The sequence below is a fragment of the Fundulus heteroclitus genome, chromosome 14 (genome assembly GCF_011125445.2).
Source record: "Fundulus heteroclitus isolate FHET01 chromosome 14, MU-UCD_Fhet_4.1, whole genome shotgun sequence".
Taxonomy (NCBI): Eukaryota; Metazoa; Chordata; class Actinopteri; order Cyprinodontiformes; family Fundulidae; genus Fundulus; species Fundulus heteroclitus.
This window is the reverse complement of record NC_046374.1, coordinates 14,082,236-14,153,744: the sequence shown is the minus strand read 5'-3', so window position 1 is coordinate 14,153,744 and position 71,509 is coordinate 14,082,236. Positions and strand designations below refer to the sequence as shown.

The following is a 71,509-nucleotide window of genomic DNA, read 5'->3' as shown; positions in this document are numbered from 1 at the left end:
TCCGTCTGTCATTATGCTGGATGAAGTCCATGGCTATCCTCAAAGCATCCACTATGGTCAAAAGATCCCTGTGTGTGTGGGCGCACATCAAGCTATTTAGTCTTTTCTGGGTCATTGTTGATCTCAGATAGGTCTTGATACGACGGAGGGACGAGAAACACCTCTCAGCACTTGCAGTGGACACAGCCTTAAAGCTAGCTAAGCTAACGAAGCTAACGAAGCAAACGAAGTAGCGGCGGTCATAAGCAGCGCAGAGGTGGCTTGCAATTGTGTGGGAAAACTTTTGTTTACATCACATGACACAATCAGCCAATACATTTTTAGATGGGATGATTTATCGCTTTCTCATTGGAGAACGATGCTGCTGCCATAGACTCCTGTGCATTTGAAAAAATAGCTATTGAATAATTTAATTTTATTTATATATATTATTTTAAATGTTTGATCATCAAAAGTAGGTAGGGCCACGGCCCTACCGGTTCCGCGGTCCGCGATTCATAGGTGCTGCATATCTTTATGTTCGTATGCATTTCTGTGTTCAGTGAATTAAAACCTTTCCTGCAAATCTTGGAGATTTGGACCTGTGGGAGTTTGTCTGCAGATACCGAGGCAGTTCCTATGTGCTGTGTCACTCTGAATATGTGCTATGGTGGTGCATCTGAGTACGAATGTGTGAATGAGTCATTGTGTGCATGTGTGGGTGTGTGTGAGAGGATAATTGGAGGACGAGGGGCGGCGGGGATGAAGGCGGGTGAAGGGAGTCTGAAGCGGAGGACTGATATTTGACCCAAAGTTGCTCACTGGCCAGTGTGCCAGGTTGTTTCTTGAGGCCTCGGAGCTTTTTTGGAGAGTCACAGCGGGGCAGGGGATAAAGGGCTAGGTGGCGAAGAAGGGAAGAGGAGGAGGAAGCAGAGGAGGTGTGGTTTGAAGCCATAGAAAATGGGGGACCAGTACTAATTGCTACTAATTGAATTGGATGTGCTAATCAGATGGGAGGTTGTGGAAGTAATCTGAGTTGTCACAGTAGATAACGCTGGGCAGTCCAAGAGTGTCCGCCTCATGTGACAGCCTGTAACCTAGCCTGTGAGAGGGCACCGGACCCCTTTGTCTCGGCTACAAAGGGTGGAAGAAGACAAAGTTGCCAGTTACAGTGAGCGTCGACGGACTCAGAACGGCGGGAGAAAACACAGGCTGAAAACCGAGAGGGAGAGAGAAAAACTTCATGAAAATTGAGAAAAGTGAAATGTTGAAAGATTTGAAAATAAGATGTTGATGCTTTAAAGGGGACACATCATACTGAATCCACTTTTTTTTAGCCCTTAAAGGGACATAGCCACATACTATGACTACAAATTTCTATCACAGTAGCTCACTGTGGTTAAATACAAAAGCTTTCTAGTTACATTATCGTGCCCTGTTGGCTTATTGTATTATATTTTTGTGTTTTACACTTTGTCTTTGCTTAATTTGTTAGTAAAAAAGTGCTTTTGTATGTAATTCCCATAACAAGACGAGGTAACTGGATGTACAATATTGAATATGTGTGCAATGAGTAAACATGGAGAAGCAATGTAAGTAAATAAGTAACATTTATTTGCATAGAACCTTTCAGACATCAAAATCACAAAGTGCTTCACAATAGAATGATGGAAACAACAAAATACTCAGAAATAAATGTAGCAATCCAGTTAAAATTACTTTAGCTGCTTCTTGAAATGAGTCAGTGAAGGTCATGCAGCATAGGGATGGTGGGAGAGAGTTACAGAGGGTTTTAAAATCAGTGGTATCACCAACTACCTCTGATAAGATGATCTTAAACTCCGAGAGGAAAAGCAAGGCTTCAAGTTCTGTGAAGCGCTTCCTTTAGATTTAAAGAGACAGCACCAAAACGAGTTGCTCCCAGACAGACCCCAGACAAGCGGTAAAAAAAGAGGTTGTGGAGCAACAATAATGAGGAATCCAGACCAAAGCATTGCAGTTCCTCTTTATATAGAACACAACTGAATGATTCACGAGTGAAAAGGAAGAACTGAAAAGCTGACATGTCCCCTTTTAAAATAACGTTTGTGTGAGCGCAGCACAATTTCTCACGTGTTTATGTTTTCATTTCAGCTTGCATGAAGTATCTGTTTCAGATTGTTCATGAAAATTAAATTGCTCTTTAAAATAAAACCACTCATGAAGCAAACGTAGAAATTCCTGTTCTGAACTACTTTCAACGTTACACAAAAAGGTTCTCAACCACACTCTGTAAGATAAGGGGAATAAGAAGAAACTGAATATAAATACATTATTGGTGCCATCAAAAATAACACATCCAAAAAAAAGAAGAAAAACAAACAAGAATCAGACTAAATCAGTGGAGCCTGGAATGGATACAGCCCTGCAGATCAACATGTCTAAATGTCCACCCGTCCATCCAAAGTGCGGTCGTTTAGTGAAACCTGGACATCCCTCTCACCAGTGACCCTCTCCAGCTCATTCTGAGGGATATCAAGGCACCCCTTGTCAAGAAGAGATGTCTACCCCCACCAGTGGATTGTGGGCGCCCTGTGTCGGCTCGTTTTAGCCATCGACGCTCTGTAGCACCGACCTGAAGGTAGAGGTCTGAATAACCTGTGACCAGGATGGCTCGGGCTGACAGCTAATTTAACAGCCCTTTTCTGGCCCTGGACCTGTGCCAGCTGTGAATGGATGGAAGGTCTGTTCTGATGATCTTCTCTGCAGATCTAATTGCTCGTTGCAGTTTGGACCCTTCACGTTTTGTGGATGAGATGAAACCTCACAGAGACGGATGAGCACAAGGCAGACTGAACGATGGCAGTCTTGAGTCGCCGCAGGAAGTACAGACCCTGCTTGGCCTTCTTACGGACGGCGTCAATGTGTGAGGAGCATCTCAGGTTCCAAGTGAGGGTGCTTCCTAGGAACCGAAAGCGATCCACATTGATGTTGATGATTGGAGAGGAGTAGCATCCCCACAGCATGCTACTGCCATCACTATGTTTCACCAAGACAATGTTCAATTCAATTCAGTTCAATTCCATTTTATTTATATAGCGCCAATTCATGAAACATGTCATCTTGAGGCACTTTACAAAGTCAAATTCAATCATATTATACAGATTGGGTCAGATTATACAGATTGGTCAAAAAATTTTCCTATATAAGGAACCAGTAGATTGCTTCAAAGTCCCGACAAGCAGCATTCACTCCCGGGGAAACGTAGAGCTACAGGGAGAGTCGTCTTCATTGTCCATGGCTTTGCAGCAATCCCTCATACTGAGCAAGCATGAAGCGACAGTGGGAAGGAAAACTCCCCATTAAACGGGAAGGAAAACCTCCAGCAGAACCGGGCTCAGTATGAACGGTCATCTGCCTCGACCGACTGGGGGTTAGAGAAGACAGAGCAGAGACACAACAAGAGAGACAAAAAAGCACAGAAGCACACATTGATCCAGGAATCTGTTCTACATCAGATGGTAGTAGCGGGTGATCTGTCTTCTCTGGATGATGTCACAGTTAACAGAACGTCAGACCAGGTGTACCTACTGAAGAAAAAAGAGAGAGAGCAAAAAGTTAAACGCTGAAATGACAACTGTAATTTCAATGCAATGCAAAACTGGAGAACTGGAGAAATCAGTAGAGTGAGAAAAATAGACCCTGATGTCTCCAGTAGCCTAAGCCTATAGCAGCACAAATGTTGTGCTCAGGGTGATGTTAGTTTTCCTCCACACATATAGGGATTGAAACAAAAGGTTTAGTTCAAGTGTCGTCTGACGTGAGGTAACATTAAATATGACTTTTTGTGACTTTTTTCAATATATATATATATTTTTTGCAGCCACTGTCCCTAAAGTCCGGATTTGTGGACAGATGTCCTGGAAACTGATCATTCCACCTGAGCTGTGGCTCTCTGCAGCTTCTCCAAAGTTACCATCAGCTTCATGTGTGTTTAGATAAACTTTGTTGTCCCATACTGTTTCCAAAGGAATGCCTTAATTTGAAAAGATGACCTCCAGCACATACTAATGTCACTAAGCAGCCTGCATGCTAGCTCGAGTGCTTTTAGACTCACTGTCATGGGCAAAAAGAAATTCAACAAATTCAAACAGTTCAAATTCAGAATTTCAATGTTAGGCACAAGGTTATAAGACGAGACCCAAAGTCAGCAAAGCCAAATACTGAACTATTTCTATAGTGTTAGAAACATATTTAGGCTGCCTAAACAGCTGTAAATTTGTAGAAAAGAACCATATGAGAAAAAAAAATGTCATAAAGTGTGTATAAAACACTTTTAGTTATTTCTAATATTATTTTTGAAACAACTAGATTTAGAGAAAGCAAGCTGTGTATCCAAACTTTATAGCTCTACTTTAAACTTGATTTTGTTCCAGGGGAAAAGGCATTAAACTGAGTCTCAAGAACACAGGAATCACCTGCAGCACTCATAGGGTTATAACGTGGTCTAGCTGTATAACCATATGTTGCTGCTTACCAGTAAAAATGAAAAAAAAGATACAAATTTATTAACTTTAAACATTCAGTTTTACATCAGCACTGTGTACGTTTTGTATTGGCTTAATTTGAGAAATAGGAAAATATTTTTCAGGTCAATATACAGCACTTGGCACCTAGTGATGCTCATTGCAGGCTGCCCGTCTCAAAAACTCTCCTGTGTAACTTGAGAGGGTCGTATCCGTCCCTGAATGGGTCATGTGATCTAGAGCGCCGCTGTAGGTCACATGACCCATTCCAGGTCACGTAGGAACAAAACAAAACAGATATGACACTTACCTGATCAGACATATTGTCCCTGATGTTGGATTGAATCTAGAGGGGTGAATGCGTGTCTTTAAAACTCCAGAACTTCTCAGTTAGTTGGCCCAAAGTGGTCTGCTACCAGATTCCACAACACAGAGGGAGACTGTTTAAATTTTCTACAGTAAATTGTTGCCAGTGGCCTTCAGGGGCGCTAAACCTGGAGGTTACAGGTCTAAGGGCTAAATGTTACACGGTGCTGCTTTGAAGTGCTTAAAAAAACAAAACCTTTTGACGTTCTCTGCTGTTTATTAACCATAAATAAAACTGATAATTACACTCCTGCAACTATTTCTGTTGCATTCCTGTAATTGTTGGTGCACTTGAACAGAATTCTAGTTTTATAAGATAACGCACACATTTAAAGTGACAGCTACGCCCCCCCCCCCCCCCCCCAACCACACCCATCCGACGCAGTGGTCCTGAACGCGCAAACACATTCACACCTGTTGAGTCCGCCTAATAGCCCTTCGTGCCCGCTGAGGCCGCGCACACTGGGATGCAGGAAAACACGTGAAGAATGGGACGACTGCAGCTGACGAAGAAGAGGCGTGAGAAAGAAGGAGCGCGAGGTGAAGAGTGGCTGTGGGTCTTTCCCAAGCCCGCAGCAGTCCAATTAATCAGGATCTCTCCCACTGCACATCTGACTTACACACACACACACACACACACACACACACACACACACACACACACACACACACACACACACACACACACGGTGTGAACTCCCATTAAAGGAAGGGTTAAGTCTTGTCAGCATCGACGAGACCGGGCCACCGTTAGGAGAGTGTATGTGGATTTGTTTCTTTGCAGTTGTGTGTGTGTGTGTGTGTGTGTGTGTGTGTTGTTGGAAAGAGCAAGTTATGCATGTAATGTGCATCCAGGGGCACGCAGATGTGCAAGAGTGTTGGGCTAAGCCCTGGCGAAGCCTACTGCGAGGGGTCAGGACCTTTACAGAATCAGTGCCTCTGCATGTCAGGACTAATGGAAAGGCCCCACCAGCTGCACAGAGGAGGAAGAGGAGGAGGTGGAGGAGGAGGGAGAGGGGTGGATGAAATAAGGAGAAGTGAACAAACACTGTGATGAGATGAGGTGGGGGTAAGAAAAAAAAAAAAACGGGACAGGAAGTTTTTGGGAGGGATGGTGGGAGGAGAAATGGCATTGAAGAGGAGAAGAAAAAGTTTGAGGTGTGGGAGGTGGGTGGTAGGTGGAAACAGGGGGAAGGAAGTGTTTTAAGAAGGAAGCTTGAGGGGAGAACTGACTGTTTAAGGAGAAAAAGTTAAAGAAAGGGGAAGAGGAAGAAAAAGGAAATATTGCAAAAATGGAGACTAAGCGGGAAAAGAAAATTTTCTGAAAGGAAACTCAAGGTAAGAAACGAAAAAGATCAAAAATGTAGCTGAGAATGAAGATGTGTTTGGGTGATCAGAAAAGAGGGAGGAGAGATAGAGGGATGAGGAGATGGAGAAAAGAGAGTAGGGGCATGGGTGTGGTCTTAGAGATGAAAACTGACTCTTTTTTTTTCCAGTTTACCCCCTTTTTCTGGGCAATCCCATCCCTCGTTCAATCTTGTATTAGCAGCTTTGTTGAAAGGATCGATGCATCCGCACTGCAAATTCTGCATAATTAGTGACAATTTTACCAAAGATTAATGCAAACACACAAAAACTTCTATTGAAACTAAATAAAGATATTTTAGATGATGAAATTCTGACATTTTTTTAAATTAAATATTTATTAACGTGTTTATCAAAAGTTATCATCATCATTCCTACCTCATTGCAAACGTATTTATTCTCGTGGATTTGCTGCGCTCAGGTTGTGGAAGCAACAGCTTGTGCTTATACACGTTGGAATTTACATTTTAAAGTAATTTCATAGACTCAAAACAAACAAACAAACAAACAAAAATCTAAATTGTCCTCTTCAAAATAAAAAACCAAGGTAATAAATTTAATATTTTTTTTGTTTGAAATACTTTTACTTTTTAATACTACAATTATGCAAAGTATCTACAGTATTTATAGCTTTATTTCCTGTGGATTGTTATTTCTAGGTTTTGTTGTTATAAGGATTTTCTTTTTAACTAACACTACAGCTCTGCGCAAGGAAATGTAACAATGTTAAAAAAAATGCATTCGTTTTTCTAAGCATTTATAAATGTCATTTTGATGTATTCCTTGCAGGGAAATTTCTGTTTTTGATCAAATCCTCCCTTTCAACATATTTGCATCTGCAAAATTGCAAATTTCTACTAACACAACATACAATCTGAAAACGTAAAACAAAAACAAACAAACAACAATAATAATAATTTGAAAATAATCAGTAAGTGTTCAAAGTTTGAACTTTTTTCCAATAATTTTTTAGCTTAACTTCCATGCAGCTTTCATTTCAACACTCATTTTTACCATGGGATTTGCCACCATTTACTCTTTATTGTTTATTTTAAACATTGGAGAAAAAAAAAAAACCTTACTTAAAATTCATCCAATGAGTTTTTTGATATTTCCCATTCATAAATATTGTCATAAAGCGGTTAAATATTTATATTCTCGTTCCTTAAAAACAACAACAAAAACACCTACTGATTGGTCCATTTTAGAGTTCTTCATTGTGTACCTTTAACGATATCACAGACTTCAACATCTTTTTACCTTTAAAAATAGAAACTGGAATTAAATAATTAGACGTTTGTTAAAGAAACAAACGAATAAAAAAGATTTCATAATTTATGGTTGGAAATCCATCATTTGGACTTTTTTAACAAAAACAAAAAAAAACAAAAGACAAGAGTTTGCAGATTCAGAAAGATTTTAATTCAAGGCAAACAGAAGAAAACACTTTGTTTTTTCAAAATCCTCTAGAGACTAAATAGCTACTCTAGATTGAATTAGTTTGTCACAATTTGAAACTTGCGTTTGTACTTTTACATCTAGCTATAAGCCTAATCTTATTGCTCTATTCTATTCTATTCTATTCTATTCTATTCTATTCTATTCTATTCTATTCTATTCTATTCTATTCTATTCTATTCAGAATGAGCTTTTATGAACGAGCCAAGTAGTATTTTACACGTATGAGGAATTTGCTGTGGGGATAAGGTGTGACAAACATAAGAGTCGACGTAAGTAAATATAAAAATATAGAACATGGAATAAACAAAACAAAAGTAAGTTGAATCGGGATAACAGGAGTTAATAAGAATAAAACAACTATTGTTAGGAGTAAATAAGAATAATACAACTACTGTTATAACTATATTCTATTCGGATCTACAAACACACCAAGATTTGTTTCTCAGTTTGTAAGAAACAACAATGGCAAGTCACAAGTTAGGGTTTTAAAACAAGATCTAAGCAGGTAGTTTAAATTACACTGATGCTAAATGTTGTGCCTGCTCAGAGTGTGTTTGTTCAGTGCTGAGCTGCAGACAGCCTCCATCAGGCCCAGACGCCCTGCTTCCATCTCCCTAATAACCCAGAGATGCTGATCAGCCGTACTGTGTCACTTTTGTCCGGCACACCACTTCCCCCTCTGAAATCATCATCCCTCGGAGGCGGCGATGGAGGAGATGGTCTCAGGAACCGGCGAGGGAAGGCTCTGACGGCGTGTCTGGGTGGCATGTTAGGCGGCGTTTGTTCCTGACGGCACATGACGTCTGGAGCTGTAAATATGAGCGCAGGGCTGCAGGGATAACGCAGCAGGGCGAGAATAAAACGAGCCAGCCGGGGAGGAGAAGGAGGATGATGATGGTGAGCAACAACATTCCTCTTTGTTTTACAGGAACAAAATGGGGGAATTTATGAGGAGTTGCAGCTCTGCGGCTGAGGGGAACCTGTTGGAGAGAGGGAGCAGAGCAACAAGTGGCAGATGGCAGAGTTAGAGCGCCACCTACAGAGCAGTGTTGATTCAGAGCGTCCATTTCTGATGGAGAGGTCGCTTGTTAGTGTTAAAGCCAAAACATGTTTGAACGCACACGGAACATTTTATGATTTATTACAGGATTATTTAAATATAGTGCTTCCAAGCAAAAATACAATTAAAAAATTGTCCTGTCTATAAGGGTTATGACAATGCAGTGCCACTAATAAAAGCATCATATATTTTTAATAACATGACGTCACCTCTAATTGGGTTGTTTACTTTTTGAAGGTTTTAGTGTTATTTCAAAATTATGCTTGTTTGATTTATTTTTTTATCTTATGTGCCTTAGCATAAACATGCCTTTCGAAGTAAAAAAAAAAAAAAAAAAGGTTGAAAAAGAAAATCTTTGCAATTATCTTAATGTATTTGGTTTGCTCAATTTACAATGAAGGCAGCACATTTAAAAATAGTTTTCAAAACCTGTAAAGATTCACACACACAAAAAAAAAATCCACAATACAAAATAGACTTAAAAATCTGTAGAGGTTTTTTTTAAAAATGTATTTTTATTGTTTTACATTCAATGTTAATCTACATGGCAGAAATCCTAAACAACACAACAATAATAAAAGACCAGAGAAAATGTTTAATTAATTTAGTTAAGCTGAAAATTATTCAAACCACCCCGGGGATTTAGATTCAAAATGTTTCCCTTTCACCCGAGGAGTTTGTTTCTGATAGAACGATGAGAAAACAGCGTGCCAGGGCTATCGTGAATACTGCCAGCATACAGTATACTCCTCTTCGTCGTAATTCACCCTGGCTGCTGCGTAGCTTGGAAATCTTTCAGGAGCCAATTTTAGTTTGGATGACGGCACCAATCAGGATATATTTTTGTGACCAAAATCTGCATCCAAAATAACTCGAGGTCATCTCATTGCCAGAACTCAACAAAGGGATAAAGTTGCCTCTCTGATTGAGACAGGTGACAACTGATTAGTGTTTTAAAGGTGAAATATCAATAGCAGATTTCACACTGAATATGTATCCAGACCAATGAGGGCACAGCAGATCTACCTCATTCACCGTAAACCGCGCCGATTTGCACGTTTAGTCCCTCGGCGGGCAGAAATCCTGTGTTCTGGACACTTTCTCTGGGCTTTACCAATCGGAGAGCTCGGATGTGTGTGCGCTGGTGTGCTGAGACCAATCCCAACGGGGGAATATCGTCACTTACTCTCTCCAATAGACTCGGACATCATCCCCTGGTCTAAACTAATGCAGAGACAAATCCCTCCACCCCCACGGGGGGAGTGAATAATCAGGCTGCTATTCTCAGTAACAACAGCCTGGACTCATTCATTTACACCTGCAGCCTTGGATGTTTGTGTGTGGATTATGGAATAGCTACCATTGAAAGCTGTGACTTCATGATACAATGTCAAATGGTAATCACGGGCCGCAGTATTCAAAATCCCATTAGGAGGAAGCGTAAATAGCCGCCGGCTCTAAAAATCCTTCTGAAAGGAGCGACGATGCCTGTTTGGACAAAACCAAATTGCCGGGAAGCAGCTTTTGTAAAAGCTAAAAAAAAAAAAGAAAAAAAAAAAGCCAGGGCGTGTGAGGTAACAAATATAAGAGTTTCGTATTAAAGTGGATGGAGCCTGTAGTAGCAGCAGCAGTTGGCTTGTTTGTTTGTGTTTCCAGCGTACAGTGGAGTCACCAGGAGGCCAGCAGTATCTGCGAGGCTCTTCTGTCACAACACATCCCGTCTCCCTCCCCGAACACGCGCCGTCTTTCCTGCTCTCCCCTGTACATTCAAACATCCTCCGCTCCGAATTTCCAAAAAATCAAACCTGTCACCACCAAGCTACAAAAAAAACAACAAACAACAAAAACAAGACAAGCTCTCCCTCCTCTTTTGATTTGTCTCTTAAAATCTTTCATTCCCCTTCCTGTTGCACAGCGCCGCCGCCGCCCAAGGCTCCGTCGGTCCGCGAAAGGTCACGGCCCCGCTGGCCTCTCGTTGACCCCGGCCCCGACCTGAGTGCAGGAGAGCCTCTCTGTCGGCCGCAGCTGTAGTGCTGCTAAAAGCCGGGATAATCCAATCGCACAGTTATTAGAGCTGAGTAGGCCGCGGCCCCGAACAGGTGAGTGCGATTGTCTCGGCCTCCTAATCGTCCTGCCTGACTCAGATTTTGCTAATTTCACACACTGGATGAGAACCCAGACCATAATCACTCCCCCCCGCACGCCCTCGCTGCTCCAAAAATCATATCAGTGGTGCTGAAATCCACTGATCTGTCACCTCGGCCCAATTTGGCTGCGAGTATCAAACAAACTGATGCCGTCACTTTCTCTCAGCTTCATTAGGGAGCTGTTTGTTTTTTAAAAGCAGAGTCGGTCGAGTTCATGCAGATGATGATGGGGGGAGGGGGGGGGGGTTGCCAGGATTCAGGTTTTAACTCGAGAAGTACGCGTTGTGATTGAATAAATCATGATATCAGGAAGTGAGAAAAAACAGGGATGCAGGGAAAGTTATAAACAGTAATTAAGATGCTTTAGTAAGATGAGCTCTTTGACTCTTTTTTTTGTTGTTGTTATTGTCACTTCATGCCCTTTACCACGGCAGCGTGTCACTTAAAGCAACCTGTTTCACTAACAAAATGTTAAACAACTCAGATTGAGGCGCTCTGGTTTAATTTACACGTGAAAGGCAATGCAGCATGGCTGAACACTTGAAAACCTAGAGTTTATTTACGCTTCGCTCACATTCAACCCTCCTATGTCCTTATTTTTTGCATAACCTTGGTTTGTGTGCGTGCACATTTAATAAAATCTCACATTTTGCCATTATTTGTTTCTTCTTTTCTTTAACGTGCCTTTCAAACCAAAGCAATATGTGTCCCTTTTGCCTTTTTTTTTTTGGACCGAAATTAAAAATGAATCAGAATCAATGTTCCAAGGCTCAGAAATACCCACCAAAAATATTATTGGGAAATAATACACTTTTTCATACTCTACAGAGACTTTAATAAATAATTTTGACATTTAAAGTATCAAAATGTGAAAATACATGAATATGTATGTGTAATGAGAACTTAAATTAATGAAGACGTTCTTGAATTACATTTTAAAATCATGTTGAGACATTTTTTTATGACCAGAACGGTTGGGTGCGTGTCCTAGGGACCCAGATGCACCACAATGACTTTCCACAAAATACAAAAATGTATCAGAGTTCATGTTGCTGACAGTTTTCGATCCTATCAGCCCCTCTTATAAATCCCAAATTGCTTTTATGAAACAAAGTTAAAAAAAGAAGAAGAAAAAAAAGACAGAAAGCCACTTTATTTGATAAATGGTGGAATTTTACGGCAATACAAATTCAGAAGATTCATGAATGTTTGCTTTTAGAAATTCTAAATTAAATAAATCATATTTCTATGGCAAAATAAGTTTATAAGTCCAATTGACTTTGTAGAGCACAACATGAAAAAGGGTGGGGGAGGGGCTATAGTGATGTAGTCATAAATATTTGCTATTTAGAAGTGGAGATGACTTAGATTCAAAGTTATCTACGTTAAACCAGGAAGTTGATGTTTGATTGTGAGCGAAACAGTGATCTCTCAAAAGATTAGGAGCAGGATGCAAAAGTAGTATCAGATGTAAAACAAATCTATATTTCTAAACATTAAAAAATGGGATGTTAAAAATTAATTAGACCCTTCATAACAGTCAGTGGAAAAATATTTTTGCCGTTACAGTAATCACAACCTCCCCATGATTGCTGAGCAGCCTTTGCATGCTTCCACTGGTATTTTGATCATTTATATTTAATGATGAGCTTCAATTCTTTGAGACTGGAAAGCCTCCTCGCCATCACCCTAATCTTTAGGTCCCTCCACAAATTCTCTATCAGATACAAGTCAAGACTCTGGCTGTGCGACTTCCAAGCAGTCAACAGAAACATGACGGTATAATTCAAATTTTTAAAAGTTAGATGTAAATCTGCCAGGGTCGTGATTAATTTTGAGCTTATGTAGCGGTCATGAGCTTCTAACCTGGACAATGTTTCATGTAACATTATGCTCCCCCAAAAATATATTTGGGATTGAATCAGCTTGTTCAATCATGAGAAGTCACAATCAGTAAAAGTAAAAAACACACACACACACACACACACACACACACACACACACACACACACACACACACACACACACACACACACACACACACACACACACACACACACACACGCACACACACACGCACACACAAAGGCACGGCGGCTGAGGATTTAACAGAACTCATTCTGTAAATGTTCTCCTTACAAATCACCAAAGATGCAACCTCCACAGCAAAAACACGGGGCTGGATCTTTTTTCTTCTTCTTTTTTTTTTTTTTTTTTTTTTTCGGGGTCAGATTATTTCATTTTGTGTAAACATCACATGGCGTCAAATAAAAGTTGAGCGCACATACACTATTTATATCCCTCAATAGGAAACGGCGGAGCGAACGTTAGGGCCACAGTTCAGAGGCAGATTAGTGGGTTGCACGTGTTTCGTGTCCTCAGACGACTGCAAACTTGAACTTTTGACGTCGGCTTTTCAGCTTTTTTTTCCCCCTCCTTTTCTTTTATGAGCTGAAGCGATGTCAGATTAAAAAAATATATTCCAATATAGTCAGGATGAAATGTATCTGCGGTGATGTCCGGATTTAAAATGAAATGAAATGCCTGTTCTGATTGATGTCAAACACAGGTAGATGGACAGGTAGGCTCACTGTTCTTCGGGGGGGAACAGCCAGTTCATTTTCTAACCGCGTCGTTACGTCAGCTGCGTGTCGGTCGGCCATCAGCTTCTAGTCTGAGGACACGACGCGCTCAACCTTTCACTGCCCTCCACTGCTCAGTCATCAATGTGTAGCAGCACATGTAGGCTGCGGTGCACAGCTGAAAGCACATTAGTATTTCATGCTGCGGGAGGTCACGGAGGCTCCCAACGATGATTGTCTACACCGGCGGATGAGAGAGAAAATAAAAGACCTGAAGACGGTGCTGGACTCAGCTAAGAAGTGTGAAGAAATGTTCATTTCGCAATGCCTTGTACAAGTATTCATATCCCCTGAACTTCTATGATTTTGCTCCCTTTACCACAACAGGCTACGACTGGTTGGGTTTTATGCGACAGAAATACGGCATAACTGTAAAGTTGAACGAAAATGAAACAGTTTTCCTGTCAATTAAAATTGTGCGCCGAGCATTTCTGTTTAGCTTCCTTGAGTCAATGCTTTTCAATTCTCAAGTAGCCCTGAACATTAAACGGGTTATTCCAACAACTCAATGTACTTTGAGCTACCGCATTCTACTTATCTCTCCAGCTGGGCTTTTGGGGTTGCTGTCCTGCTGCATGGTGAAACATTCATCCAAGCCACTGACTAAATTGGGTGACTTCTAAAGAAAATTGGTTGAAATCAATTTCATTTGGGTTTTGTTTTTTAAATAAAAGGTGCCTGAATTTAAAAAAGCATGCCACACTTTTCAGATTTGTATTTGTAAAAACATCTAAACGCATGTATGAATGCATAGCAACCCCCCCCCCAAAAAAAATAAAAATAAACAAAGTACAGATAAAGGATTGACTTTTTTATTTTTCACATTTTTTTTCTTTAAAGGTTGCATTGCTTGGAAATGCTCCCAGGAATACTGTAATATGTACCTGTTTAGACACTGTTACATGTGCTTTGGATTTTTAAACCTTTAAACTTAAAATGTTTTTTTTTTTTAAATTGTTTAAGCTGAGGTGTTTACGAGAAATGTCTGACATTTGTCACATTTAACTGTTTTAATCTACTGGCTAGACACTGGTGTATTTTTATTGTGACATCGGTCTGCAATTTATCGCTTCCCATATTATATTAATTACGCATATTGTCTTCTGTCTTGACTGACTGATCCATAGAATTACAGTTTAATTATATAAAAAAAGCAATTACAGCACTTAAACCTGCAGGTCTTTTGTATATTATTCAAATCACTTACTGGATGTTCCTGTTGTGTCTAGAAGTGATTTACAGGTTTAGATTCTTTCTATGTTTTATAAACCTGAGTTTTTAAATGATCAGAAATAATTACCTCAACCACTGCAGCAGATCGTTGCAGAGTTAAATAAAATGTTCTCTAATTGGTTTAATGTCTTTATTTGTTCTCTTGTTCTTGTAGTGACTTTTCACGTTATCATTTCACATTAAAAAAAAGACTTATAAAGGTAATAGGTGCCCATTCACTTAAATAAACAAAAAAATCAGTGCTACGAAGACTGCATTGACTGAAACGCACGGAGTAAGCCTTCATTGATTCATGTGAATTACAACTAAACATTTTCCATTTAGCTGGAATTAATAAAGAACCAAACGAAGCAAACAATGCGATGCGATGCTCTGCTATTCTAGACGGCTGCTAATGCAATGCGACCTGTCATTGTGAAGCTGGATTAAGATGCTGAAGAGTCATGAGCAAAGGTCATGACGGTGGGCTGCAGGAGGTTCTGGTGCTCAGGTGGAGCCCAGAAAGACCGCACGCAGCACAGGAGGGAAGAAAGGAGCCATTAAATCACAAGGACGCCACATCACGAGGACGCTTTTCATCCTTTCGCCGTGCAGGACATCCTCCTGAACCCTGGGGGTGGATGAAAAGAATAAAAATTTGCATGAGGTCTTGTGATTATTTTAAATGTTTCCACAGCTAAAAAAAAAAAAAAAAAAAAAGGCCTGGCTGTCAGCAGCGTGTCTCTTGGAATTTCAATGATGAAATTTCTTTTTATTGAAGCTCCATCTGGGGTGAGTGAATTAACATGTCAGTTCTTTCTTTGTCTGTTCCAATATAATAAAATGTTTTGTGTTTAATTGATGTTGAATAGTTTAGCCATATGGAAGATAAAAGATGAAAGGCATTCATATGCCACAAAACATATATCTGAATATTCTTTGACGCGCTCCAATTACCTTTTGTGTGGCTTACGCTACTCATCTCTCTGAAAAAATGAAAAACATATATGTTTTTTAAACAGCTGACCGTGACACCATCATATATAGGTCCCATTTAAACTCCTAGACCACAGTTAAAATAACAGATTCATGGTTAATGCAGCACTTCGTTTTGATCAAGGCCAATGGCATCAAGATTTGCAAAAATCAACGGATTTTTTGCAAATTTTACTGGTAATATTGAGATGATGTATAGTACATTCCACCTAAAATAGGATGTTATATGTATTGGGTTTCAATCAATAATGTGTCACTGGATTAGCCACAGTCAGTGACAAACTTACTTTGCTGTCTTTGTATACTTTGTCCTGTTTGGCAAATGGTATGACAGACGGCCTAAATGTGTAAAATTAACCTGGGATGATTACTTTCTATCCACGCGAGTCAAAGTTAGCTTGAGGGAAATTTTAGTTAAAGTTGTTAGTTTACGTTTTGTGGGCTCATACTATTGATTTTCTCTCTTTTTCTTTTGGTAGCCCATCTCTAAGCATTTGGCTAACTTAGCGACCAATAACCAAGCAGTTTTCCAGTACTCATTTATTATTAATGGCATCAGGTATAGAGTCTGAATCAGCGTTGCACACAAACTTATAAGGAGACATCGACAGCTTCATCAGAGTAAGAAAACAGCTGCATGTTAAAAATAAAGAAGCTACACATTGAGGGTCCCGGATTCACTTTAGAGGAATAACATCTGGCTGGTTAGAATCAGGAAATAAAACACCTGTTTAAAGCTGGAATTTGGGAACTAGATGAAATACCAGGACAGACTTATTGGAGGTTATTAAAACTACTCGACGAGACACAGGAACTCCCAAGAGATTCTTTATAAATATGTCTTACTTATGAAATACTCCAATCTTTATGAGGAATAGCATTTTACTCTTTATTATCTGTTTGGCCAATTTGAGAATTGCTGTTGTTTGCAACTACAAGACCGTTTCTTCATGTTAGGGATTCATGTTGTGGCGGATGTGTTTTCTTACTTTTGTACAAAATACTAAAATGTAAAAAAAAAAAAAAAAAAAAGCAAACAACAGAGGGAGATACTTTACAAGAATTTGTCTCGTCAATCCAATTATAATAAGATGCTGAGAAAAAAGTGTTCAATTTGTTAAAGTGGTTTTAGTAGATTTTGAACAAAATACAACAATGCCTTTTTTATTATGTGCTTTTTTTTGTGTCTTTTAGAATCAAAAATCCACAAATACAATTCTTTAAACATTCTAATTTCCAGACACGTCCAAAGCATCTGCAGCGATAGTCAAGCTACACCAGTAGCAGTAAATTTACAGCAAGCGGTACTTAACCCGAACGGTTGGTGTGCTGCGAGAAATCAACTGCTGGACGGCAGCGGGATGAATAAAACAGGAGCAAGGGATCAGGAATTTGAAGCTCGTAAATTATTCACAACGGAGGAATGTGTGTCATCAGCATCATCAGTGCCACCAGTCCTCGTCATCTGCTGACTTCTCACCCAGAAATATGGTTCCTATGGTGGGTGGCTGATGCTTCGCAGGTCATGAACTCCAGCACGGATGCTAATAGAGGAGCGAAAGCAGCTTTTCCTTTGCTCCGCCTGCTTGAGTGACATTGATCCTGCAGCAGAGAGACAGAGTCGTCCCCAAGAGGCCGCATGCACAAAGCAGGGCCACATTTTTCTCTTTTCACTTTGTGACACTGGTGGAAAAGTTCACACAGCCAAGCCAAAATAAATCCCCAAACACCACAGCTTGAGGAAAAATGGAGTTGAAGTCATTAAGGGAAAAACTACTAACCATGCTTAATGCCATGTTTTAAGTAAGGGATAAGTTCCTCATTTTGTATTTTGACGAAGGGGGAGGGTTTATCAAGAAACACCACTTGTTAGTTTCAGTATAAACTGGCTGCTTTTGAGAGAAACACGGGTTTCTATTTGGCCTCAATTGAGCAGCTTTCCATGTGTTTTTAAGGGGCTAAAATTTCACCTTTGCCTGCAGAAAGATGTGGATCCAAGATGAGGAGAGCACAGTTGCAGGTAAGGATGGATAAAGTAAACAAAGTGTTGCAAAATGAATTTCATAATCTGATGTTTTTTTTATGGTAGAATTTTTTAAAGTGGTGATAAACCAGAGAAAAAAAACAATCAGTGATAAAGTGATGTTCCCAGTGAGCATAAAATGTTTCAATGCTGTGCAGCTGGCCAGTAACTACTATGTTCCATTTGATGAAAAACTTTATTTCCTTACATTTTGCTACTTCAGTTTAGAGCGTTGCTTCACGCAGGAGCGCACTGCAGGGTGTAACAAGGTCAATATGAAAACAGGCGTGTGCGTATTTTCACATATCAAGCTTCAGCTAAACAGACTTTATCTGGTGAAATAAGCTTTGAAGCAGCCCTCGCCACTTTTAAACTGTAAAAGCAAATGTTGCAGACAGGAAACACCTTTCAGGGCACAGCATTTGTAAAGCACTTCAAGAAAATATTTGCTTACGTTTTGGCTGGCTAACAATGCTAGCAAGGTTCTAAATTAAAGGGTTATTAAACTTTTCAAATGAATTAAGACTGGATTATTATTATTATTATTATTATTATTATTATTATTATTATTATTATTATTATTATTATTATTATTATTATTATTATTATTATTATTTAATTCCAATGAAAATACAGATCTTTCTAAATAGTAGAGTATTCTTACTCATCTGGGTGTTACTTTGTCATCTAAAACGCATTATTGTGGCAGAGGCTAAACATGGCCCCAAAACTGGGACTTTCAGGTTGTACAATGCTCAAAGAAAAACCAAAACACAAGAGCCCCATATTAAAGTTCAGGAATGAATTGAGAAAAAAAGTTTAAAGGTTTCCAGGGGAAAAAAAGGCCTTGATTCTTCGAGAAGAACAGGAAAGCCCAGCCTGTCAAAGATGCATATTAATGAGCTGCAAGACTTCTGGACCAATTTCCTTTGAATCAATGAGACACAATCTTTATTTTAGGACTATACTGTTTAGTTTCCTTGTAAGATTACATGCAAAGATTAATGAACTCAAATAAAGGCACCTAACTTGATTATCTTAAACATCTCATCTAAGTAGCTTAATGCATTATTTGAAATGCTCTTTAACAGGGCAGGGAAGACAACATGTCAGGCTGGTGAACAAGCTGTAGCGGGATGACTCACTTTCCATATCAATGCGTCCAATGTGACAGAAATCGAAACATGTTGACCGCGGTTTCTCTGCGATTTCACTTCCTTTATTTATCTGGCCGAAAAGCATGGAGAACTTCCTTTTCCAGTCACGCTGACTGGATGTGAGGATCTCCTGGTCCTTTTCAGACACCACAAACCGATTCCCAGTCTGTGTGCTGTGTGCTGTGTGCGAATGAAAAATGCTTTGTTTTCTCCTTGCAGACTCGGATGAAGAAAGTTGTTTATCTTCTGAAGATTGGGCAGATATTCAGGTACTGCTGTTACAGTGTGCATTAGAGACAATCAGCCGCACACGGAAAAGATGAATCCTGCACAAATATGTGAGATGCGTTGACGCCTGGATTTTTACTGCCTCTCGTTGAATGCTTTTTTTTTTTTTTTTTTTAAACAAATATCCTGGTGTAATTTAGAGCCGCATTTAAAAGAAAGGGAAAGAAAAGAGCCAAAATTGCAAAATCAAAGTACACTAGAGTGTCCACGTTTGCAGTCTTGATTACATTAATAACAGCAAAATCATTTCGGCGCCTCAGGTGGAGCCTGACATAGTTTAAAATGTGAATAAAAATGTGCAGCATCAATTTGATGTTAGCAGATTGATGTGTTTTTCTTTGCTCACTTGCGCTGATTTGATTGTTAGTGCGAGATCCTGGAAAAGCAGAGAGATGAAGCCAATCAGAGGCTGACGGAGCTGGAGGAAGGTGAGAATTTTACAACAGCTTATGATCTTCTCATGTTTGTTTCCACTGATAGAGTGACTTTCTTGGCACACAACAAAAATGCAAAGACAAAACAAGACAATAACGCAACAAAAGCTCTTTTTTGTTGCGATGTGTTGTGGGTGTTGAGCTTCGGTCATTCCTGCTAAGCCATGTTCAGAGTGAATACATGTTTTTTTGAAAGCCCAAATGACCCAAATGTACAGAGCCTCGCATATGAAGCCATGCTTATCAAACTATCTCTGTTCTTTTGTTTTTCCTGTAACACATTTTGAATAAACCTGCTTAGGATTGTTAGCATACACAAAACTTGAAAGCATTGGCCGCACAATTGTCTAGTGTTGGGGTTATCAGTCCTCAGTGGCCCTGCATGTTTTACATGCTCCTCCCGGTTCAACATGCCTGAATAAAATAAATGGATCATTAGCAGGCTCATAAAGAACATGTGGGTACTTGAGCCATTGGAGTCAACTCTGTGGGAGCAGAGACACATTTAAGATGTGCAAGACACCAGTCCTCGAGCTGGAGACCCCTGTTCTGTCACCTTAAATCACAGTTTTTTGGTTTTCACCTCACAAAATGTCAAATGTTAATCATATGGATGAATACCTGTGAGGCACTCTAGATATACCGATAAATAAATAATTTAAATAATTCAAATGCTTCATTCTATAAACAGCTATGGCTAAAATAATCTGTCTTTTCTCCAATCAGTGTCCAGTAACCTCCTGAAGGAGATAGATATGCTGGAGATCCAATTCCAGGTGGAACGCTCCTGTAGGGAGAGCGCTGAGGCTCTGGCTCTCAAAGTAGGCCTAACTCTTTGTGTCACTATCTTTTTTTTTTCCTAGAAATGAATTTAACCTAATGAAACAGCTAAATACAGTGGCATCATTCTCTACATGTAACCATCGTCTCTTCTGTTGCACAGGTTAGCAAAGAGAACAAAGACCTGAAAAGGAAGAGCCAAATGCTGATGCCGCTGATCTCCAACCTGCCAGAGAACCTGGTCGCAGCCACCTTTGACCCAGAGGCCGAAGCAGCGGTAGACGGCGACGTGGTTGATTTTGGGGAATGTAACAGTGAGGGCAACTTGCTGCTTGAAAGTCAAGCCAAGATCACAGGTTAGTGGCTCAGGCCTTGGTTTAATCTGATTTACAATAAAAACAGGTTCTCACATTTTACACAGCAGTGACTGCAGACGGTGTGAAAGCCTCTCTGCACTTATCTGCACGTCATCCAACAACTCGATTAGCCGAAGAGAAAATATCTGGGCACCTTTAACAAATAGGCTGCAAATCAAGGTCCTTTTCAGCATCACTATTTAGCAAAATACAGATTTTATCTGCTTTTGACTCTCTTGTCAACATAAAAGTAGAGTTTTTTGATGAGGAAATACTGAAAAAACTTAGTAAAACTCTATTAAAAATAAATTAATCACTCAACTTTTTAAAACAAGGAAACATTTGCCTCATGTGCCCCATGGATAAGATGTGGTCAGGCTGTCACAGTAATGCTGGTGATGCAGTGCAATCCCTTTCATCTTCGTTGGAGAAGCCAAAATGTTGCTGGATTTGAGTCCCCAGCTCAAGTTCAGGTTATGGTGTCTGGTTTTTGTGTTGCTGTGTGATGTTCAGGCTATATCAGGCTGATTACAGAATGTTATGGTTTGACAAAGTAACGATTCTGGTGGCTCGCACTTGAGCGAGCAGGTTTAGGTAGCTTAGGTGGCAACTTTAGTTATTGTGCATCATTTTTTTTACAATGTAACGAGACTCTGTTTTCTGTAGTTGATTTAATTTAAACACCAGGGGCCTCATTTCAGAAAAGGTGTGCAGCTCTCATACTAAACATTGGGGACAAATCCTAAAACATGTGGTGCAAAAAAAAATGATGATGTATGGTCACGGTGCCTTGATAGATCCCAGTTTGCACGTGTACCTGGGACTGCCCTGTCCTCTTCCATAATTCCACATTCAAATCAGTAAAAATACCCAGAATGCAACCATGATGCGTCCATATAACCACGGTGCTGTCAGACAGTCACAGAGACACCTCATGGGAAATTGCAGCAAACCAACAGCTTCTTGATTGACACCAGTGACTCATTAAAGAAATTGGCTGAGAATGTAAAGTTTGTCTGATCGTACCTGTTTTGCTTTACCGTGTTTGTCAAATTCAAACGGTGCTGTCTGGCTGCTGCATTGAGCTCAATTATATAGCTGAGTGAATATGTCTCCCTAACTTCGACGAGGAAGTCTGTCCCCACGCACACTTTGAGAAGGACTTTAAAACGAGTCAGATGTTATATAAAAAATACGAGCCAACAATCGCACACAGAACCTGCTTCTGCAGACACAACTATTAGAATTAGAATATTCATTATATAGGATCTCTGAGTACAAGCTCCCTCTGCATACTGCCATCGGCGATGTGCTCCAGCAGCGCCAACGCTGCCATCGTTCCACTATTAAGCTCAACTTTATGCAGCTTTTTATGAACACGTGGGAATAAATTCGAGGTTTATTTTTTGACATCTCTCTATTGTATGATGCTGAATCGGATTTATACAATAAAAGCTCAAACTCGTGTAAAAACTTCAGGTTCGATACTCAAAACTGTGAGTTATATTTCAGCAGATTTAGGTGAGCTTCAGTACCTTGTGTTTTTTATCGTCAATTAAAGAAGTTTGCGTAGCTGGCGCACATTTTCACTGCAGGTGAAACGTTTGGGTGGATTTCCGCACACTTTCATGCATCGTTGATTTTCGTGCATGCCAAATCGGGCATTAAACATTGTGCCACAGGTTTTCTGTGCGTACGCAGATGAGGCCCCAGAACATGATTCTTGAGTGTGTTTTAAAAAGGAAACTACTCTAGCTCTGAGTTGCTACAACATTTAATTTTCTTTTGCGATCAATAAAATATTTTTGAATTCAATTCAACGTTTTGTCTAGTTTTTGCCATCTCTTTAATATGTTGTCTTGCTTGGGACAATAAATCATAATTAGCTGAAATTATAAATTAGTCCACTTACATGCAGTTTTATTATATCCACAAAGGTAGCACACAGAGATCCGGGGGTCCTTTTGTCTTGAGAGTTAATGAGTGCTCATAATCAGGAAGTTGTCAGGGGATCTGGACCTTTGCTTAGCTCTTCTTCTGCTTTCCTCAGATTTTGTGTTGTTCATCTGACAATTTATTTTGCTCACTTCTAGCAATTGTTCTGAAAGGCTTTCTGCCATATTTAAAAAAAAAAGGTCTTCTGCAGACCTTACAGCAGGTTGCTGGATGGAAAACTGTCATAATTAGTTTACAACAAATGCTGAGAACATTTCTGTTCATACGTGCCTACTCCAAGGAGAAAGTGTAACACTTTTAATGAATATGTCTAAAAAAATGCTTATAAATAAGGCCCATTAGGCTAATGAGCCAACCATGTAGAGAGGATGGATTTATTTAGTATAGCAAAATAATGGTGAACTTGTTTCTCTGTGTTTGTATTAGCGCTGCAGGCATCAATGGACGGCCTGTTGGCTGAGAAGCTACGGCTGGAGCTTCAGGTGGAGGAACTGACCAGAGAGCAGGTCCACCTCAGAGAACAGGTACTGTCATTAAATACCACTTTATGAGTGTGTGTGTGGGTTTATTTCTGCGTAACGATGGGGTCTGTAGGCTGATAGGACGGCAACGGTTCAGGACTCCTACATGTGTGGACTGTGATGCCTGCAGGTAGATTCTGGATTTTTAGTTTCAGGGTTAGAGGTGACGTAGAGGCATGTTTAAAGAGTAAGGTAGGTAGCTACATTGGTGATGGTTAAAAAAGTGCTTAAGATCACTGTTTTTGTTAAATTACTGAAACATAATGTAGGGTGCATGTTACTCTTTTTCTTTAGGTTGCTGTGGAAGCTGAGGAGAAGGAAGCCATTCTGAGGAAAATGACCAAGCAGACTAAGACCATGAGTAAAATTAAAAGAGGTATATTCTGAGTATTCAAGTCATGTTTTCTGATACTGTCACGAATGTTGCAGTGGGATATTTTACTCTCTGTAGAAAGCTTTGCCATCTACCAATAACCAAACACAGAGTTAAAACATAAAATTGTCTTTAAAAGGAACATTCTCTATGAAAGGAACAAAATTAGGAAGACTAATTATATAAAGTAAGAGTCTTAAACCCCATCTTCTGGTGGTCCCAATTGTAGATAAAAATCAAAGCTCCATTTAAAACCTTTAAACTTGTACAGCCCAACAAAAGTAATTAGCATCCTTAATTTTTCACATGGGAGCAGGCCACATGTGGAAGCAGCAGCTGCAAAGATCAACTTATTATTAAATCTTGAACACATACTTTCAATGAAGCAAGTAAGGTCTGCAGTACTTTAGATGTTCTTCTTGGTTCTTTGATGACCTCTTGAGTGAGCTGTCGTTGCCCTTTTACAGTAATGTTGGACGGCCATCCACTCTTGGGATGGTTCACCGCATGTTTCATGTTTTCGTCATTGATAATGACTGTCACTGTAGCTCACTAAGGTACTAAAGAAATGGGAATAGTTTTGCAATATTTTCTAGATTGATAGATGTCAGTGACCTTATTTCAAGAATCAAGAATCAATCTTTATTGTCATTAAGTGACTATAATGAAATTCTGGTGAGGCACCAGCTCAGAATTCACACAGATTCACAGAGACACAAAACCAGACATAATTATTCAAGTTGTTTATGCACCGACAACACTTAATTAGCAAAAATTGAATCTTCAAGATGCCCTGCGATAGAATGCCGACCTGTCCAGGGTGTAGCCTGCCTCTTGCCCATTGACAGCTGGGGATAGGCACCAGCACCCTTCGCAACCCCAACAGGGATAAGCATGTTGGAAAATGGATGGATGGGTGGACGGATAATCTTCAAGTTATAGGATTGTGCAATTTCCCTGAAAAGCTAAAAGTGTGCAAATAGGCATTACCATGTGAGAGACGTAACCTGTGGTACCAGTAGCATGTGTGTAACATGTAACAGACTATGAACTGGGCTGGTGGTCTATTGATTCTCAGCAGGTGGCGACAGCCCACACTGCTTTGGGAAGGAAGCTGTTTCTGAATCGTTTACCTGATGGAAGTGGGACAAACAGTGCATAGCCTGGGCGGGAAGGATCTATGGCAGTACGTCTGGCTCATTTCTGGTCATGTGCAACATAAACCGTGTCTAGGTCTGGTAGACGGCATCCCACAGTCCACTTTGCTGACCTCACTGACCATGCTAAATACATCCTCTCCTGTTCAGTGCAGCTCCCATACCACACAGTTATACTCAGACACAGGATGCTTTGACTGTAGCTCTATAAAAGTTTATGAGCAATTGAGTAGAAAGTTAATTTCAGTTTCCTGCGAAAGAAGAGCTGTTGTTGGGCATTCTTAACCAGGTGGGAGGTGTTCACAGTCCAGGAGTAGTAGTAGTAGTAGTAGTAACTTTATTTGTTCTAGTATGGCCAATTTTTGTGCAGTAGTAATAAACATTCACATTTCACACATAAAAGAACAAGAAACACATAAAATATAAAAGTAAGGTGAATAAATATATATAAATATGTGCACCGCAGAGAATGAATAAAGCCAAGCGTTTAGCAGCTGGACAGCAGAGGGAAGAAAGGAATATTTGTATCTATTTGTCCGGGCTGGTGGATATTTAAAACGGGAACCAGAGGGTAGAAACTAAAAATTGATTGTGTAGGGGATGGGTGTAATTATCCAAGATGGACTCAGCCTTCCTAATTACCTGCTTTTTGTATATTTTAGTCATGTTTTTCGGTTGGACGCCTGTGATTTTACTACATACCTTAATAATCTTGGATATGGCATTTTTTATTCTTTACGTTAAGAAGAACAAACCAGCAGATGGCAGAGAAAGTGAGTATGGACTCTATAAGGGATCTGTAGAACATGGTCATCAGAGTCTTGTCAACCTGAAACCTGGCTAGCTTTCTGAGGCAGTATAAGCGCTGCTGCCCTTTCTTACACAGCTAATTACAAGTTAATTTGTCGTCTATAATAGACCCAAGATATTTATACTGGTGAACAATTTCAATGTCTTGCCCATTAATAATGGTTATAGAGGGGTTGCAGGTCTTGTGCCTGTCCTTTGTTTTGGTGACATTCAGTTCCAGCATGGCTGTGAAATAGTCCATGATGGGTCTATGTGCAGTTTCACTGTTTCCTCCAGCAGGCTCACAATGACAGTGTGGTCCGCAAACTTGACAATGTGGCGATTGTCAGTTTCAGAACGACAGTCATCAGTGTAGAGGATGTAGAGAAGTGGAGATAAAACGCACCCCTGAGGAGAGCCTGTAGATGTGAAAGAAAAGTCCAGAATAATGGTCGTTTACTCCCACTCGCTGAGAACGGTTGGTGAGGAAATCCAGTATCCAGCCGGAGATGCTGGAATCCAGTTGGAAGCGGTGTAGGAGCTTTTGAACCAGTAGGTGGGCCTGGATGGTGTTGAAAGCTGACAAACATTGTCCTGACATGGGTTTTGGGGCCCTCAAGATGTTTGAGGATGAGATTCAACAGGGTTATGGTTGCATCCTGGAGCCTTTGTTGGTTCGGTATGCAAATTGCATGGGGTCAAGCAGGTGATTAGTTCTCAAGATAATGTTCTTTTTGGCCAGCTTTTCAAAAGACTTCATTACAAGAGAAGTGAGGGCTATGGGCCTGAAGTCATTCAGGGTCTTTGGGTGGTTATTATTCCCTATGGGAACTATTGTGGATTGTTTCCATAGATCAGGAACTGTCTGAAGGGCCATAGACAAATTGAAAATATGTTTAAAAATTGGGCCACGCTGCTCTGCACAGCAGGACAGCAGACGGCCGGATATGTTTTCGGGTCCAGGGCTAGTTTTAACTTTGCAATATTTAAAGATCTTTAAATATTGCAGAGTAGTCAGAGTAGTCATATTGCAGAATGTCCAAGAACTTTATGCTCTCCACACCCTTCACCACCTCCCCATGGCAGAGAAGAGTGTGTTTAGTCTTCCTAGATTACGGGTCCTCAACCCTGATCCCTGGGTGATTAACTGGCCTCTGCAGCCCTTTATGGCTGCTAAGGTCATTTGATTCAGGTATATTGAAGCAGAGACATATCCAAAACATGCAGGACAGTAGATCCCGAAGACCAGGGTTGAAGACCCATCTCTAGACCTTTTGTAGTCCACCACGACCTCCTTGACGTTGCTGGTGTCCAGGATGAGGTTGTTCCTGAAGCACCGCTCTGTAAGATTGTGGACCTACTGTGGTTCTCATCATTGTTGGAAACGAGACCAACCACAGTGGCGTTGTCCGTAGAACCTCACATCCACGTTTGTGGGGATAGTGGAGCAGTTATGTGTGAAGAGTGTGAAGAGAGCTGGGCTGAGGACACAACCCTGTGGCGTTCCTGTGTTGAAGATCATTGGGGCCGACGTGAATTTCTCTATCCTCACCACCTGGGGCCTGTTGCTGAGGAATTTACTGATTATTGAACGGGGCGTGATGTGCTGCTTTTTAAGACCACCTAGCCTAGTTCATGTTGTTGCATATGTTCCATTTAAGTAATTTCTTGACTCCACAGGTATTCCCTAGGCATGTGTGTGGCTAGTAAAACTGAACCATATGTGGTTAATCACAGTTTTAATTGATGTGTTACTGGGCTGCGCTATTATGTTTTCATACCCTGTCTGGTTGGTTTGGGCAGATTTTTTCCGATTGTCATTGGAAAAAAGCTTTTTGTATTTTTTCAGGTTATATTTGTACAACATAGAAAATAGCTTGATGGTTTGAAACACTGACAAAAAAACATCCAATAACAGAAGAAATCCATAATAAGGAGTAAACACTTTCCCCCAGCATCGCATATACATTTTTTGCACCTTTATCTTTAATATTGTGTAAATATTGTGTAATATTTACCGCATTGTGTGGGATTTGCAGTCAGTAAGATACAGCTGTTATTTGACACTTAAAATGTTAATGCATCTTCATTTAGTTCATGTTTTCTCTCCATGACTCTGCTGTGTCTGACCAAGAAAGATACATTACAAGGAAAATATAATTTTTATTTCCTAATAATAGTATTTAAATGACATTTAATCTCTTGAAGTTGTGACATTTTGGAGAGCAGCTGCCTCACCTGCACAATTAAAGCCACCTCTGTTTATCTTGTGATGGACAAGATGATTTCAGTCAAAAAATAATAGCATGGATTATCATTTGGAAAATATCTTCCCACTTTCACCCATGTGGTCAAGAACCTTACCTACTGCAATAATAGGGTGTTCTACCACGCCTCTGAACGATAGTATCTCATGATTTGCACATGATCTCTTAAACTACAGCATGATTTCAATGTCACTAAAGGTGATCTCAGGTCATTTTGTACTTTATCATCAAAGTCACTGATGACTGATGGACTTGAAAGTGTTAAATCATCTAATTTTTGTGGCATGGTCTCACCACATAACCATGCACTTGCAAATACGAGCAAACACAGAATCTGAGGTGCTGAAACGTTGAGGCAGAAATGGGAAGTGAACGGGGCAACGTAAGGTCACGAGAACCGATATGAATAGTCAATACGCTGCTTTGCATTGAGATTTGAAATTGAAATTCCGTTTATTTCCCGTGGACTAAATAATATGTTGATTTCTTGGGGAAAGGGATTACCATAATGAATGCCATGAATCAGTATCTCTGTGTTTGCGTGGAGTTTTTCCTCATTTTTTTTTTTTTTTTCTTCCTCTGTGCACATTCAGTCTCCCAGCTTGTCACCGAGGAGTTCACAGAAATGTCTCAGAAGCTGGAGATAGAGCAGGGCCTCCGGCAACATGCTGAAGTCTTCGCCCACAAGGTGTGTGCGCATGTGTGTGTGTGTGTTCTCATCTTCACGCAGAAATATTTTTGTCACACATTTGCACCTGTGGATGCTGAGGGTGACAGGTCGTGCCACAGGAAGGTAGAAGGGGTGTTGGCGCTGACCTTCGGGTGGCCGCGGTGAGAAAAAGGACAGGGATACGTGTGCACCGACGCACACACGCACTAAAAGAAACAACACACGCACACTCGGACACCGTCTTGGTGTCAGGGTATAGCGGAGGTGGCAGGTCACCAAGGTAGTGGAGGTGGTGGTGGGGGTCTCCGCTTTCACACCGAACCATCAGATTTTGGCTCTCTCAACGAGGCCTGGCATTCACGCACACACAAATAAAAACAGACACTCCCACACAGACAGAGAAAACATCAATTCACTCAAAATCCCCACGCCCAAACAAACACACACACACACACACACACTGAACACAGTTTTTCTTGTCCCAGCTGCTCCTTTAATAAAGGCTTTTTTTTTTCTTTCAAAACACCCCCTTTCCCCTTCCCCTCCCATTTCGCCCCCTCCCCTCCCCATAATTAGCGTTCATCACTGCTGCCGCAGGAGAATAGCGGCCTTTAAGCACAACCTGTCTTCGCCTGACACCTTTATGTTTTGCCCAAGCATATAGCAATTGTCGTCTTTGTGCGCAGCGTCCTCCATTTACCGGACAGGCACACAATGGGCCGCCTTGCAGGGGTCCTTACCTGTGAAAGGGACCCCCAACTCCTTACACAATTCAGCCCCTTTACTCTCAGTTCAGGGTAAAAGACCCCCCCTGTGCTGAATGCCTCTTGTATGCAGTGCTATTTGTCTGTTTTCATGTGTTTTGAAAACAACAACCATTCACACCTCTTCCCCGCCATGCGTGGTGGTATAATGATGTGGCTCCTCAAAACAGGAAACAATTTGGAGCTTTTTTTTTTTTTTTTTTTTGTGCGTGTGTCTTTGTTTCTTTGTGTTGCCGTGTGTGCGTGTGTGTGCGTATTAAATAACTGTGCTAATTGCTGTGTGAAAATTGCTCTCCTCTGAAGGGGGACCAAAGACCGGAGTGGTGTAATTTGCAGCGTGAAGACTTGGGATGCACGTCGCTGACGGAGACCTCACCAAATCTGAGGCTTCAGTTTGTTCTCATGCTACGAACGCAGAAATGAAAACCTTTTCCTTGCTCCCACTTCCTGTTTTTTCAACTATGTACTTAGTCATAAAAATGCTCACTTAACCGATGTGAGAGGCAGCGAGTAGATGTGGTCGGGCTTTTTTTTTTTTTTTTTTATGTGCTTGGTCTCCATACCTGTGGCTTTAAACAACTTTTAAACCATCACCTGCTGGTAAATATTTTATTTCAAGAACAGTTCTAGTATTAAGAAAGAAAAATAAAAGAAACGCACAGTTTTAGTGATTTTAAAGAGAATTTTTCAGCTAATGTTTTACAAAATGAACAAAAATATACCAGTTTTGCTGGTCAGTTACAACCCCCCCACCCAAAAAAAAAAAAAAAAAGAAACAATGGAAAGAGCTTGAATAGAAGATTTTTGCCACATTTTTTCAATAACATAAATGCAATCCCCAAAGAACAAAAGCTCTCAATGACAACTTAATATATTTTTTTTCAGAAACAAACAACTTCCAGTTTATTTTACAAGGTGAAAGCTGAGACCATCTATTATTAAAGAAACATAAATCATATGAGATAACATCTACGTTCCAAAGATGAGCTTTTTTCACCATTTCTATAACAACATAGAGTTAACTCAAAATGATTCACACCCCTGGCAGATTTAGATTTGACATTATTTTCCCTTGACCAAGAAGTTGCTTTTAGGTAGAAAACGAGACAGGTATAAAATAATAACACCTGACTGATGTCAGGACTTTGACTAGGCCACTTAAAAGCTTTCATATACTTCCACATAGAAAGCTGAACTTTAAAGATAGCCTTTAACCTAAATCTGCCCTGGGTTTGAATAACGTTGGGTTAAAAACATAAAGCTAGCCAGGGAACCACCTCATGGCTGTAGTTTTCGTAGGGTGTTACGGTGCGAGGAGACGAAACAGATGGTTTAACATCAACAGCTTTCTTTACAAACACTGTTGCAAACAACGGTTGGTGTTTGTGAATATCACAAATAGCTTTTTTTACACAAAACTTAATAAAAGGTTTTGTTAATTTTCTGACAGCATTTTTTAATTGAGCTTTGATGAAACTAATCTCAGTTTTAAGTTGAAAAGAGATAGATACATTCCGTTGAATGTAGATAATGGCCCTTAATAAACTTAGCTGAAAGAGGAAAATGGCATTACTAAACTTAAAACTAGAATTTCAACTTAAAGTCGATAGTTGTGTTTAAAATTTTGGCAAAAAGTCAATAATTTTGATTATAATTCCGTGGGAAGCTGAAAATGTTCCTAAATTAAGCTGAAAGTCATACATTTTGTTTATAAATTCAAATTAAAGTCGCTTAGTAAAAAAACAGCATTCAGCAATGTTGCTAAAAGTCAGAACTGGTATTTATAAACCTAAAATAAAAAAAAGGTGTTAAAAATTTCAATATGTCAAAAACTGTGTTTATAAATTCAGCTAAAAGTTAAAAAGGGAGTTTATAAATTACAGCTAAAGGTCAAAAATTTAATTTATAAAGTTACGGAAATAATATATATTATATTTATATTATATTTTCAGCTGAAGATGCTGCTTGGAGTCCCTAAAATAAAACCAAAGCTCTGCTTTCTGGGAACGCTGTCATAGTTCGGCCAGACAAGAAGACACCTGCTGTCAGGCAGGTTTACTGCTTTATGCACCATAGTATCCTAAGATCACTAAAGCATTGGGACATAAATGCAAAGCTCAATACCAGAAAGCACATTTTTAAATGTCCCATTGAAATTATCACCCTGCAAATCTGTAAGAGCTTAATTACACGGTAGTGGCATGAGCGAGATGGCAGAAACCATTCCTGGACGGCATAGATTATGATTAGGCCTTGTGCATTTGATAAACTTGTGACTTCTGTTGCATTTGTAATTTCTTTTGTTAGTAAGTTTTTTCTAGAATAAACAAAATTAGCTAATTGGCTTTAATACTGGTTCAACAACAAGGGCAGAACACAATGCAGAAATAGGCATTATAATATACGTAAAAGCACTTGGCAGAATATTTGTAAAAGCACAAAAGCTTTGTTTGGAACTTGATTCTTTAGTTAATAACTACAACTGGTGTATTTATCTGTAACAATGAAAAGAAAAAAAAAATATCCCTCTGCAAATTCTCTGTGAACTGAGGAAAAGCCAGAATTGTTTCTTCATAATGGGAGCATAACGATGCTTTGTCTCACAGAAAAACCATCCTGTTTACACTGATCCCACTCTACAGTGACGCCGATGAGTAATGACGCCTCCCAAGACATTGTTCAGCAAAACACATGGTTTGAAAACATTTTCCCCCGCATTGTGACAGCCTCCCGGGGAGAGAAATTTTACAACCAGCAATTCAGTTCCCTTCATTTTCCTCTAATGGTGGTTCATTGTAGTAGATGTATTTCTTTTCTATTTCCTTCAAAGCAGATGATTACACGGATTTGTTGAAAATGCTAGAGGTGAAGCCAGATTTGGTTTTGTCTCATCAGATGTTGGTGGAGCAGAAGGCGGTCCAGGGACCGAGCACGATGGAGATGTGTGGCTCTGAGGCCGACAGGCAGCTTCAGCTGCAGGAGGCGCTGAACCAAATACAGCACATCAGCAAAGCCCTGTGCAGCATTCAGCACTACTACCAGGACCAGGTGGGTAGGACAGGGACCGAGCACAGAAATATGGATTTAGGATGTGGTAATGTTCCCCCGCCCCGTGCATCAAATTACTCTTGTATTTGTGGACAGGTAAAACAGAGCTCAGGTGCCGAGGCAGACGACAGTGAGTTGCAGTACCTGAAAGAGCAGCTGAAGAAGAGTGAGGAGGAGAAGAGGACTTTGGAGAGTCAGCTGTCTCAGGCCAATGCATCAGTCACAGAGCTGAAGGAGGAAGGTACCAACTGTTGAAAACATTATTAGCAATAATATCTAATGCTTTCCACAGAAAATGAATGAAGCATCATTCCCAATTTTGGGCCCACTTCCAATCCTGGGCTTTTGTAGAGCTTTGGCTCAGTGAAAGTTTTTTTTTTTATCCAATTCTGATTTCTCTTTACTATCCCGGTCACACTGTTACCCATCAGCCTTTTGTTTTGGTCACACTGGAAGACTTTGATGCCATAGGAAAATATGGCTGCCACATCCCCCACCAGCGCATTTAATGCTGTAGCAGCCTGCGACATGCAGAACGGTTCCACCACATGACCGCCGTAACAACACGCTCCATGCTAACCCCAGATGATGCTGTGGTGGTTGGAGAACCAACAAAACTGCAGCTCAGAGAGCAAAGTCAAAGCCACACCGCGGGCCCAGCGTGCATACACTCACCGTTCAGAACTGGAGCTCACCAGAACCACACAATAAACTTCACAGACATCATAGGGCTCAACGTCACCTTCAGACCCTCATCATACGCCTTTTTGTTTGTTTGCTTGCTTATATTTTGTGCTAATTTGCAGCTTTGTGTATTTCTTTTTCCAGTCTGAGTCTCATGGTATCCATTTCCCTTTTTGTCTGAATTTTTTTCACATCCATTGATGAACGCCTAACATCTCATTCTAACACGTCTTTCTGATTTGTACCTGGACTGTGTCTCAGTGTGGGAATGTTGCATCTCCTCCTCCTTCTTTTTTTTTATCAAGTCAAACTGTCTCATGCAATAAGCATAATCACATTTTTAGGTAACAATCTTTGTTTTGGGAAAGTCTTTTTTTTTACCTTCTATATCATAGGATTGTTTCATTTTCATGTTCTGTAAAGCACTTTTTTCCTTGTGATCATTTCCCATCTTTTTGTGCTTTATTTGCATCTGGATTTGCTTACATTTGTGGTCATTGTCTAATTTGTTTTCCTTTCACACATTTTTAGTTCAGTGCTTTAGTTCAGTCCTGCCTAACAGAAGGACCTGTGTATGAAATCACTGATATTCATTTGTCTACCATGTTCCTGCTAACTGATCACTTCCATTAACACGTTAGGTTTTAACTCATGTGCCCCAGAAACAGGAAATAGGTTTTGCAGCAGACTTACTGGCTTAGTCATCTGGATGATAGGAAAAAAGCTCCCTTCAGCTGAGCTTTGAGAAGACAGTCTGGTCATTGCCCAGGAGAGCATGGCTCCTCTGATCTGGCAACAAATTGGACTTTTCAATCCACCCATCAAGCAGAACTTGAGTAATTTAGGTGTTGTTTTCGATCGATCAGTCACTCCTGTAGATAACGCAAAAAGCAATTGTATGAAACAGTTTTCATCATTTGAGAAACATTTTCAAACTAACGTCGGAAATTGTCATTTAAGCTTCTATATCCTGTCGTCTAGAAAGTTGTTTCTCACTTTTCCCGCGCACCAACAAAAAAGCTCTTTGCTGCCTTCAGTTGGTCCAAAACGCTACATCGAGGTTCAAAACTGGAACAAAAGAAAAACCTAAAACTACTCTAGTTGTAATGTCTATGCAATGATCACCTGCTCGTTTTATGGGGAGTGGGTGGCGCAGCACGGTTGCGTTCAGAGAAGGCTGCAGGTGCCTGGTTCTGTCCCCACAGACTGCCACTGTGGGTCCCTGAGCAAGACCCTAAACTCCAGATTGCTCCCCAGGTGCTTTAAAAAACTGTTCACTACTTCCTTAGGCAAGACAATTTTTGTTGGATTGTACAATTGCAATGACAACTAAAGATTTCTTCTTCTCTTTTTAGTATTACAATCCAGACTAACTTTCTGATCCCTGCTAGATCGCTGCAGCTCAAACCTTCACGTAATAAAAAAACAAAACGTACTTATAGTCCGAATGACCAGATATCAAACTCCAGGGGACTGTTTGTTCCAGTGCAAAGTAGTGTGTTTAGTGTTTAGATAAAGATATTGTAACTTTTGTTTAATTTGTTTTTTGTCTTGTGGTTCATGTTTTAATGTAAATCCTGTTTTAGTTCCATGAATTGTGATTTAATTGTTTTTTTTTTGTGAAGCACTGGTTGTTATCTGCAAATCTGTGCTATATAAACAAAACATCCATCCATCCATCCATCCATCCATCCATCCATCCATCCATCCATCCATCCATCCATCCATCCATCCATCCATCCATCCATCCATCCATCCATCCATCTACCCACCCACCCACCCTCCGATTAATATGTGCTCCAATGAAGATAAGTGGAAAAGCAGCATATGGTAAAAGAAAAACATCAGAGACCCTTCAGAATACCCAGGACACCAGTAACTAATAAATCTCTAAAAGATAAGGAAGTCAGATTCCTTAAAAGCAAAAAGAAAGATACAAAATACTGTCGCTAGATCTTTAAATCATTGCCATGGCCAATTAGAAACATTTCCATCTCATGTTCCTGTGCACCGTTGATCTGAACCTCAGAGTTGTTGGACTGAGAGGTCTAATTTTAGATCATCTGTAATTTTCAACAGGTACATGTTTCATGACGTTTCATGTTAACTAGTGTAACATAAAACCCAGACAAGCTCTACATATTTCCATTGTCTTTCTTTATAGTGAAACAGTTACAGCAAACGATGAGCACAGAGGAGAAAAACGAGGAGCCGAAGAAAGTGACCGCTCCTGCTCCACCTCCTCCCCCACCTCCTCCACCGCCGCCATCCCTACCCAATCCTGCTTTCAAGTATGTCAACCTAAAATTAGGACTTCTCTCTTCCACTGAAAGACATACAGGTTGAAACAGTGTTTTAGATGTTTCCTTTCAAAAGAGACATTAAAACATGCAGTTTATTACTGAAGAATATATTTACTTCTGACCTTCTCACCATTGAATTCAGTTGTTCTAGCAATGTCCACGAATCAAATTCCAGTGTGATATGACTATACTTTGTCATTCGGGTGTTAAAGCCAGGCAGGAAATTTCCTCATATAATATGCTAAATATTTCATTTTCAACTTTTAGTGGTATTATTACGAAGCGATTGGGAATGGCGGCACCTGAGCCAACACAACCTGAACTAGGTCATAAAAATCATATTCTGAGGGACAACGTACGCAGAAATCATCTACTTTCTAAAGAGCCAATAGCTACAGACCTCCAAAGTTCATGAGGCCTTCAGATTAGCTAAAGAACAGGGCACAGGGAGCTCCATGGAGGGGTTTCCATGGCCGAGTAGCCGCATCCAGGCCTTACATCACCAAGTTGAATGCAAAGTGTCAGAAGCAGTGTGCTTCTGGGAGAATAGTAAAAAATAAAGTCCCATAAGCACACCCCTAACCCTGGTGGAGAACCTTTCAAGAAGCATTGAAGCTGTTATAGATGCAAAGGGTGAATGTCATAGTAAAGGAGTGTCTCCCATTTGTATGGTGAATACTTTTTGAATTTAGTGCATTTAAGCAGTGTGTTTATAGTAAAGGTGAAAGGCAGTAAGGTTACCACTAAACTGTCTTTCTGCACATGTGTACAGCTTACAGGATTTCCTCAGGAGCAGGAAGCAAGGAGTCATTGCAGTTGATGACGGCAGTAAGTTGTAATCATTTCCTTTATCTAAGGTGCAAAGGTTTAAAACAGGAACTCGTTTTATTGTTTTGGTGCTAATAAAATAATCTGTGCTCATCTAATACTCTGTTTAAAAACATAGATTTTAAAAGTTATGTAACATGACTTTCTTCTAAGAGCCAGCACCACTGATGGACATCAAGGCAAAGGCAGTGGATGAAATGATGGAGAGAATAAAGAAAGGCATTATCCTGAGGCCCATACAAAAAATTCAGGTATGCAATACATACTTCATTTACACATTAGACAGTTGGATAAAAGGCTTACTAAAATAATCAGATACAAGGGGCTAATTTTAAAGATAAATCTGATTAACTTGAATGTATTCAACTCCTCTGCTTGCAGGACGAAGACAGCTCATGGAGGGTGAGCTAAATATTTTTTCCCCTTTTATTTTGAAACAATTAGGATCCAGTTTCAACAAAGCATTTATATTTCAAACGCTATATCTTCTCATAGGACCAGAGAAGTGAAAACAGGAAATCAGCCGTGCTGGAATTGAAGGGGATGCTGGTAATACATTATTAGCTATTCTAATTCCCAAAGACAAACAGGTGCTGAGTGGATGTTTTTATTTTATTTTATTTTTTCATTTTGTTGTGTTGTTTTACTCTCTGCTGTTTTAGGACAACATTAAACGGCAGCACCTCCACAGGGTGCCCTCCAGGAGGGTGATTGGCAGGAATGAGGCTGAGCTGCAGATGGTCCTCCAGAGAAGAAGAAGAGCGATGGGAGAAAATCAGGACAGATTGCCCTCAGCTCAAACCAATGGTACGGTAACGTTTACTGTCCTCTGTGTCCACAGTGATGTACCGTGACTTTTTAAAAGATTTCGCACCCCTTTAAATTTTGCACATTTATTTCATAATGCAACCACTAATGTCAGTATGGTGTGCTATATAAACCACCGTGCTATTCAAATAAAGGGGAACTCAGCCGTTCTGGAATTGAAGGGAATGATGTTAATACTGCTCCTGCAGTGGGCTTTTATGTAACAGAGCAGCATATAATTGTAAAAAGGAAAACAAGGAAACATAGTTTCAAAATTTGTTTGAAACGGTGTGGTGACAATATGTATGCAGCCTCCTTAACTATGATAGACTAAAATCCAGTGCAACTGATTGCCTTCAGAAATCAGCGAATTAGTAAGCAGAGTCCACTGGTGTGTGTTTCAATGTCAGTGTAAATCCAGTTGTTCTGTGACGGCATTAATGTCATGTCACATATGTTTTAGTTTTCACTGGGTTTTGTATAGACGTTATGTTAGGTTGTTTATTATTGCCATTTTGGTCTCTCCATATCAGTTCATGTCTCTGTTGTGAGTTTCTTGTTTGTTTCTTGTGTTTTGTCCTTGGTGTGTTTGGTTAGACTCATATTTAGTTTTAGTCCTTGTGTTCCTTTGGTAAGTAAATCGTTTTGCGTTTTGGTTCAGCTCCCTCTGTTCACTCTCTCCCTATTTTAAAGGCCTTGTTTACGTTAATACAATCCATTGAAAAGGGGATTTTTTTTCTATTTCTGTTGACACATGTACACGACAAGGTTCAAATTACGTTTTACGTTTACACGCAACAGTAGACATGAAAATGGTGTAATTCCCTCACCACGCCACTACTTGGTGCTGTGCTCTTTCAAACCCAATGAACATACATATGCATACAAAAGCTTTCTGCCTAAAAGCGATGAAAACTACCAAACATTTGCAAAAACAGAGAATAGTTTTCCCATGAACAGATGAAAAAAAATTCAGCTGTTGCTTAGTGTGACTTTGAATCACACATTTATCAGCAGCAAAAACAACACTCCGCCATCAAAGATTATTGATACTTTCTTCTTCTATGGTTCGTAAAATTGTAGGCAGGCCACTCTTTGTTTAGAGCTGAAAGGAATGAAGCTGCATATTCACAACTCTAGAAACGATGCTGTCTAGTTGGCTCTGACTCATCTCCAGCATCCCGACATCTATGTTAGGATGCTATTCGTGGACTTCAGCTCAGCTTTTAACACTGTGCTCCCAGACATACACAACCTGGGATTATCTCCACTGCTCTGTTCCTGGATCAGTTAATTCCTCACCAACAGGCCCAGGTGGTGAGGATAGGGAAAATTACATCTGCCCACTGATCCTCAATGCTGGGATGCCGCAGGGTTGTGTCCTCAGCCCTGCTGTCTTCACCCTTTCACCCACAACTTCTCTGCTGTCAACCCCAGAAAATTGGTTGCGAAGTCTGCGGACGACACCACAGTGGTGGGTCTCATTCCCAACAATGATGAGAGCCACTACAGAGATGAGGTCCACATTCTTACACAGTGGTGCTCCAGGAACAACCTTGTCCTAAACACCAGCAAGACCAAGGAGGTCATAGTGAACTAAAGGAGGTCTAAGAAGATCGAACACGCTCTTCTCTGCACACAGGGGGAGGTGGTGGAGTGGGTGGATACCATTAGATTCATTCACATCTCCTCCAACCTCTCCTGGACTGTGAACACCTCCCGCCTGGCGAAGAAGGTCCAACAAAGGCTCTTCTTTCTCAGGAAACTGAAACGAACTGGACTTTCCACTAAGACGTTAATAAGCTTTTACAAACGAACATTTTTGTCTTATAGTCACAGCGTGGTATGGGAGCTGCACAGTCAGGCCCGTATTAAGACAATGTGGTGCCCCTGGGCACTATACCTCAAAGCCCCCCCCCCCCTTACCCGTGCTGTACTCTGGTCAAAAACATCAGACATAATCACGGGGATTTCAGTAATGTAATTTACTATTTACTAACTTACACAACTACATGTAGGCATATGAGCAGTGAGCGATATTCAAATATCTCATTTTTAAAATGTTGAAATCAAAAAAAATCTTGATTTATTTATCATTTATTATTATTGTGACATCAGTGTTCACAAAACGAATAATGCATGGTCTTTCAACAATTTCAAGTAAATAATATACCAATTTATGAAAAATATATTTTTAAAGCATGTGTCATGTGGTGCCCCCCCATGGTTGGTGCCCCTGGGCACTGCCCCACTGGCCCTTATGGATAATCCGGCCCTGTGCACAGTGCAGGTGAGGAAGTATTTATCATGGTTGGTAAGGACAGCACAGGTGATTGTAAGATGCCATCTACAGGATCACGACTCAGTCGATGCTGCACGAGTCCAGAAAAGGGTCAGACCTATTTCTACATATCCCATTGCACGTTGCAATTCAATGATTATCCCACTTCCATCAGGTAAATGATTCAGGAACATTAAATAAAAAACTAATAGACTCAAAAACAGCTTATTTTCAAAAGCTGTAAGAGCTGTCTCCAATATCAATAAACCACCAGCCCAGTTCATCATCTGTTAAATGTTACAAACATGCTGCTGTTTCCACAGGTTCTTGATCAGATGACAATTATTTACACTCTGTCTCTTACATTCTAATGTTTATTTACACACTTCAGTTTCTCGGAGAATGTCTGTTTGGACATCCATGCAAATTGCACAGTTCTGTAAGTTTAAGATCTAAATAAATTGCACAGTATTTTACTGTGTGCATGAGTGCATCAAACAACAGAGCATCCGCGAGATACACTCATGCAACTGCAGAGTAATTTACATCGTCTGTGAAGGGGCTGATATCTGTCTTTTGCCTTGAACATGAGTCTTATTAGATGCTAAGGACTAGTTGCACACTTTCAGTTTCTCGGGAAGTGTGTCGGTCTGTGCAATCAATTGATTTCATGGAGGGAAAAATGGTCTTGTGTCTGCGTGTTATGTGTAATCTGTGTGCATTCTGAGCCGGCGTGTCATCAAAAATTTCATTATAAGGTAACACATGGTGACAATAAAGATTCTTGATTGTTATCTGTCAAAGGCAGTTCTACAAAGTACTGGTTGAGGGGAGCTACACAGAGATGTACTCCACACTTCGAATATAAATCCTCGCCCACATTTCACTTAACTTTCTGCTACTTGTTATTTGTGTTAGCCCGTCACATGAAATCACATTAAAACACATTGAGGTTTGGGGTTGCTGCATTACTCCAGCACTTTGGTCAACCCCGGTTGTTTTAAACGTGCTTTATGATTAAAGGTTGAGTTGAGTTGAGAATTACAAAACAGGAGAAAGTTCAGGGGTTGTAAATATTCCATTTGCAAGACAATGTCACGTCCACACAAATGTTGCATGCCAGGATTCTTTACCTTGTCTTTTATGTAGGTGATAAAATCCCTTAACTGAGACAGGCTTTATGCGTTTGCACTGTTGTAATTTAAAATGATTTTATCCACACACGTAACAGAATTAGATCTTTAAAAATAATGAGTGACGGACCGGTACACAATCACTCTATATTTAAAAAAGGTAAGAATCAAGAGCTCCTCGCACATCCTGACTACAATACTTGAAGCAGAACAAACCTCTTTATCTTAACGGATCTGTTCCGGTGCGTCCTGTAGTTCTCATTCTTCGTGTTCGTGCCTAACCTGAATATGTGCTGATCTCTCGGTCAGATCTCCAACCAGGGCTGCAGCTTGCCCCAGCAGCGGGTGACAGTCCCTGGGCCGGTGAGATCGGCAGTGCACCTGTGCTCCGGAGGCTGAAACAGAACCGGGAGAAGAGAGATTCCCACATCAGAGCATCAGCGCTGATCATCAGCCACGGAGCCTTACAGCAGCCTCTCGACCAAATACAGAAAATATCATCCTAATGCCTTGTCTACAGATGCACCCAGGAAATATTGCCTAATTTTGGTTAATGTTAAAATAAAAATAGATTATTATACAGCCTATTGTGTTTTTTGGTGTATTTAACTAGAAGCCCAGGAAAGTTTTTTTTTTTTCCATTTGTAGGTCCTGGAAATCTAAAGGGAGTCTTATAAAGTGCCATTTAACCCTAGCTTTAAAAAGCCAGTGCTTCTTGTGGCATATACCTGGGCTTTTTCAGCTCTATTTAATGTCCAGTAGCCTTTTTTTTCTCGTGTTTCACCAGATGTAGGTTACAGCACTTTTTTTTTCCTCAAAAGAAAATGGATAAAAAATGACCAGAGCCATTAAAACCCTTCTATGAATACCCTCGCCCACTTCCCTCCCTGGGTGTCTCTTTCTTTCCCGAAGCGTGATCTGGCGGCAGAATACAGGCTGCCTCTTATTTTGGCACATTAAGGCTGTCACACCCCGGGCCCAGAGGCGTCGCTGAGATAAGAGCCTCGGGTGAGCCGCGGCTTCCCTCCTGAAAGTTTTTAAATAAATGCAGCAGACCCCCTTTTGTTTTCTCACCTCTGCTCAGACGCCGCATATATGTGTGTGCATGGATGAATGAGTGCGCACACCTTTGCCCCACGCCGCCTATCAGCCTCTGCTGAAAGCAGTCCAAGAGAGGAGGAAATGACTCTCACCTTTTTTACTCTGACACCATTTTAGTATCTTCACACTGTTTCGCATTATATATTTACTTTTATCAGAAGGTTTGCCTTTTCACTCCCAACTATACATTTTTTATTGTTTTGGTCCTTGGTCTTAAAAGTGTCACCTTTTAAGAAGAATTTCATGCCACCTGCTTTATTTTTTTTTTTTTTTTGTTACTGAATTTTGATGTGGGAATGAGCTTTTGTGTGAGACAGATCCGAAATCTCAAAAATGCAGAACATGTTGATGACCCAAATAAAGATGGAAGAAAATGCTCTCTTAACACGTATTCAGGAGTGAATTTCTAATTATCTGCATTGCCTACCATCAAAATAAATATGACTTTAATGACAACATCAGTTTGTTGTTATCCAGATGTCACTGAAGCATCCCAGTGTTTTTTCATTTAGATAAATCCCTTTATGAACCATTTCAGAAATCTGGACATAACCACAGTGAAAAAGCAGCTGTTCCATTTTTATTCTTTGTTTTTCAAGTTTAAGCTTTCCTATATATGTTTTTGAAGGGCATGAATCATATTTTTTTCTGTCATGTTCAAGCCAGTACCATACCATACCATACCATAACATACCATACCATACCAACCTTATTTATGAAGCACTTTATACACCGACAGGACAAACGTGCTGTACACAATCATAAAATACAATGCGATTATAAAACGGATCGAATATAAAATACATATTACTATGCAACCGGGGTTGATATTAGTATACCTTTAATAAACAGACACAATAAAACAAAGTGAAACCTCTCAGATTGTGCCAAAAGCCAAAGAAAAATGATGGTAGTGAATGATAACCGTATTGACTTGTATAAATTGTATACAAATCGTATATGTATAAATTTGAGAAATTAGTTGTTGTTGTTTTTTTTTAATGCAAAAGCAAAAGCGAACACAAAACAAGCAAAAAGGCAGCTAAGTGTAGTAAAGAGGCCCCAAACTCACACCAATGCATTAAACCACATCCACCAAGAAAAATAATGAGAGGGGGGGGGGGGGGGAGGGGGTCTAGGCTACTAGTAAAAGTGAAATAAATGATAGAAACATTGATGGAGGGACCGCAAATCTCACTATTCAAGCTCGAACTCACTGCAGAGGCGCAAGTCAGATTTGCTTTTATACCCTACAGGGGCGGAGCTACTCACACGTCAGTTCCTCCAAGTGACGTCACAAAAACCTTTAAACCATACCATACCATTTTATTTCTAGAGCACTTTAAAAACAGCATAGACACAAAGCACATATGTATAAATATATATACAGAGTTGTTCTCCCAGCAGCTCCAACGATTTGTGCAATATTAAAGCATGTCAGTAAAACATAGCAGTGATGAGCAAAAGCAGCGTAAAGTCACCCTTTTCCACCAAATAATCAGTCCATTGTTTACTTTGAGAGTTCAACTGCTCTACAGTAATCTAGCTGCCAAAAAAACATTTAAAAAAACATGCCGTTGACACAGCCTGTCAATCCCCTCTAACTTTAAGTACGGCCACAATTGATTGATTAAAGAAATTTAAGACATTGATCTACAATATGTCATTCATTTGGCTCAGACACTGATAAAGAACCACCTTTAGCATTAAATCTAAGTGTTGATGGTAAACAAACAGAACGGTGGATATTTATCATTGGCTGTGATTTAATACCTTGATCTGTGGACGATTTTTCGTGACAGACGTCAAACAAAAAGTATAAACATGCTGTGTAAAAATTTATTTTCTTTCCTGATTGACTTTGTGCAATCTTCTAGAGATATCTGTTGTCACAGTGGTGTGAGCTGTGTTGTGTTGTCGTCCCTCAGCCTTTGGTGGTTCCTTTCAAAGCAGCCAAGGCCTCAATTGCTTTATTATCCTGGAGCAAAAACTATTTTGAACGGTCACTCCATGTTTGGTGGGTAAGGTGATTTATCATCACTTCCCTTTACTTACTTTCATAAAGCTTGGCTATATTTCCTTCATAGAGGATCTTTAGGAGCAGTAGTGGTGTTCACTCTGTCTCTTTTCTGTATTTCTACTTAGTAATTCAACGTACTTTCCGTGGACATTTAGTTTTTGTCTGTTTTAAAACAAGGAAGAGTTGTACTCTGATGTAATGTAACCCATATCATCATCGACATATGGTGCCTTTGTCTTTCACAGATGCATGGCTCCAGAAAATGCAGAAAAGTGATTTTTTAACATTACTGCTTTGAAAAACAAAGGCATATGTATCTAATTTAAATATATCACGGTTTTGTTATTCTTTTTAAGGTTTCCTGGATCTAAAGATGATCATTTTGGTTGTATTAATGTAAGTCTTCGAATGAATTATATAAGTCCCATACCAGCAAAACAGGGAAGTAACCATATATCTTGCTCTATCTATCTATCTATCTATCTATCTATCTATCTATCTATCTATCTATCTATCTATCTATCTATCTATCTATCTATCTATCTATCTATCTATCTATCTATCTATCTATCTGTCTGTCTGTCTGTCTGTCTGTCTGTCTGTCTGTCTGTCTGTCTGTCTATCTATCTATCTATATATATATATATATATATATATATATATATATATATATATATATATATATATATATATATTCAATGGATTCTGAACCTTTCAAACACAGTTTCTTTTAAGGTTAACAGTGATCAACCTCTGCCTGCCTCTCTGTTATACAGCTTTACACGTCCACATTTCCAATATTAACTTTTACCCAATACTCTACTCTGTACTGTACTGCTTTGTCTTATTCATGTTCCATTTGTGCTCACTTTGAGCAAGAGAAACACCATTTTGTTTCACTGCATTTTATATACAGCTGGAACAACAGTATAGTGCTTAAAAAGCTCCTAAACCTAAACTGAGTGGCAAATAATGAGAGGGACGCTTGTCCCTAATTATTTGGGGGGTCAATCAAATCCTCCATTTAATGTGCTTGGAATTAGTACTTCATATAATAAACATTATCTGAATAAATTGGATTTTCTTCCACTGGCACACACTACATCTGTAATTTTGCAGAGCGATCTTTTTGCCAGGAAATAAAACACACTGGAGCGTGAAAGTAAAATGTCACCTCAGGGTAATTGTTATTTTTTTTGGAAAATATTACTCTCATTCCAGATAATTTTGACCACACAACCAAACTATTTTAAAAATGTCAACAGCAATCGAACCCAAGTGCTAAACTTACCTGATAGACAACTCGCAGATACAGTGCTGTGAAAGAGGACGTTTATCCTTACAGGTATCTTTGGCTTTTGCTCTTCTGTCTCAATTAAATTTTCCAGATCATCATTAATGGAAAAGGAGCAATCCAAACAACTCCTGGCCCTATGTAGTAATATAACTGTGCATGTTAAATCAAGAGGTAAGTGTAGTTAATCACATTATATCCAAGCCTGATTACTGCAGGTAGGCCCTGTTGTAGCTGGTAAAAATAAACCAATAACAAATCTCAATGATCAAGATATAATTTAAATAAAAACCTGTCCGACAACATGAAGTAGGCTAAAATACTTGAAAACCAGCACACTATGCCATCCAGAGAAAGTCAAAAACAGATGAGACACAAAGTCATTGACAACTGTTGGTCTGGAAATGCTCATAAAGCCGTTTGTTGGGCTTTGGGACTCCAGGGAACCACAGTGAGAGCCATTATCCACAGATGGAGAAAACATGGAACACTGGTGAGCCTTCCCAGAAGTGGCTGGACTGACAAATTTACTCCAAGGGAGAATCCAGAAGGTCACAGAACAACCCGGAACAACATGTAAAGCACTTCAGGCTTCAATTAAGCTCAGTGTTCATGACTCCACAATAAGAAGAAGACTCCAAGAGTTGCAAGGCCAAAATCAAGCAAAATGAACACAAAAGCCTGTCACACATTTATCAAAAAACATCTTGGACTATGGACTGACGAGACAAAAGTGGATCTTTTTTATTTAGTTAGTTATTTTTCACATCTGATCTAAAAGTAACTCAGAATTTCAGGGGAAAAAATCCTTATAACAACAGTCACATATGGTGACAGCGTGATTTTCTGGGATTGTGTTGATTCTTCAGGGCTTGGAGGACTTGCCATAATTAATGGAACCATGAATTCTGCTTTTTAGCACAAAATGTTGAAGGAGAATGTCCGACCATCAGCTCTTTACTTTAGGATAAAGCAACAGATTATGCAGCAGGACAATGATCCAAAACACGCCTCTAAATGGCTCAAAAACTGAATAACTATCGAAAGACCCTTACAAGCCATTCGTCCTGGGTCATTCTTGGATGACTCAAAATAGCTCTACTAAGAAAAGTCAAAATTCCTCCACAGTATATTGTAAATCATTGGCTGGTACTGCAAACGTTTGATGGCAGTGGTGACCAAAAAAGGGTAGCACAAACATTTAAGTGTAGCAAAAACAGAAGAATTCGTAAAGGGGCTACTATTTGTTTGCAGCACTGTATCTGATTTGTGCAACCTCTGACATCTCTGTGAGACGACAGAGAACAGTGTGACAGCAGAGCCATCTTGTACTGTAGGATAAATCTTTATGTTATTTAAGTTAATGGTCTTACCTCACTAATTTAACTATAATTAATTACTTTCTAATTGTGTAACCGCCTATGCGGCATGTTATAATTTCGGTCGTGTGCAATCTTGTTCAACATTTCTATTTAAAAGAATGAACAGTTAAAAACGTGACGAACTTGCAATTTCCACTCCCGCCACAGGTGGCGCTGTAGAAAGAACGTCGCTGTCTTCCCGTCGAACAACACCCGTCTTCCCTGCACTCGTCAGCTGCCACTGAAAACACAGCGGAAGGAGCTCTGAACAACGCTAGCAGCCAGCTAGCTCATTCCAGTCCTTATTCTCGTAACTGTGTGTGTTGCAGCATATGCAGAGAGATGTGGTTTATTTATTTACTGAGCTGGCTGTCGCTGGTCGTCCAGGTGTCCTTCGTCACTCTCGCGATAGGTAAGCTGAAGCTGACAATGCCCTGCGCCTCAGATTAGCTCGGTAATGCTAACGCAGTGAACAGGTGAAGCCGCTTAGGTGGACGTCAGTGGAGTCCCAGCGAACACGTCCACTGTTTCATTTTCACATTACTGGGCCGGTTTCCTCCCGCTTTGGCTACGGTGTGAATTTGTTGAGGACAGGCCAGCGAGCTGCCGTTTTGGCTCCTGTTTCCTTTGGTCTTTAGCAAATCGAGTGTCGTTATCTCTAGGACAAACTCCTACGATAAGACTGTACCGAAGTTACAACAGCTTGGTGACGCTGGGTGTTAGCTGTGCTGCTAGTTTCTCTGCACCAGTGTGAGTTTGTTTTCATGAGGAAACAAAAGTTCAAATCAATGCTGAATCGAGAATGCGTTTTACTCTGAACTAACATGTCTTTAGGCTCAGTCCAGCTCGCAGGTGTCACTCAGGCGTCTTTATTTTCTAATGTAACAAAGAAAATAATGTAGTACCTTTTTAAAAAAAGGTACTACACACACTGAGAGATAAATAATTTAGTACTAATTATTATTTAAAACGGAATAAAAATCCAGGTGCGATTTTTGGTTGACTGTTTATTTTTAGAAGAAAAAAAACTATGATATGAGATTTGCACATGGCCAAGTTTGTTGTTTTTCTGTTGCTCTATCTAGTTTTTCCTCTGGGATTCATGAAATTATTTGTATCGAGTTCAAAACTGTTGCTTAAAGAGCAGCTGGTCTGAAAAGTCAGGAATATCAAACACCTACAGTATAAACCATATTAAGTACATGATGGTAGACATTTAGACTATTGCTACATCACGTTACTAGGTGGTTGAGGATTTGAACGCAAACTAAATGAAATATGAACAAAGTTACATGAAATTTGTCATAGAAATCCACTGAGCGCCACATCATCATTTTTATGTTTGAGAAATACAAGGAGATGAAAGTAAACCACTTTAGGTACTCAAAATTCACTAATTTCTCTTCTTAATTTGGTTAATTTCTCCAATAGCTTGAATGCATTTCTGTCAATAACTGTGTGAGTAACATCTTCCAGTTGTTAGTTTATTCATAAAACCTTTACTCTATATTGTGTTACTTTTGTTGATTAAAATATATTTTGTTTCAACATAACAAAAGGAGTAGTTTGGAGGTAAGAGAATAGGTACTATACTGATTTATATACCCAATGCACAGTTTAGTGTGAAAATGCGATTGAACAAAAATGGAAAAATAAGAAATACATGTATGTAGGGTATATTCCTCTCCTGTGATAGGTTTAATATATATTCCCTGACAACAAAAATGCTTGACTCAGAAGGATTAGTCCTGTTCAAAGTTTAAAGACGTGTTTCGACTGTGAGGAAACGAGTTGTGAAGGAGATGCTGAGGCACAAGTCTGAACTTTAAATATTTTTATTTGGGTTGTTGGGGTTTTTATTGATTAATGCATTGGAATGGGAACTTTGCATAACATTAACATTCAGCATGAATGTGGTTTGGAAACGAACACACAGAAATACTGTCATGTAATTTAAAATGAACAGAAAATGTGTCTGGCAGAGGAGGAGAGGACCGAAATGAAATGAAGGGGATATTCAGCCAATGAGTGTTTAGCATCTTCCCGCTACGAAGCGCCATCTTTAGGAGAGAGTGCATCTTAAAAGTCTTTCCTCCTTGCGGTTTTTTGGGGTACACCACTGCCCGCTTTTGTCTGACTTGGTCCTGGTTCCTCTAATGGAAACACAGGGGTGAGAAAAAAACGACTCCATTTAGCTAGCAGAGTTCCTGTAAGGGTTCCTGCAGTGGAAATGGGCCTTTATTATTTAGTACGCATGTAGACCAGTGATGGGAATTAGACACTGACAATTAGACAATGAGGGAAAAGTTATTATTTTGATAAGAATTGTGATTTGATGTGATAAACATTTAAATGATAATGTTTCAAAACCTTTAAAGTTGATCGTATGGTCTGAATGTTCCCTTTACTGTCTAAACAGCACAGCACCAATAAATGTCCAAAGATTAGGAACATGTGATTGAAAGCAAATTTTATGTCCCCTTTAGCGCAGAGATTAACCTGTTTAGTAATAAGTTTGAGAGGAATATCTGTGCTTGTAAGCGTCTGATTGGATTTGGCGACACGTTTTTAGACAGTTTTTCTTGGCGTTTGTTATCACAAGAAATGGCACAAACAATTGTGTCACGATAGTAATTCTAGATTATCTAATGTGACTGAAAAGATTGGATCTGGATGAGCTGATTTCTGTCTTATACAGAGCCGGCCCGAGCCTCTTGGGGGCCCTAAGCAGAATTTGATTTGGGGGCCCCCCTCCCACCATGCAGAATCACCTATACTAGCACATTACTGACACAAATGTCACACTATAATGTTATAGAGCATATTATAAATGAATACACTACGGTAATGTATTAATACAAAATAAATAAATAAACAATACTTACAATACTTTCTTTTATTAAACCTTTTGAATACAAACATTAAATAAATTATTTGCAAAATGTGCATTAAATGTGCAATATTTTAAATAAACCAAAATAAACAAACAATAATATAGTCAAAAATAGAATGTTACAAAAACAGATACTTAAATAAGGAAAGCAAACATAAGAATAGCAAGGGTTCAACAATGAATTGTACAGCAATGCCTCAAAATCGTTCCTTCCTAGCTTTTCTGGATGCAGTCACTGATGACATCATTGTATGGTAGTGCTTGGCCAACTTTGTTATTAATACTAATGACTGCAAGTCCACTTAGTCTTTCCTGGGCCATTGATGATCTCAAATATGATTTTATTAATTTGAGCTTGGAAAAGCTCCTCTCTGCTGAGGCAACTGTCACAGGCAGAGTGCAGGCTATCCTGAGAGCTACACAAAGATTTGGGTAAAGCTCAAACATCTCATTTTGTGAGAGATATGTGAGAAGCTCAAAGGCAGTCTTCATAGTTTGAAGTTCAGGAAGACTCTCTATCTCTAATGCCAGTGCGCTACCATCAATATCAGCCTCCTCTCCACAAGAGAGTTTTTCCACAAGAAGCTCACATTGACTTTTTGATCAAGCTCCCTAAAATTGAACAGCACCCCAAAGTTATCTTTAACCTCACTTAAAGATGTAAATCTATCCTCCAATGACTGAATGCTACAATCCACTATAGCATTAAAAAAATGACACTTCAAGCCTTTTGAAGTGTCATTTTTTTCGTCATAATGTTCAATTCCTCAAGCCTGTTAAGGATTAGATTAGACAAACCCAGGCAAGTGGATTCTGGAGCTATCAGAAATCCTAAAAAGTGCTCTTTTATTTCTGGTGTTGTGCCCAGAGTGACTGTGCGCACCACAACAGACATTTGTTCATGGTGACTAACATCAGGTGTACAGTGTAAAATTATTGAATAATATTTGCAGTCCTTGATTTCTGCCACCATTACCTCAATTATTTTGTCACTGACACACTATCAGCTCATTCTGGATAGTCTTACCCAGGTACGTGTTGTGCTGCATTCCACAATCCAATTCGTCTGATGTGATCTTTTAACACCGTGTCAAATTTTGCCATCAGTTCCACCTCTTTAAGGAAGTTCCCATTGTTGGCCTGATGCAAAGTATCAACTGACCCCCTGAGTGCAAGATTTCTCTCTGCCAAAGATTGAATGATACTAATCAAACGGATGAGAACATCTTTCCAACGATTTCTTTCTGCATCCAAAAGGGCCATTTCTGTTGCATCAATAGTCTTCTGCTTAGAAAGACGGAGGGCAAAGTCTTTCCACTTCACCATATTATTGCAATGATCTTGACTATTTTCATGCTGTTTCAGCAAAGCACCTACATTTACCCAATCACGCAGTCCCTCTGTTGACAGCTTTGTGGACTTTCTTGAGAATAATTTGCAACAGAAGCAGTAAACTGCATCACTTTTCTTTGAATAAATTAGCCAGCTTCGCTTGATTTTTTCCCCATTAACTAATTGTCTGTATGTATAGTGGTAGTGAAAGCTTCGTCCATCTGATTTCTTGGGGAATGTAGAGGTGTCACTGATTAGATCTGGCCCTCTTCTTACCAGTTCAGTCCTTTCTAAGTCTGAGAGGAATGCTGACCATTCAACTGGGTCAATTGGAGGAGCTGTTGATCTATCTTGGTAGCTGGAGCTTGTTGAGGCAGTGGATGGTAAATCTATAGCAGTGGGTGCAGATGTAGAAGGACCTGTAGGGACATTAGATTTAATAAAAAAGAATAAAATAACATAGCAGAAAATTTTATTGTAAAGCCAACACAAAACAAAAACTTTTAGATTAACAGACCTGTCATGCCGGCTGATTTTGAAATCAACGCATCGGTGAATGTAGGTGCTTGTAACTGCTCCTCGCTTTTAATCGCTTGTGCAGCGGATGAACCTGCAATGATAAAACAAACAAACAAAAAATAAAGAAATAAATAAAAAGCTAAATGTTTCATGTCATATTAACAGGCTATGTAACCATTTGCCATCAAGAAAACCCTCACCTGCTGCATCATCAGCTGTGGAGGCACTGACACTAGATGAAACATTAGGGGAAGGTAAAGTTGGTTGTTCTCCAAAGTACTTCAACAGTGTTCCTGGGGGAAAAAACATTGAATAGTGCATACTTTATTGAGTAGAATGAGTTTATTTTCCCATCTTGCACCACAAGAAACTCCACACCTAACAATTCATATTAATTGGCAAATGAGGCATAATTGCCATATGGGGAAAACTTAACATGGTGATCTACTGCAGCCTAAATACGAGGAAAGCACTGCGTCATCACTCACCACCATATTAATAAAACTGCAGTCTATATTCATTTTTGGTGTATTTTCTAATAAAGATAAATACCATCTCCCACCAAAGATCTTAGAGCAGAGAGGCTCTCTGCACGTGCTTTGTCTATGAAGGTAGTAGATTCACTTCAACACAAACAGCAATGCTAGCCTAGCTAAGCTGGCATCTGTGTTTTCTCCAACTTAAACCGATATCTATCCATCCATCCATCATCTTCCGCCGGGGTCGGGTCGCGGGAGTTGCAGCTTCGATAGTGAAGCCCAGACGTCCCTCTCCTCTGGGGGAATCCCAAGCAGGCGTTCCCAGGCCAGGCCAGCCGAGAAACATAGTCTCCCTCGCCGATATGTACCAATACATGAAATACACACCTACCTAGATAAATGTATATTAATAACGGATAATATTTCACTGTTAATGGTGGGGATTTCGCTCTGGTGATGGATGGCTGATAAATATCACGACATGAGTTATGACGACGAGCTAGCTGTTACCTTCAGTGACGTGAGTGCAAATTGTGCTGCTGCTGCACAAAATATATCGGTCCGTAAATAATCATGCAAACATACCTTTATCTTGCTCTTTTTTCTCTTCCTCTTTCGTTTTCTTTTTTCTGCACCAGAGGGATACATCCTTTTTTGTGACATGGCTTAGACTTTCCTATTAACGTGACGTGCGCGCCAGCGTGAATTGTCAATGCACGCGCGCGTACCGCGAGCCGCGAGCCGCCAGCGCCATCACGGCTGCCGTCGCGAAGTGAATGCACATGAGCAGTTGAATCAGAATTTTTTTTCTTGAAATGTTCATTTATAAATTGATATTCATTCATTTATATCACTTGTTTAAGTTATTTAATTGTAAAAAAAAAAAAAAAAAAAAAAAAAAAAAAAAAAAATTGACCAGGGCCTGGTCAATCGTTTTTGGGGCCCCCCTGCTTGGGGCCCCCTGGCCACCAGGGGGCCCTAAGCGGCTGCTTAGTTCGCTTATGCCTCGGGCCGGCCCTGGTCTTATAGGATTCAATATGAATGCCCAGCCCATTAAGAAGTGCTGGTAAATGCTGTCTGATGCATCTACGGGTCATCCTCTGTGTTGTTGACCGTCGCTCGGTGTTTTGACCGTTGGGACGCTCCAGAAAGTGCCTGAAAGATCCCTGTTTTAGATGTGCTAGCTCCTAGCGAATCAAACGCACATCTAAAGTGTTTTGCAACATATTAAAGTTATTTACCTTTCATCCCTCACCAGCGGCTGGCCTCTACTACTTGGCTGAACTAATAGAAGAGTACACAGTGGCCACAAGTCGAATAATAAAGTACATGATCCTGGTGAGTATATGGGTACAGGATGACGCACATGTTGTTGTAAAATGTACATTGGAGTTCACGTGTATGCAAGCTGGAGTCTCATTGTGTGTGAATGTGTCCAGTTCTCAACAGGCGTGCTGGTAGGTCTCTATCTTTTTGAAGGTTTCCCTCTGTTGATGGTGGGATTCGGCCTCTTTACAAACCTGGTGTATTTCGGCCTCCTGCGAACCTTCCCCTACATATTGCTGAGCTCCCCGAACTTCATCCTCTCCTGCGGTGAGCCCCACGCACACTTCAGATTTTATTACGTGTGTTTATGGGATTCAAGAAGTATACTATACAATACAAACATGTATAGTAAAACAATACAGTCAGTGTTATAGCTTGATTTGTCACTTCCGGTCCTGTTTTACTTTGTTCAACATCATTTATTTTTGTCTTGCAGTGTTAGTGGTGGTGAACCATTACATGGCCTTCCAGTACTTTGCACAAGAGTATTACCCATTTTCAGAGGTATTGCACCTTTTTGTTACAGCTCTGAAAGCTGGAAATGAGTTTCTATTCCAACTTTGCACCGTTTGTTCCTGACTGGTCTCAGGTGCTGTCGTACTTCACCATCTGCCTGTGGGTCATCCCGTTTGCCTTCTTTGTGTCACTATCAGCGGGAGAAAATGTACTTCCATCCACCATGCAGCAAGGAGGTGAGAAATGTCCAGATACGCTTTGATAGCTTAGAGCGTGGGTGTTTAAAGTGTAACATGAGGGGCCTTCACTTGAGACGTAACCAGGAGAGAGGCTTGCCTTTTATATTTAGCTTTTATTGGACTTCTATTCACTAACATTCCTACAATATTTGTCCTGGAAAGAGGAATGTGTTTTTAGGGCTTTATTAGAGATCCATCGACCAGTGGTTTGTGGGCAAAATTCACTGGTTGATAAAAAGTAGATTTATGTCATTTTCAAACTCGTTACGTAAAGCAACAGGCTTGAGCTTAGCTATTGTTGTTCATACACTGAATGTTACATTAATGAGGCTCATACTGGGCAAAAATTAAGACTGCACGATATGGCTTAAAAATAAACGCTCCAATTTTAATGTACCAAATCCAATTATTCTATTAAAAACAAATATAAATTATTTGTAAAATGTTGCTTTTGTTTCAATCATCCCGTCTGTGAGTTCCCTTGAATTCAAAATGCAACTAAATATAAGCTGTGAAACATGCTTGTAAAAAGAGACAGCAGCCCTGCCACCGTAGAAGATATAACACAAAATGTTTGCTGCTGGTGGTTTTATACAATAAGCTAGTTTTGAATATGCAGCTAAGAACGAGCTTCACTTGTGTAACTCCAAACTAACTCAATACTAAATGAATAAAATAAAGTGCCTTGTCTTAGGGCAATATAAGTTTCATCTTCAGAATATTTTGACAACATATTTTCGTAAAAAATATGATCAACATTGCATGCTACACTGCAAAAAACAGACTCAACTAAACTAAAAATACATTAAAATTTTCTTGAAATTAGTGTATTTGTCCTTGATTTGAGCAGGTAAATAAGACAATCTGCCAATGGAATGAGATTTTTGCACTTAAAATAGGAACAATTCTTCTCCATCAACTTATTTTAAGTGCATTATATCTGATTATCTTATTTTAAGGGGAAAATTACTCTCTCCATTGGCAGATAATCTTATTTACCTGCTCAAATCAAGGACAAATACTCTTATTTCAAGAAAATGTTACTTATTTTTAGTTCTGTTTTTGCAGTGTATTACCAAAACAAGTTCTCAAAATCCCGATTTTTTCCAAAAAATTAAATCCTCATGAACTGCAAATTCAAAATACTTGATAAAATTGAGCCCTAGACCGTTTCTGTTGCAGATAACCTTTACATCCGCTCTTGACTTTTTTAGGTGTGTAATGTACAGTTTACTTCAGATGACGTTTGCCTTTTGACACGTTTTGTTTTATTCTTTCCTGCTCTTTTTCCAGACGATGTGGTGTCTAACTATTTCACCAAAGGCAAGCGGGGCAAGAGGTCTGGGATCCTCCTGGTGTTCTCTTTCCTCAAGGAGGCAGTACTGCCCAGCCGACAGAAAATGTACTGAAGGGCTCGGACTCAGGGTGCAGCCTCGGGGGGCAGAAAAAGTGTTGAGAAGTTGGACAAAAAGCGGTAAAGCACGAAGGACAGCGGAGGTGTTCTGTGGATTGGACTAAAGCGAAGGGGCGGCCAAAACGAGGGGAGAACGCACAAAAAGGACGGACCAATGAACAGATTGGGCGGTTGAGTTTACAAAGGCCATGTTCATCTTTGGGTTTCTTGTGACCGCCCTCAGCACCTACTGGAGACCTCCTTTATGGGGATCTTGACTGTAGCGCAGTGATTTTTGTATCATCACAACATTTTTAAGCTTTAGTAATAAGGCATGTCTGAGAAGGATATAAAACAACTGACAAACTAAACATGTTGGCATGGATGGATGGATAAATCATATTTGGATTTCCTCTTAACGATTTCTTCCTCTGTCATTTTTGTGTTTTGTCTGATTTTAAGTTTTAATGGTAGCATAAAAGCCAGGTGGGAGGGGAGTAATTTTCCATTGAGTAAGATAGATTAGCTGGTGCCAAAGTATGAAAAGAGATCTTCTTAGAAAACAAAACATTTTAACATCTGTCAATCACTTTTAAGGATTACTTTATAGAACTGATTAGATAACTCTAATTTAACTGTAGCTTCAAGGCGTCTCTTTCCTTTTGGATCAAATAAACTGAATGTTGGTCTTGTGCTCTATAAGGAAGGGTATAAAGAAGTGGACTTTTCTTACTCACCACTCATCCATTCGTGCCCATAATGAGGACATTGCATACCAACTGTGGGTCCATATGCAGCCACAGTGGGGTTAATTGTACCTGTTTTGGCGACATTTCTTGCCTAAAGTCCATCAGTTTCTACCCACAGAACATGAACCAATCTTTACCTACTTTTAACATTGGTATTGCAACAGGAACCCATTATTACCCACCGACTATATAGTTGTACCCACTTTAGGACTTTTTGTTCCGACCGTATGCCAATTTATGCCCGCTTTGGACATTTAATACCCATCATGAGTCCATTCAACCCCGCAATGTTTTGTAGTTTGTACCAGCTCTGATGAGCGAGGATTTAAAGCTATTTTCTAAAATCTGTTTATTTTCTGCCTCACGGTATTGCTGTTATGTGACTAATAAGCCTTATCTACTGGTGGAAGGCTGCTTATAGTTATATTAGGATAATCAGCCATCATAATATCTAATAGCAGGGATCAGAACCTCCATCAATGACACATCTAGAGCCTCTAAATTGCATTTCTTCATGAATATAAACTGACACACAGCGACCAAGTCCATTAATGTGAGATGGTTTGTTAACGGGGCCCAAAGTGGAAGTAGGTCCGGATGAAATGAGAACCCGGTACAAACTGACCCAGAGCCGTCTACATCTGGTCACATAGCTTACAATTTCGGTAGGATTTGCTTTAGTGCGTTCGCTACTCGTCGGCACTGACGAGTGGCTACCTGTCTGTCTTAATGTTGGATTGTTCCTGAACAGCTTTTTTTGTAAATGTATCTAAGATTAAATTTCAGCTTAAAAAAATTTTAAAAACTACTTAAGATGAAACCTGTGAAATTATTATTTTTTTTGTAGGGCCGCTGATGCCCAGGGACAAAAGCTGCAAACTGGTTTTATTAAAAGGCGCAATCTAGCAGCTGAAACAGTTTTTACACAGTATGATTTTACATAGGTTGGTATGTGCACAGCTGTGAAATAAAAGATTTTCTGAAACAGTTTGTGAATTTAACTGTTGATGCTGGAAGAGGAGACAAGGGGAAGAAAAGCATTGGGATTATTGTCTCCAGTTGAACTGGACTGTTTGGAGAACGGGAGAACGTTACTCCAGTCCCACGTGACCGGATCACGGGGCCGGCGCCAGGTTCAAAGTGGTTAAAGTAAAGGAAAAAGACAAAAACCATGAACGCACGCGCTCCAGAACGCCAGACACCTGCAGCTGACAGGCCGTGAGTCGTGGTCTGGATTCGCATGCTGGTCAGACGCCCTCGCCTGGATCCTGGCTCATGTCCCCGGGGCAGAGCGGTGAAGGTGCATTCATCTGACAGGTGAGCCGGTTCACTGAGGTTTTCTCACCTTTCACTCACCTTTGTGCCAGCCCCGCGTTTGTTGGGGGTAGCAGCTGGAGTGCGTGACAGGTTTGAGTTTGTCACTTTTGCCACATATTTGTTAAACTTCGCGATACGCAGTGGCTCTGAAAAGTCTGCACGCCTCGGTTCAAATTCCAACTTTTGGTGACCGTGACAAATCATTTCAAAGATTTTTTTCCACCTTATTGTGACAGGTATCCATTTCAATTCAACTAAACACAGAAATCTATTGTTTTTCTTTCTTTTTTTTCTTTTTTTTTAAAGCTGCAATTGGTTGTGTGTAAACCCTTAAAGAATAAAAGAGTGTCGTATCAGCGTCCCACTTGCTGACATGGCATCATTTGGCCTTTATCTTAGTAAAGTTCTCTGTCAGATTCTAAAGATGGTTCACCACCATCCTGAGGTGAACCCACAGATTTACCTCTAGACTGGCTAGTTCATACCAGAAAGTTTACTTTTCCCCCCCCTCAAGAACACATTCTTTTCTTGATTTCGGTGTGTAGTCACCCAGCGAAGCAGAAAAAAAAAAATCAAACCCCGCTTTAGCTTTCATGCAGACAGCTGAAGATTTTGAGTGAGGATCTTCATAATTTCATCCACTTCAACAGAAGACCCATTTCCATCTTGAAGGAAAGTAACAGTGCTGGCTTCTGTGACACACTTGCAGACCGTCACACATTGTCTATCAGGGTTTGGGGGAGATTTTTAGTCAAGCTTGGATGTTTTCCTTGGGAAAAAGGGTGACTGTCCTGCAACCCTAATTTCTCCTTATTTCAGACATGGTGAAAACAGGAGAAATGAGCAGAGCACAGCCAGTACTTGTTGGAAATTGCTGCAGCTTTAGCGTTACTATTGACCTCTGGACAGCAAACAGGCTTAAATCGGAGGCAACCAGACTTTGTTCTTTCTGAAAACGTTTCAACATCTATCCAGGAGTCTTTGTCAATTCTGGTGACTTGTACTTGAGTAACCTCTTGGCTCTTAAACCTTGGCCTCTTGGATCCCTGACCAGCTCCCCTCTTGTCTTTTGACCAGTTTTACAAAAATCGTCCAGTTTTTGATCACTTTCATGGTGCGTGTATGTAGGTCTATATTCATTTTTACACTTCTAATCTTATAAAATAATATTTTTGATGCTTGGAAAGCAAGCTAAATGATGCAGATGGCAAGAACATGCAAATAGAACAGCTGAATTTTATTTCAGGTTTATCAGATTCATAAAAGTTGGCAAAAGTTTGGACTTGTATTTTTTTAATAATAAAAGTTTGGACTTTAAACAGTGTGTACACTACTATAGCAGTAAAATAAAGTTAAGATGCGCTCTTTAGTAAAACCCATAACATTATTGCCCATATAAACCATTTATATTCCAGATGTGCACATAAGGCAGAGTAAAGGTCCTCAGGGTCACATTTTTTTTATAGTACCAGGATGTGAGTGCAAGAGAAAATGAGATCTGGCAAATTATGTTTATTTAGCGATGTACAATGTCTACTTACTCAATGTATAAAAGACACTTTGTCAGGTCTTATTTTTCATGCCAGTTGGGAACAAATAATTGTTTTGAGGGTTTTAATGTAAGGGACTTGTCCACCACAGTCAATCTGATACTTGATCATATTTGTCTTTTTCAGGAAGGATGTGGACACTGTAAAGTAAGGAGGTTGTTATTATAGCAGAAAAATATAGTTTTAAAGCTTCAGGGTTTTTCTTCATAGAGGTTTTATAAATGCTTTTAATCGTCATTTTATTGCCTGGAAATGAGTAGGCTCAGTAGTGTCCCTGCTCCAGGAACTCAGCCAGGTGCATGGCCACCTCTGTCCAGGGAGAGGTGCTCCTTCCTTGAGGGATCCCTCGGTGCTGGAGTTCCTCGACGTTCTGCGGCTCGAAGCCCCGTGGCGTGGCGATCCGAGAGGGGAAAGCTCTGGGGAACAGCACTCTTTCAACCACTTCTAGGGGCACTTTAGGGGCAGGGTTTGGCGCTCTGTCCCATTTGGTGACATACTGAAGCCTCTGGCTGCTGCTGTCCTTCCACACGATAACACTCTTCCTGAGGTCTGGCTCTATAGGGAGTTTCTCTGGCTGGAGGCCAACGAAGACGGTCCACGGACTGCTGGATGAGGCGGCCAGTTGCGCGGTGGTGGAGGTGCCCTCGTTTTTTTGAGGGGCTTGTGGCGGGCCCTTGGTAGGTTCAGGCTTACAGCTGGTCTGCTCTGGTAAGACACACTGATTGTGGTATTTGGACACCAGGGCTCTGGGGGAGTACTCCTTCAAAAGGGGCAAGCCTTTCGCCTTTGCCCACTCTTTCATCTTCTCATCGATAAGGGTCTGTCAGAATGGAGAAATAGCTTAGAATGATCGCTTGCATAAACAGTGCCTTGCAAAGAAAGAGCAGATACCAGACTTGTGACGGCCCTGCCCACCTCTCCTAGAGCTGTAATGTTACACTTTCATTAAAAAGTTGTTCTTTAATTTTTTTGGATAGTATATTTTCAAAGGATTTCGTCTGATAGAACTGTTTCTTTGTAGCTTTGGAATCACCTACTAAGCCTGCTAGTAAGTGACTCACCCCGCCCTCTATCTTTTCTGGTAGTTTTTCCTCGTTTTAATTCTATGATCCATTTTCTCATCAACTCTTACTTGCTTTGATGTAGAAAAGTATTCCAACAGCATGATGCTGCTGTCAACAAATTAGTTCAATTGTAATGTTTGGTATCATTTTACCAGAGCATGTTCTTCCACATATTCCCCCTACATGGTTTACACAAATTGAACGTTTTATGGGTTTCTTCTTGCCACTCTTCCATAATCTCCACACTTGTGAAATGCACCATTCATAGTTGTCCTATCTCCAGATTCTCCCACCAGAGCGGGGAATCTCTGCGTCTCATCCAGAGTTGCATTGGGCCTCTTGCCTGCTTCTCTGATTAGGGCGGATATCATTCCTCTCCAGAGTTTTGCACTACTATATAAATATATTATTAAATAATAATATATTTAAGTTTGTGCTTGTAAAGTGACTAAACATGGGAATGTTTAGCAGGGTGTGAATACTTTTGCAAGGCTCTGTAGAAAATTCAAAGTATTGGAATCTAGAAACTGAAGCCAGAGCTGTTGTTAAAGATAAATTATTCGAAGTATATAGTATGGCTCACCTTTTTGTCCAGGTTATTCTGCTTGACCATATTGATTAGATCTCTGTACAAAACTTGAGTCAACTTTATCTCCTCCATTTCTTTCTTCTTTTCAGCATGCCACACACTGTGCTTCAAATACCTGAACACGCAAGAAGGCTTTTTAAAAATAAAATTCATCTAATTTAAAAGTGTTTAAGGTGCTTTCAGTTTGTTGTTACGCCTTCACTTGTGCTGGATACCTTGCTATTTTCCTGTGGCACCAGATGTAGGCCATGTCCAGAGGTGTGAGTCCCAGGCTGTCCTGTGCCAAAATATCTGCTCCGGCCATCACAAGGGTTTCCGAGCAGTCAAAGAGGCCATTGGAGACGGCAAAGTGCAGCGGGGTTTGCCCTGAATCTGTGGTGCTAATTAGGAACAAAAGAAAAATCTTTTTAAAATCCTTACTTTGCTGGTATAAATATCACTTACAGAGTAGCTTTAAGTGACTCTTAATCCATAGTTGTCTGGATTTTGTTATCCTGTTGGGTTAGAATATGCAGCTGTCTGAGTTAAAGACCAACATACAGATATTTCTGGAAGAAAGGCCCCTACGTGTTGACATTAGCTCCATGCTCCAGCAGATATCGGAGGCAGGCGTAGGAGTTGGAGGAGCTCTGTGAGGACAGGACCATGTGCAGGGGCCGGCGACCCTCAGGATCACTGCTGTTGATCCAAGACGGGCTGGACTCTAGGAGCACCTGGACAGTAGCCAGTTCACCGTAAAGGCAGGCTGCATGGAGGGCGGCCAGTCCCTGGTGGGCAAAGAAGAAAACGTCTTCTGTTTTAGCATCCTACTTTTATAAATGAGAGGTCATTGATTCTCGAAAGGGTAAAAAAATTATATGAATTGATGAAAAAAAAATCACACTAATCAATGTAATAATGGACAGATGTATGGATGGATGCAAAAATAAATGGTTAAACGCATCGACAGGGGGATGGATAGATTAATTGAGGGGTGAACAGAAAGACAGACGGGTACAGTAGATGAATGGATAGACCAGGAGCTCTTTGGAGGAAATAAAGTCTGGAACTAGAAATATTTTTCATCCTGTAATATTTATTTATCCAACTCTAAAAATTAACCTAACTTCCAAACGTTTCCAGACTTCTCACAGGAAGCTACATGTAGAAACTGAGAAATGCTTTTTGCATATAGTAGCCTACTGTAGGCCAGTAATTATGTGCCAGCTATTATCTTTCTTGTAAAAAAAAAAAAAAAAAAAAAAAAAAAAAAACTAACAAAACTAAAGCCCTTTGAAACAATGGCCATACTTCTTTATTGAAATGAAGTGAGCATGATGCCCGTTTCCCCCACTGAGCTATATAATACACTGGAGTGCTGATTTTGCCGAAAAACTGAAGTCACTGGCCGCCATCTTGCTCCTCCCTACTCTCACAGAATCCCATAGGATTTGGTTGCTACAACAAGCAGGTTTCTGGTTGTGTGAAAACGTTTCACAGGTAATTCTACAGTCAGTGGATGTACTAACACTATCAACTACTAGGAAATTAGGTGCTGAAATATTTTACATGTTATTCATATTAAATGTATATATATGTATATATAAGTATGTGTATATGTATATATGTATATATATGTATACACATATGTAAATATATGTTTTTGTATATTGTTATTTATATATTTATAAATGTTAAACATATATATTTAAATGAATAAAATGCTAAATATTTCAGCACATGACTTTCTCAGTACTTGATATTTTTTAGAACATAACATAAAAGTATATGGCATTTGACATTTTAAAAGTCTTAAGCCCCCCCTGAACATGAGAAAATCCTCGTTATTCGATGCTGTAGCGCACATATTCCCTAGTTACTGGGGGGAAATAGGGAGTACCAATATGGCGGCTGGTGGCTTCAAAGCGACTCGTTCAAACAGACGGTAATTAGCACTCCAGTGTATTATATAGCTCAGTGGTTTCCCCCCAGTCTGAACTTGGGTAAAGTTAGAAAGATATTCACAGATTCGGCTTCTCCGGATCAATAACTCATCGGCGGATGATTTATTCTGAAAAGCCGAATCTGTGAATATCTTTCTAACTTTACCCAAGTCCAGTCTGAACCCTCACCTCCTCCGGCGTCTCTGAACTCGCAGCACCAACATCTGGCAACGCTGGCCCACCAGGTGGAGCTTTGGCGGAAACTTTTCTGCAAGACCAAACCACAGTGAAACTGTTGGTACAACTTTTTAAGTGCAACAAGTTTGAGAGGGGATGAACTCCATGACCAGATAGCACCTTTACGTAACGTCATATGTTTTCCGTCGCTACGTAACAGACCAACGTTCAGACATTAACGCGTGGAAAACGTTCAGACTTCGCACGTGAAAGCGCAGAGCTGAATACCCCAAAAATACTAAAATGTTAAAGTAGTTTACCTGCTTTTACTACGTCCGCGGCTTCGCTTCCTGCCTTTGTTGGTGCGCTCCATGGTTACCACGGAAACGTGTCACCATGACGGCGACACCTGACAACGTCAACCCGCCCCACTTCAACAAGAACCAACCCGAGTGTCAACCTCTCTGGGAATTCGTGTTAAAGGGACAAGCCAGGGCATCGCTGCAGTAATCCCAATGGATTTCTTTCCTGGGGAAAAAAAAGTTAAAATAAATAAATAGGTATAAAAACTATATCACGCATGTTAAGGATAGATTACTGTGCACTTCTCCACGGAACACCAATCGAGCAGACAAAAACTGTAGCCAGGATCCTAACTCAAACTCTACAAAATCATGTCTCCATCATCCGTCCGGACCACGCTGCACACCATGGGCGGCAGGGCCTTAACACTATAAGTAAGAACTGAAAACGTTCTTTTTAAAAAAAAGAAAAAAAAAAAAAAAAAGAAAGAAAACCATATATTTTTTTTTTATCACTTCTTTTAGTACTTTTTTTTTAAATCCTGTGGTACTTTGACATTTTAAAATGTGAAGTCCATTACAAATATGGTAAGTTAGTATTATTGACAAAGACATAAGTAAAATCAATATGCAATAAGTCAACCAATTAACCAACACACAAGATCGCCTTCCCAGTCATGTCGTCATAGCAACCACAATAAAATTGTCCAATACGAACATGAATTGTCAAATTATGCAGGCTTTCGATTTCCCTCTTACATAAATTGGAGATCAATTTAGCACCTTTAAGTCGCTCAGCTAACGATTCATCGGTAACAATTAAGTCAGTTCCACAGATCTATTTAGTTAATTTCCCTTTGGAATAAGTAAAGCATTTTGAATTGAATTGCATAAAAACAATAAGTGATGTCACGTTTTTGTGGTAACCTATATCAACTGCCTTCTCTTAAACTGAGGAATGTTAATATATTGTGGCGCTGTGTTCTTTCGAAGCATGAAGTTGCGCTACTGTATTACAATATTACAAGATTTGGAGTCATCCTCCTGGGCATGGACAATCCATGATTTTAGCTCCGGATCAGCCTCCCATTCCTTTCTGCGCATGTTTTAGTATTTCCCCCACTTTGGTATGATGCTGTCTCTCAACGTCAAGTCAAAGCTCAACAGTAAAGGCCTTCAGGCTGCCTCAGCGTAGCTTAGTTGAACTCTTAACCCCATTTGGTTTGGGTTAGTTTACAATTGATATTAACCAACATCATTTTAAAGTGACGCTTGATTAACCCGTAACTATAATTGATTGACCACGTCAAGGTCGACAGATTCTCTACATTTCAAAATAAATTATCTAATGATATGAGAGCAAATACAAAAGATTTAATTGAAAAGTGTACGTTTTTACTTCTCTGCCACCCAATAAAAATATGCTTTGTATGTTAAACTCTAAGCCTGGCTTAATAGCCCGTGAAGACCAAGGAACAAAGCAGACAGGTCATGGATAAACCTTTGGACCAGTTCAAAGCATCATGTTGCCCTGCTTTAAAGCGCTCCAAAGCTTTACCCTTGCATTGGGCATCTCATGGAGCACTCTTCAGTATATAATCCACAAATGGCAAGAGTATGAGCTACCACAACATGATTTTCCAACTGAACTGACAGGTCAGGCAAGCAGATGTATTAATCAAACAAGCAGCCAAGCGGACCATGGTAACTCAGGGACATGGAATCCCTACTTAGAGTTGATGGAAAGATTGATGGCTTGACATGCAATCCTGGGCAGTCTAGGAGGGAAACCTTTTAGAGGCAGCAAGACTTAAGGGGGACACATTGTGCAAAATCCAATTTTTTTTAGCCCTCAAATACATTTTGTTGTGTACCTGGAATGCAGAAAAGGTGTACTAGGAAGGCAGATAATTTCAATGGAGTCTGTCCAGGTGCTGCGTAGATGTTTTCATGTTCTTTTAGGGTTACATTTTTCAAGCCGCTCAGTTTTACATGTTCACTTTTAAATTTTTTCGAACAGTTACATCACCATATTTGCTGCGGAGCTTCTAAACAAGGTCAAGGTCATTTTTACTTCTTTGGGTGATTTTGTAGTCCAAGCTAAAGGATGTGGAAGCTACAAGTGGATAAGTCATCAGTTGTTCATTACACCTTCTCGCAACATACTACAAAAATGAAAGGGGTAAGGTGGAACGCTCTGCAACTTGGAGGGGATAGGAAGTATCTCCTTTAGATTTAAAGGGACAGTGCCAAATGGGTCACTCTCAGACACACCTCACAAAAGGTGTAAAAAGGAGGAACGGGAGTAAATTAACGAGAATATTAGACCAAAGTGTTATAGTTCCACTTCTGTAGATTCCACAACTGAATGATTTCATTGCAAAAAGGAAGAACTGGAAAGCTTAATATCTCCCCTTTAAAACTGGGGCTGAGGTTAGTTTTCCAGCTGGACAACGTCCGTAAACACACAGCCAGAGGTAGAATGGAGTTGTTTAGACCAATGCATATTCATGAGCTGGAAAGGCCCAGTCAAAGTCAAGTTGAAATTGAAAATCTGGGGAAAAACTTGAAAACCAATATTCACAAATGCACGGCATCCAATTTGAACACGCTTGAGCTATTTTGCAAAAGATGCTCAAAAAATGTAAGCTAACTGAGACATACACGCACAAAAAAACGTAGTTATTTTCTGTAGCAGACGTGTATGTGTTGTGTGTGTGTGTGTGTTTTTTTATGTGTACAATTTCTATTTGTAAAAAAAAAAATGTTCCTTCCCCTTTACATTATTCACTACTTTGTGTTGATCTGTCACATAAATTACCATTAAAACTGAATAAAGCTGGTGACTGTAATGGGAAAAATGTTCAAGGCATGTGAATACTTCTGCAAGGCACTGTGTAATAAAACTGAAAATGGTTGGGGATGCTACCCACAGTGGCGCAGTGGGTAGCACTGCTGCCTTGCAGCAACAAGGTCCTGGGTCTTTCTGCATGGAGTTTGCATGTTCTCCCTGTGCATGTGTGGGTTCTCTCCGGGTACTCCAGCTTCCTCTCACAGTGCAAAACATGACTGTTAGGTCAATTGGCCTCTCTAAATTGTCCATAGGTGTGAGTGTGTGCGTGAATGGAACCACACATGTCATATGATACTTGCTGGCTTGCCAGAGATAAAGGAAGATGATGCAGAAATGGATATGTTCTGCCTTCATCGCCTCTGTCCCACAGTCAGGCTACATCCTGATGTGCTCGTATTGAAGATGCGTCAGAATTGCCCGCTTGCTCTTGGCCTTAAGGAAAACAGATCAATCCTGCCAATTCCGCGGAGACGTCAGAAGGATCAGAAAGACTGCACACCGCATGTGAGCCTGATGTGTTGTGGGCCGGTCGTATTCTCCACTGGGCAAAGCGGTCGATTCTCTCAGCAGGCAGTAGGCCACCTTGTTTGTAGCTATTGACCGTTTGGCCCATCAGTGAACTGGACGTGCTGGACTGCACCTTGGTTGGAGAAAAAAAATGTCTGGACAGTTACGCTGTGGTAAAAATTTTGAGTTTTGAAACTGTTTTGCCCTCTGTCTGTCCTTCTAGTTTTTATAACTTAACTGTATAATGGAATAAGAACATATCTGAAATTTAAAATTACTTTATTTATTATTTTACTTGTTTCTTAAAGTTGTTTTTAAAGTCTTTTTTGTTGCTTCTTGTTTCCAATACTTTCCTCTACATTATTAAAATCCAGAAAATCAATAAAGAAGGAATCAGATCAATTGGACCAGAGTATTATCAACAGTAATTAACAATCAAATCAACTTATTAATATAGCACCAATTTAGAATACATGTCATCTCAAGGCATATTACAGTCAGTTCAATCAAATCAGACAGGTTGGCCAAAAGGTTTCTATCTAAGGAAACCCAGCAGATTGCAATAAGTCATTGACTTTGCAGCAATAACTCTCCTACAGAGCATGCATGTAGCGACAGTGGAGAGGAAAACAGCTCTTTAACAGGAAGAAACCTTCAGCAGAACCAGGCTCAGTGTGAACATCATCTGCCACAACAATAAACCCATTGTCATAATTTATTACTTTTAAAGCTTCACACTTTGGAAAACATAGAATTTCTAAATTAGTGTTGAATATCATTTCTGTTGTGATGAACACACACTTTCTTAACTTTTCTCTTCTTATGGCATCAGCAGATCCCCACCGCTTTCCATAGGCTTTCTTTAACATTTTATTTTGTTTAAGAAATGCTTCCTATTTCCTGTTAGAAACAAACTTCTTGGTTAATTAGAATGGATTCTTGATCTAAATCTTCCAGGGGTATGAATAAGTTTTGCTCTGTCACGACATGACAACTTAAGAGGCACTTTCAAAAATATTTTTCTGAGAAAATGCATTAAAAATGTCAAGCAATCTTTTGTCAAAGTATTATAAAATTAAAACATTTAAATAAATGGAAATAAGTACATAAATTGCCTACTTGCAAATTACCAATAAATAATATGAGATGTATGATTTTGAAATGTTTCTATATCCTCTGACATGTTAAGTCAGAGGATATACGATTACGATTTTGCAATAGACAAAGCAAATAAAAAAATCTTTGTTCCTATCTTTGATGTTTTCTTTCTGACTACTGGAATTAAGCTACGATGTTGAAGAAACAGAATAAACCAATAAAGAGAACAGGAAAAAATGGCTTTGCTTTTAGTGATTATCCTTGAAAAGAGCCAAAACCTCAGGCAGATCCTGGAAATAACAGTCGGAAAGTTTCAGCTATCAATGTCACAACTTCTCTCCCTAAAGTTTGTTATAAAACTCCCATGGATCACTCACCGCTTTTGCGCCTTTTTTTTTTTTTTTCCAGAGAGAGAGCTTTCAGCTACATTTAACAAGTTAGTAAACTTAATAATTCATGACACAGTCATCACGTATCACTTTAAATTTTCACTTTAAGCTCTCAAGACCTTTAATCAATGTCCCCACTCCCTGTAGCTGGCCTAAAACTCATATTTGATTCAGTTGTTGAATAAGCGACCTCGCCTTTCACTCCCTATCATTCTCTGGGTCCAGTGCGGGGTCAAGGACGGGCCATGAACCCGTGGCTTCCTGCTACGAGCTGTTGTCCCCCCGGGGCCTTCGCCTTTGTTGCTACCAGGCCTTGTAGCTTGATGACGCAGACATGCGTGTGCAGCGAGAGGGAGCACAAGAGGCACTTGTGTTTATGCGTGGCCCCCGCGATGTGTACGAAACCCTCGTGCGTGCGTGCCAGAGTATGTCACTTAATGATACAGCGAGAGGGGAGCGCAGCCCCGCTGTGACCTAAGATACTTCCCTTAACCTCGGTCACGTCTCATGAGGGGAGCCGCGGACTCCTTGATGCAGAGCTCTTACTTGTTTGACTTTCAGCGCAAGTCCCTGGATGAAGACCGGTCAGCGTGACTTCTTCCTCTCCTGACAGTGTGCGTGTGTTTGACTGTCAACTTGAATAGTGTCCGTCCCTTATGTGGAGACTCATCCCCTAAAATGCTAATTTCTTCTAAAGTTTACAGGACATTTCACTCTTACAAATTTTAATTACACCCCTCTGTTGTTTTTAATCCCACATTGTGCTTAAAAAAAAACACAGTGAAGCCTGCATATCTGTGCAGAGCCTACATGCATTAACTACCAGTCATCCAGCTGATGCAATGCTGATTAGCTACTGGCTATTCAGAGTGGCTTAAACCTGCTTAGGAAGAGGGTGGAAAAGAGATCATATCCCTGAAGCAAGCTTTCTTATTGGTCCATTCACTCACACACCGTCTCTTTTTATTGGCTTTATAAATGAGGTCCTGCTCTGCAAAACAAGCAATAGGCCAACGACCGGTACACAGAGCGGGATTGAAATTATGATTAACCCGTTTAAAATCATCTTAGGTCTTCAACCTATGTTACTATGTTTATTTCTCTGAATGCTTTGGGTGCATTTTGGCAGTTTTAATTGTGAATTCAAGATATAAACTGAAATTTATTTAACATTTTGGATATAATAATAAAAATAGCAGCATTTACATATGGGTCCCATATGAATTGAATCCCAAAAAGAGTCATACCCTGGCAGATTTAAAATTGTGTTCATTCAACCAAGAAGTTTGTTTCTGTTAGAAAATCTGACTAATCTCTTAAAAGATATTAATGTAATCTAAAATGAGTTTAAATTAAATAAATTCTGTTTTATTCGCATTTTATTAAGTTATTTTTACCCTTCTCAATAAGCAATAAAAAATCGTTATTGGTGTGACAGCAACCAAAAACTTTCCTCAACCATCTTTTGTCCACTGTTAGAGAATTTATCTTTGGAGATAAACTCCCAAGTCTTTGAGGTTGGAAGGCCTTTTTGATACTCTGGCTGGGAGCCACTTCAAGATGTTAACATTAGCTTCAGCTAGAAGAAACATCATGGTCAAATTAAAGGTTTACTTTAAAACTAAATCTGGTAGAGTTGTGAATAAAATCGGTCTTAACTTTATAGGCTGGCAAGAACTGATGCATTTAAGCATGTGTCTGCGGTGCAGACAACCTAACAGAGCTAAAACTGAGTATCAGAACAGCGAAGAAGCCCAAAACGCCTTGAACTGGATGGCAGATGACCTTTAGCAGTAGAAATTCACATCGCCACACGCCCGTCACTCTGGTCCAATGGAAACGGGAAACTGAGGCAACAATTAACAGAAATATACCAAAATTCGATTACAATAGATTAAAAAGATTGGTTTCAGGGTCAGAAATTTGCGTAAGCAGCATAAAAGCATAATTTCATCGGGCCTTGCATCAAGGCGGTGGTAGTGTTATAGTATGTGGAGTATTTATTCGACTATGAACCCTTTACTCTCACCAATAAAATATCTTCCCTCCGGAGCCTACCTGAGTATTATTGCTGACCACATCCACCCCTTCATGATCACAGGGTATCCATCTTTTGGTGGCAGTTTGCAGCAGGTTAACGCACCAGATCACCAAAATCACCAACACCAAATGATTTTAAACTGGTTTATCAAACACAACTGGTTCATTGTAATCCAACTGCCTCCATGGTAACTAGATCTCAATCCAATGCAGACCATTTGGGATGTGTACGAACCGGAGAGTCGCACCACAGGTGTGCGGCCGACAAATCTGCAGCGGCTGTGTGACGCTCTCATCATGGAATCAAATCTCGGGAGTGTTTCTGATACCTTGTTGAATCCCTTTCAGTAACGGCCAATCAAAGCAAGCCGTATCTAATAAAAGGACTGCTGAATGTACACGTGTTGCTTGGTTGGAACTGGTTTTCTTAGCGTATCCATTTAGGACCCAGCTAAGACAGGTTAGGTCCATCCCACATCAGCGAAACCCTTATGGGGCCCGCATACAGATGCTGGCAGGTACTTTGGGCGAGCAAACTATTGGTCTGGATTAGTGTAGGTCTAGATGTAAAATCTGCAGCTGTGTCTGAAGTCTTTATAGAAAAAAAAAAGGCTTTGAAAATGTGACGATTTCCAAGATTTTATGTTTTAAGAGCAAAGCGACAAGAAAAAAAAAAGAGAGGTAGAGTTAGTAGAGGGAAGTGAAGATGAGTGCTACTGTACATTCCTGAGTAAACACACACCTTGATATTGCTTCATAATTGATGCGCCACCTTACAAGGACCTGTGCCCCCGGAGCCTCAGAGCTACTGCTTCTGTAAGTGCGCTCATGTCCTCACTTTCCTCCCTCCATGTCCTCCCTCACTCCTTACCCCTCCCCTTCCCTTTTTTTATCCCCTGCCTTATTCTATCCTCCCACTCCACGCTTTTGCTCCTCCTCTGCCTCTTTTCCTCCTCCTCCTCCTCCTCCTCTTCTTCCTCATCTCTCTCACTGCCTCATGCTTGGCCAGGCGGCAGCGCACTAATGCACCATGGCACATTCTGCAGCTCCAAGTCACAATGCGACTCGGCTTTACGCAGTGACCGAACGGCGACCTCCCTCAGCATCGCTGCGCACAGGCGCTGTGCTGTAGCAGAGCCTGTTCAGGGAGAGGATGGGAGCTGCGAGCGAGGGAGTGCAGGGTCAGGAGAGGAGAGGGAAAGGAGGCAGGGACCTGACACTCGCAGTAATCAGATCAAACGACAGCTAGATGAATAATTAGTAACAGTTAAAGGGCAAATCTGTCACATCCGCATCAAGAAGATGCCTTTTGTGCAACACATGACCTGCTCGGGTCAAACTAGAGGGTATAAATGCTCATAAAAAAACAGTCTCCACCTCTGGAACATGTATATTATTTAAGGACTTACTGAAGCTGTTGGTTTGACCTCTTTCCATTTGTTTATTCCCCCGAGGTTTAAAAGGACATCCTGTTGTCACGCTTCCCGGTGATCTTCACATTTTTCCACATCCGTGGGACACCTTGTTCTCAGTCCTCGCAGCTCTGCAGAAATGACCAGAGGGAAGGAGAGGGAGATAAAAGGACTGTGATAGTGAGAAAAAGAGAAGATGGTGAGGAAAGGAGAGGAAAGAAAGATAAGTACATCATTTGTGGTTGTGCAGAGGGAGAGGAGAAGCTCCGGCTTCGCTGTGGCAAAGCTGGCTGTTGGTTGAAATTGTGGCGCTGATTCCCCCCCGTCTAATCTGGCACTGATTGCACCAAGTTCTGCTTCAAAGCAACCCGTGTTCTCTTTAAATCTGCACTTTAATCTTTAACCTGAATGAAAATGGGCATTACCTTGCTTTCTTCATTTAACATTTGGAGTTTAAAAACCAGATTTGACCTTCTAGTCAACTGTTTCTTTTACTCTTACCCTTAACTATATCAGAAAACAGCGCTTATACTTTAACTGCTTGGCATGAACTCACACTCTAGTTGTGTGTAAAGTTGCAAAGATCAGCCACCTAACAGCCTCCATTACTCGGGTCAAATTTCCATCCACTGAAGCCAGAGTCGGTCAACAGCACTTTAGCAGCAGCAGTGATCTCTGCACTGCACCTGAGCAGGCGCTCAAAGGAGGCACACAAACATCTTCCAACACCTGTTTACAGCAGTGCTTCACCTCTGTGCTAGGCGCTGTGCAGAT

General features: G+C 40.2%; 3 protein-coding genes and 1 long non-coding RNA gene across 4 annotated transcripts; 2 read left to right on the top strand and 2 right to left on the bottom strand.

Moving 5' to 3' along the window:
- Positions 1-17,606: 17,606 nt before the first annotated feature.
- Positions 17,607-40,927, top strand: shtn2 (shootin 2). The gene is made up of 17 exons (XM_012854447.3): positions 17,607-17,753; positions 19,133-19,182; positions 19,569-19,629; positions 20,362-20,456; positions 20,579-20,771; positions 23,154-23,251; positions 23,543-23,624; positions 28,428-28,522; positions 32,164-32,316; positions 32,413-32,557; positions 35,165-35,291; positions 36,076-36,131; positions 36,285-36,382; positions 36,513-36,533; positions 36,627-36,680; positions 36,794-36,938; positions 40,662-40,927. Exons 1-17 carry the CDS (start codon positions 17,720-17,722, stop codon positions 40,856-40,858), a joined length of 1,704 nt encoding a protein of 567 aa, XP_012709901.2. The 5' UTR covers positions 17,607-17,719; the 3' UTR covers positions 40,859-40,927.
- A 5,421-nt stretch (positions 40,928-46,348) lies between these two features.
- On the top strand, positions 46,349-56,310 carry tex261 (testis expressed 261). The gene is made up of 6 exons (XM_012854448.3): positions 46,349-46,540; positions 52,610-52,689; positions 52,791-52,944; positions 53,114-53,181; positions 53,267-53,369; positions 54,666-56,310. The coding sequence occupies exons 1-6, from the start codon at positions 46,471-46,473 to the stop codon at positions 54,779-54,781; spliced, it is 591 nt and encodes a 196-aa protein (XP_012709902.1). The 5' UTR covers positions 46,349-46,470; the 3' UTR covers positions 54,782-56,310.
- Positions 50,525-52,067, bottom strand: LOC118565678. The gene is made up of 4 exons (XR_004932524.1): positions 51,937-52,067; positions 51,073-51,165; positions 50,871-50,963; positions 50,525-50,772 (listed from the first exon to the last, which is right to left on the bottom strand). It is a non-coding gene; the product is annotated as an uncharacterized LOC118565678 (long non-coding RNA).
- Positions 56,311-58,177: 1,867 nt separating the features above from the next.
- si:ch211-1o7.2 (ankyrin repeat domain-containing protein 53) lies at positions 58,178-71,229 on the bottom strand. The gene is made up of 8 exons (XM_012854446.3): positions 70,967-71,229; positions 70,733-70,866; positions 62,454-62,661; positions 62,146-62,224; positions 60,602-60,801; positions 60,250-60,414; positions 60,029-60,149; positions 58,178-59,201 (listed from the first exon to the last, which is right to left on the bottom strand). Exons 3-8 carry the CDS (start codon positions 62,504-62,506, stop codon positions 58,644-58,646), a joined length of 1,176 nt encoding a protein of 391 aa, XP_012709900.2. The 5' UTR covers positions 62,507-62,661; positions 70,733-70,866; positions 70,967-71,229; the 3' UTR covers positions 58,178-58,643.
- Positions 71,230-71,509: the final 280 nt, after the last annotated feature.

What these genes read in the sequence shown, in the direction of transcription:
- shtn2 (XM_012854447.3), top strand. Translation starts at nt 17,720, where the DNA reads ATGTGGATCCAAGATGAGGAGAGCACAGTTGCAG. An exon ending in CACAGAGCTGAAGGAGGAAG is followed by an intron (nt 32,558 to 35,164) that starts GTACCAACTGTT and finishes CTTTCTTTATAG; the next exon opens with TGAAACAGTTACAGCAAACG. An exon ending in ACGAAGACAGCTCATGGAGG is followed by an intron (nt 36,534 to 36,626) that starts GTGAGCTAAATA and finishes ATCTTCTCATAG; the next exon opens with GACCAGAGAAGTGAAAACAG.
- tex261 (XM_012854448.3), top strand. Translation starts at nt 46,471, where the DNA reads ATGTGGTTTATTTATTTACTGAGCTGGCTGTCGCTGGTCGTCCAGGTG. An exon ending in TAATAAAGTACATGATCCTG is followed by an intron (nt 52,690 to 52,790) that starts GTGAGTATATGG and finishes GAATGTGTCCAG; the next exon opens with TTCTCAACAGGCGTGCTGGT. An exon ending in GAACTTCATCCTCTCCTGCG is followed by an intron (nt 52,945 to 53,113) that starts GTGAGCCCCACG and finishes TTTGTCTTGCAG; the next exon opens with TGTTAGTGGTGGTGAACCAT.
- si:ch211-1o7.2 (XM_012854446.3), bottom strand. Translation starts at nt 62,506, where the DNA reads ATGGAGCGCACCAACAAAGGCAGGAAGCGAAGCCGCGGACGTAGTAAA. An exon ending in GTTCAGAGACGCCGGAGGAG is followed by an intron (nt 60,802 to 62,145) that starts GTGAGGGTTCAG and finishes TTTGCCCACCAG; the next exon opens with GGACTGGCCGCCCTCCATGC. An exon ending in AGAATAACCTGGACAAAAAG is followed by an intron (nt 59,202 to 60,028) that starts GTGAGCCATACT and finishes CCATTCTGACAG; the next exon opens with ACCCTTATCGATGAGAAGAT.